We start from the raw sequence: 61,950 nt of genomic DNA, 5'->3' as shown, positions 1-61,950 counted from the left end.
ACTACCTGCTTGATTATGATTATGTCAATGACAGGATGGTTAAACTGATCACCAGTAGCAGATAACAGATTTAAAAGAGCCTATAACAGTCAGGTCAAGGATCTGTTCTTCATGTTCTCTGTTACTAATTAATCATTTTTTTTAAAGATCTCCCACTAGTACGGTACGTACATTTAAAACGGGAAAAGTTTGTTAACTATTGTTCCATAGTGGTAGTCTACACATTTATGACAATAAGAAATGTGCATAGGTGAGTGAATGTAATGAAATGGAGTAGTCTTACTTATAGAGTTTCTTAAGATGAAAAAATACATGGGAATGATAGTTTTTGAAAAAGAAAACTCTTAGTTAAAATTGTTGTTGACTAATCGCTATGAAGTATTTCAAACTTGCGGTTATTCGAACTTGATAAATTTAATATAATAAGAAATAAGAGAATATATTCTGTAATAATTACTGAGTATAACATCAGTGAAGGAAGTGGTACACATATATTATTGTATGTAACATATAACAGTTTAATGGGTGAATTGTGTATGCTATTCGTTTACCCTGGATTCTGTTTCATAGCTGAAGAGTGAAAAAAACATTCATCTACAACTGTAAAAAATAAGCATCAATCAAACAATATATTCGGTTTCACAATATACAGAGAAGAAATAACTTATACCGGTACTCAATTTCCATTCACAAGTTACATTCTGTGAGGTTTCCATCAAGTAGATAGCTCATGGATTTGAAAAAAGAAACTGGAATAAGCTATATAGGCCTATAAAATTGACGCTGGAATAATTCAAATTCGCAACTTCTTCATCTCTCCGATCAGGGCTCCTCAAGCAAAGCTAAGAATTTCAAACATTTGATAGCTCAAAAAAATCATTTCGATTTCTTGGCATGAGCTAGTGAAATTCTGTCTTGAATTTAAATTCACAATACACACAAGGATGTGAGGAATTCAGGCTGAATACAATAAACTTCGCCGATTTTTATCATGTCACACAGAATTTTTAGGAACCTATAATAAGATATCTCTATTATTACACTATTCATTAAGGCTATATAGCAGCAATGAAATTTTCTATTCCTCAAACGGTACCAATAAGAAACTTATTTCTCACATTTGTAATATTAATTCATGAATGTTTCAATCATTAATTAAAGAAGATCCAGATTGAATGTAAATCCTTTTCCCGCTCCTCTTCATCCTTCATTCATTACTTATCTTTTATACCCTCTATCAGCCTATTAAATGGTAAACCAAAACTTTGCTGGAACTCCTTTATTTATTTTAAGCACACCCCACCCATAAAGCCTGTTTAATTTCATGTTTGGATTGGATGTATTGCTTTTGTATTTTTTTCTTTTTTGTTTGATTAAATAAAATTATTGATGTATTGATTGATTGATCGATTGAAGTGCTGTCAACTACCCCGAAGGCTTCTGCTAGCTAAGAGTAAATTCGATGTGAGCTACTATCCAAAAATTATTTGCCAGCTCGGAAATCGAACCCTGTTCCTCTCATTTGCCTTCAGGGTGGTTGATATTACCATAGAGTAAAGATACCGTTATACACTACTTGTATTTGTGTTATATATGTTGATACTACTCGAGTTATTCGTCTCTGAGATTATAATTTCATCGTTTCATATAATAGCATATTATTTTGTTTCATATTCATTATAGTTGAACAAAATCAATTCATGTATTTTTATTCGTAGAATGTATCAATCCTTTGATGAAAAATTAGTCACTGAACAGCTAGCAAATTCTTAAGAACTAATTAGGAGTTGTTCAGTTAATTTTGGCTCTCACTCTTAATCACAAAATTTATTGTAATTGTGATTATGAAATCAGTCCTTCCGCATCATGAATTTTTCTCAATTCTTGCCAACTACTAGAGAATATCTTAACATTAATTGAGAGAGACCAGTGAACATGATGGAAGGATGGAAATGTCAGTTATGTTTGTTTATTGAAAAACAATGCAACTGAGCCAAGCAGCCTTGGCCGCGGTTCCTGCATATAAATTGAACGCATCCTTCGTGCATGGGAACACATCTCTTGCGGAGGTCTTAGCGGCGTTGTCATGGATATTATTAAGGTATTATCAGGCTGAATTCCACTCAATCAGTTTTATTGCCGTTTCATAGCAGGATGATCAAATCTTCTAGTAGTTAAATGGTTATCGATTAAATTAATCTACTTTTTGAGTGTGTTGTGCAACAGAAAAGCAGTGTTGTCACAGAGCAGGTGACTTTGTGGAAGTGTGTTGTGATTTTCTCCAGTGTATTTGTTTATAAATAATCCATTTCACAAAGTGTATGGTGTAAAATGTGTGTGCTGGTTTCCTGAGTTGAAACCTATTCATGATCATATCATTGATAATTTCCTTTTGTGTTGATTATACATTAATTTATAGTTCTATTAATAATTTTTTTGATAATTTGAAACCATATTTTTTAACACAGTTTTTCCTATTTACTTTATTTCACACGACATGCAGTCATATATTTGAGTGAATAATCAAATTCTTTCACTTACAGTACTGACCGTAGTACTTTCGACCGTCTCGCGATAATTTTCAACATTTTGATTGTTGAAAATTAATGTTTTTCACACTTTTTTCTATGTAATTCACACGACATGCAGTCAAATATTTAAGTAAATAATGAATTATTTTGATTATTTAGAATTTTACTTAGAATTTTTAATATTTGTATTTATTATTTTTCTAATATTTGACTGCATGTTGTGTGAAATACGTAGAAAAAAGTGTGTTAATACATCGCAGCTCGGAATGGATCAAGAAACCATCATCCCTATTTTTGTCTAGAAGAATGTAAGAATTGAGAGATTCCAATAGAGCGTAAATTATTATCCGCGACAAGGATAATGATATAAATATATATTTTGGGAGCATAAAATTCATCATCATTGAACTGAAAATGAAATTCATGGCCACAAATGTCAAAAATTATAAGTTATATTATTTCTTGAAAAGCGCTAAAGAGCCATGGATAAAGGATATACAGCGTAGTCTTCCTATTCGAATAATAAAGTAACATTAAAATGATAGTTCCACCATTAAAAAGGATAAATCACTCTGTAATGGAAACTTAGCAAATCAATTTTAGTATATTTAAGAATATAGTGAAGCAGTCAAATTCGTGTCTAAATATTCTCCAAAAATAGCAATATTGATGTAATTTACAATAAATAATATGGTAACTTGAACGATATATAACTATACAATTGTTGTTTGAAAAGATGTATATTTCTGTTGTGTTTCTATGATATTGGAATTATTATAGAAATATGAAATTAATGAATTGTATAGTATTTTCTCTTGAAAAATCACTCAGCCTTTCTTTAGAATTATTCATTTCTCATTATTCACGCCCAAGCCTATAGCTCATTATGTGGGCATCATCCCTCAGCAAAATAAAATTCATCTTCATGTAATTTAATATGAATGAATTATTAATAATGAGTTCAGTGTGGTTATTATGTAATTGTGTGATAACTATAGCTTGTTCCTTTTTCTTAGATTGTTTTGACACTTTGGTTGCTGTATGAATCATGCAACTGTCAACCTGCCCCTGCCATTCCTCTGCCTTATGGTTTTCAAGAAGTGAGAGCTATAGACACTACTGATGAGGTGAGTGAATCAATATATGATATCAAGATATGAAAATTGAACTATTTTCATCCTATTCCTCTATAAGCACCAACTACATAATTTTTTAAATGATTATTATTAAATAGGCTACCATAATTTATTGAATATCATCTGTAGACATTTTTTTTCATTATATATTAGAAATCACGTTAAGTGACAAAGTTACATAGAGAGAAAGATTATTTCATTCTTTGCTAATTTAATTTTGCAATGATTCAAATGATTGAAAAAATACCTTAGTAACCTTTTTAAAAAAAAAATATTTTTGATACAAAATACAAGAACAACTAGTTCCGGATGACTCAATGATAAGCAATTCATTGAAATGATTTGGGAGAGGAACAACAGGTTCAGCCCAAAACATTTCCTTCCCGAATTTTGTTTCATATCAGTGATCAAATGGTCATTTTTCAGGAAACAGCCCCAAAAGATTTTTTCTCGACGATTCTATATGTATTTTGGGCGCTGAATTCGAAACTGGAATTTGCTGACACGCCAGAGGGCGGCTTCACCCCCAAAACCCCCGAAAAACCCAAAAATTTCTGACATTTTCTATTTTTCCATTTAATCTCGAAAATCATGAGTTTTTTGATAAAAGCATTCTCTACAAAATTGATGATAGTGAAATTTCGAATAAATTGAGTGTTTGCGCAGAACTCTACCATTTTTGGCCTCGGAGCTACGAATTTTCAAAAAAGGAGCATTTTTCTAGGATTTTTCAAAATCATGCAAACCTATCACTTCTACCCTATAGTAAAAGTGAGCTTTTGTTTCTCTAACTTTATTAATTTCAATTGAAACCAGATATTGCCCAATTATTATTATTATTGTTATTTGCCTTGTCCGCAGTTGGTGTGTCACCATTGATGGAATGTATTTTATCCATAAGGAATTCTGACAGTTTAAAGTGAATTTCACTGGATTAGAAAAAACTGTGATTTTTCTTCTTTTCTTCCTCTCATCTTTTCTCATTCGTCATATGGAACTGAATCAAGGAAGCAGCGCTCCTGCAGTAGGCCTATATGACGCGTCAAACTTTCAAGTACATGATAGGACTATTACTATATTATACTCCATCTTCTACACGAATAAAATACAAAACAGACAGATAACACATCAAAACTTGCGTTTTCACCAAAAGATGTCAACAAAACGGTTTTTTCTCATCCTTATACAAGATTGAACGTGAATGGTCAAACACATGCGTTTGCCAAGTTATGATCAATCTCATAGAATTTATAAGCACGGAAAAAACATTTTGTTGACAACTTCATTGTGAACTCAGTTTAATATTATCCGAAACCACCCAAAACAGATGAAATAAAACATAATTATTCATTGTGCATTCACAAATAAATATGGAAATGAAATTTACCATAACGAAATTTTGTCCTGATGGATAAAATATATCTAAACACCGTGTTTTGTATTTCTTTGTCAGGACCACCCCCGCTACGCGTACAACTACGGCGTCCACTCGCCGGACACGGGAGACGTGAAGCAGCAGTCGGAGCAGCGTGACGGCGACCTGGTGCGGGGACAGTATAGCCTGCTGGAGGCGGACGGGTCGCTGAGGGTGGTGGACTATGTGGCAGGGGGCAGCAGTGGCTTCACTGCCGTTGTCAAGAGGATTGGGCCAGGAGGTGGCAGACCGGGAGGCGGCAGACCTGTCAAGCCTCCGCCTCCGGTGACGCCGACTAAGTTCGTCGAGCCGGGATTCGGTGAGTTAATAAGGCTAAGCTGCAAGGAATAGTGATGAGGTCATCTGACATGTCTTTGAGAAAGTATAAAATCTTGAATTGAATTACTATCGGTAGTGTTTTTTATGATGTCTGGGGAATATTTAAACTAAATAAATGCTCTGGTTGGAGCAAAATGTTGGCAAGTTGAAGCGCAGTAGGAATTAACACGACTATAGAATCTTGGAAATATTCATGTGAGGATTCTCAATAATATCTCAAGATTTTTGAAAGTGCTTTAATCGACCAAATTACTTTATTGTTATTTCCATCAGAATTCAGACAACAAGTGGAAAAAAATTTCATAGACAGAAAAGTATGACAAGTATAGTAAATGAGAAATTTTCAAATTATTAGGAAAATCCAGATTGATTTGCAAATGAATTGTCTGTCATATTTTTTCTATAGATTTCTTACATATATCAATAATAGATTTCTTATTATTCAGGTTATACAAGTATAATATACACCCACCACCCAATATTGTCTCTGTACCTTCTGGTTTTTCAAAAGCAGAGTGGAATTTCCAATTTACAAACAGAATGAGTAGACTGTATAGCACAGTAAGTTTTACAAATTACGTTGAATAATTTATTAGCCTACAAAGAATTAACACAATTCAAGATTTTAGACAACTATAGAAAGGCCTAATAATCAACATACAAAAAAATGAATATGATAGGTGATTCTTTGTAATTAATATATTTCAAGTAGTCCTTTCAAAATACTTGAATACAACATGGAATGAGGCTTAGCTATGGGATCACCATTATCAGGATACCTTGCTAACATATATATGAACAATTTGGAGAAGTCTAAAATTATGAATGATAATAATAATCCTTTGAGAGAAAATATCATTTATTGGTATAGATATGTTGATGATATAATATGCTTATACAATAATAATAATAATGAAACACATGAAGATTTAGAAAAATATTTAAACTCAATTTCACCTTCTATAAAATTTACTATGGAAGTTCAAAAAGAGAAAATAAATTTTTTAGACTTGGAAATAAGTAAGAGAAATGAGAAACATAATTTTAATATCTTCAGGAAACCCACGCATACAAATACTCTTATTCCAAAAGACTCTAACCATCCATGGCAGCAAAAAACAGCAGCATTCAGATCAATGATTTATAGATTGATGAATATTCCTATGTCAAAAGAAAATTATGGAACATTTTGCAGTAACAAATGGATATGATACCATAATTTATTGATAAGATGATATATAAGCAAAAATATAAACAAATTAATCCACAAAATAATAGAAATTCAGAAAATAAGGAATATATTTGTGTTCCATACAACACTATTCTCAATAAGGCAATTAGGAAGACATTTGCAAAACAATTTTATTTAGGATACAAAACAACAAATAATGTTTTTAATTTAATAAAGAAGATTTCTAATAAAAAATACAACAAGAACAATTTAAAAAATCAGGCGTTTATAAACTGGAATGTAGTAATTGTGAAAAATTTTACATTGGTCAAACACGTAGATGTTTTCAAAAAAGGTTCAATGAACATATTCAGGCTTTAAATTCAAAAAATACTACTCAAAAATCAGCGTTTGCTGAACATTTAATTGAGAGTAATCATAATTATATCAATATAAATTCTAATATGAAAATATAAGCATTGGTAGTGAAAGTAATAAATTGAATGTAAAAGAAGAATTTTATATCTATAAAACTGCAAAATTGAATAGGAATAATTTAATAAATATAATCCAATTTGACTTAAATAATCCTATTTTTGATAAAATTAAAAATGAATGAATAAATTAAAATTTTAAAATATAAATTTAAATTTAAATTTAATAACTTTTACCATAAATAATTAGTCATATGAATTTAAACATATGTCAGTTTTATATCAATTAGTAAACAGTTATTGAATTTTATTTATTTATTTTAGAACCTGAAGATGGTTTTAGAACCGAAACTAGTTGTTCAACTATTTTAAGTTTTTTAATAAATAAAGGAAGCTACAAGTTTTATTTTGTTTTATTAACATGGAATGAGTATCTTATATCAAGTCAATCTATTTATGAAGGTCATATTTTATGCGACCTTCATGAATATAGATTGAATTGTGAATTTTCCCTCTCCAATCATTATGAATGATGCATTCAAAAAAATATACAAGGATTCTTTTTTCAATTCATCTTTTTTAGTAGCATATATTTATTGGTTTGGATCGATTTGTAGCATACACTTTATCATTGATGGAAGAAACAATTCAAGCCAATAAAAGCCCCCAACTATATGATCGTCTCAGACGCTCTGAATTATTTTAGCTGGTTAGCTGAATGCATTGTCATTAAGGGGTCAACTATAAATAATATGAGCAAAAAAGATGCTCATCCTCATAAGAGGATGCATTTTCTGGAAATTCAGTGCAAAAAACGCTCGTATATTAGGGGCTTTTATAAGTGATCAATTATTTTCAAAGAAACTCAATGACATAATTTTTCTCCAATAGGAGGTGATCCAGGGATTCTTACTTTGAGAAATTTGGCTGGATATGACAATGGATACGCTATATTGAGGGTTCCATCACCATCTCCAGTCAGACCTTACCGACAGTCACAACAGCTTATAGCGTCACAATCACTGGTAGCGTCACAACCGCTTATAGCGTCACAACTGGCGTCACAACCGCTGGTAGCATCACAACTGGCGTCACAACCGCTGGTAGCATCACAACTGGCGTCACAACCGCTGGTAGCATCACAACTGGCGTCACAACCGCTGGTAGCATCACAACTGGCGTCACAACCGCTGGTAGCATCACAACTGGCGTCACAACCGCTGGTAGCATCACAACCGCTGGTAGCATCACAACTGGCGTCACAACCGCTGGTAGCATCAGGCGTCATTCCTCCTCAGTATTATTCACGTCAGAGACAATCAGCTCCCTCCAATTTTTATAATTTTCAATCGCCCTATGAATATTTGACTTTGGGACATCGGAATTTGATAGCAGACTATCAACAACAATTTCAACCCACACAATATTACTTTCAATGAAATTGGTCTCTGGAATATTATTGTCGGGGTAAGATGAATCTGGTATCTGTTTCATGGAAATTATGAACTAAAAATTCACATGCTTCAGGATAAATAACAATAAAATTATCCATAATACATTATCGAACATACACAACACTTATGAGCAGTTTTAATTATAACTGTTTTCAATCGTCAGGGAATAGGTATAGGCCTATATTTTGGTACTTGAGAGTCCAATGATGCAGCCTAACAGACCAATGAACAAACAATGCTCAAAAGACTTTGAATATTTGAATTACAAATAATTTGAATTTTACTGTGCTTAGTTGATATTAGTATTGTCAATGTCAAAGTGATGAATTGCATTCAGTGCAGTATAATCTGTGTGTCGATTATGAAGGTATTTTTCTTGCAAATCACATTAATTTCACCCAATTGCTCTATTACTTTTACGATGTCAATATTATATTTATTCCAAGGTATTGATATTTTTATTTCAAAATCGTCTCTTGATCACTTTTTTGAAATCACAATTGTCCACTTTTTTCTCTCTCAAATGAATTGATCTGACGTTTTCCACTGGAACATACAAATTTATTTTATTTAAATTCTCTTATTCTTTTTCACATAGCTTCCTTCTTCAAACAGCACGATGGAAAAGCTTAATATCTTATTTTCTTATTTTTTCTTTGCATTGAACGATTTTTTATGGATAAAGAATTTTATAAATACACACACACCAAAAGTTATAGAATATTTTAGTAGGTGAATCCTACTCTAAAAATCAAACTTTCTTAAAAATAAAGTTAATCTATTATTATCATGACTTGTCTCAAAAAATTAAAATAGTCAAAAATACAATAAATAATCAACTAATAATACTTTGCGGAGAGATTAAGTGAATGGGTTTATAAAATGTGAAAATGAAAAGTAAGTTTATTTTTTTTGTAGAAAAATAAAAATTTTATTTCCGTATAGCATTATCTACTAATTCATCAATTATAATAACAAAATCAACACATCAAAATATTAAGCTCTTAAACAATGTTCTTGGAAGTCAAGATTATTAATCAGAACAGCTCTCTGAATTTCAAAATCATATTGATTGTTAAACCTTATTTTCTTGTCTAGTCAGTACTGTGTGTTTTAGCAGGTGAAAATCAACAGAAACATTATATTGGTAACACAGTGACACATACATATACGTACGATGAGATAAAATGAAATTTTGAGATCTTTTATTCTCCTTTCATCATTGAAGGGTATTTCCTTCCTAATTTACCTAGTATACAAGACATAGATGATTTTCAAAGCAAAATAAGTGAGCTGAATCTCCATTTTTCAGCAGATTACTTGGCAAATAAACATTTGCGAATTCAAATTAGTCTCCAACCACGGTTCTAGTAGAAAATATTACGACACTTGGAACCCATGAAATTATGTAGCCAAGTATTCTGTTTCTTTCTTTCATGCATAAACCGACATAAACGTTGGAGAGGGTTCCAATAAAAGTTCCTTAACACCACTGTTCCTAGATGATCCAGATTCAGTAATTGAGATCAGCATCCGCCTTGCTGCAATGCTCATGACACAATTAGAGAAGGTTCCAGTAAAAGTTCCATAAAATCACAGTTTCTAGATGATTCGCATTCAGTAGTTGAGATCCGCATCGGCTCCCTTGCTGCTGTCATGCTCATGACCCTTGTCACCATAGACATGCCAGTGATGACCTTTTCCCTTCTTGACGACCGCGTTGAATCCGTTGTGCTTGTCAGCTGTGTACTCGACGTGTCGCACCGAGCCGTCAGCCTCCTTCACGGCGTAGCCTCCATGCACTTTGTCGCCGTCCCTCTGCTCCCATTGGCTCTTCACGTCACCTGAGTGAGGGTCGTGCACTGAGTAGTCGAATTTGTACTGCGCTTTCGCCTGCAAGATGCGGGAAAAATGAATACAAATAAATTGAAATTGTGAGTTGTAATTTGTAGATTGGTCTCTCGCCTGCGAAATGAGACGAATCATAAATAGTCATATTTGAGTAGAGAGTTGGAATCTGTGATGGGATTTTGCCTGCAAAATGAGGTGAATCATAAATAGATGGAAATAAAGTCATATTTAAGTGGAGAGTTGGAATTTGTAATGAGCTTCCGCCTGCAAAATGCGGAATCAATAAAGTCATATTTGAGTGGAGATTTGGAATTTGTATTGGGCTTTTGCTTGCAAAATGCAGGATCAATATAATATAAAGTAATTTTAGTGGAGAGTTGGAATTTGTATTGGGCCTGCAAAATTCAGATCAATGAATAAAAAAATAAAGTCATTTAAGTGGAGAGTTGGAATTAGTAATGGACTTTTGCCTGCAAAATGCAGGATCAAAAGATGAAAATAAAGTAATTTTAGTGGAGAATTAGAATTTGTATGGGACTATCACTTGGAAAATGCTTATTGAGTGAATAGAAATAAAATTATTTGAGTGGAGAGTCGGAATTTGTTTTGGACTATCACCTGGAAAATGCTTATTGAGTGACTGAAAATAAAGTCATTTGAGTGGAGAGTTGAAACTTGTATTGGAGTCTGGAGTTTGTATTCGGCTGCTAACTACGGCTACAATAGATGCAAATAGAATCATTTGAGTGGAGAGTTGTATTTTATTTACCAGCTATCAATGAAAATAATATCAATTCGCGTGCAGACGAGGAAAATGAAGCATCTAAATTTTAAAATGTACTTTGTGAAAATTTTGTGAATTTGAAGAACTACAAGACTTAGGTAACCTATTTCGGACTATGTGCTATCTAAATTCGGGAGAGGAATAGCACAAGGTTACCTTATTTTTCCTCTACCTATCATTTTGATAATGTAATAATCATTGTATAAATGAATTAAGAATGAATGAATGAATATAATAAATTGAACATCCATTTGAATAGAGAGAAAACTATTTTTCAAGCTATCCTGTTAATAAAACATAACTTGTAGGTAAGCTGAAGGAACTTTGTTATTTTTAAGAAGAAAGTTGCTGAACTATGTTGTAATAATTGAAGAGTCTTGAAATGTTGTCAAAAATCCAAAATATTAATGTTGTCAAAAGCTAAAATATTAATTTTTATTTAAATAAAGTTGATTTTTGACAACATTTTTAAGTCTCTTCAATTATTATGGAAAAGCTCTACAACATCAACATTCACGCTACAAACTATGTTGTGTAATATTAATATACGATATTATAATAGTAATTCCTGTCCAATCCTATTCCAATCCAAACTATGTTGTGTAATATTAATATACGATATTATAATAGTAATTCCTGTCCAATCCCATTCATTCATACACTCATCCACGGTAAGCATTATATACTTGAAGAAGAATAGTACTTTGCTCAAATTTGCTTCTTTCCCAATACAGACAATAACTATTATTATTGGTTTACTATAGAGCACTTACATGGTAATCCACGTCATGTCCATGACCTCCATATCCTACATGTCCAAGATTGCCATGGCCACCAAATCCATGTCCATGACCACCAAATCCATGTCCATGACCACCAAATCCTTGTCCATGACCACCGAAGGTGCTATGTCCACCGAAGCTGCCATGTCCACCGAAGCTGCCATGTCCACTATGACCTAGGCCACTGAAACCGCCATGTCCATATCCTACAGCTCCATGCCCATGCCCATGATCCAAACTCTGCTGTGTAGTGGTAGGTGCCAAGTATGCCACAAGCACAATCAGGCTGATCATCTAAATAACAGCAATGTCACGAATCAGTTACAGAAGAAAAATCAATCTTAGGTCTTGGGGTCTCTCCATACTTACTCTCTGACTGTAGGTACATCTATAAACCATGTCACTCTTGTTTACTCAAACAAGAATCTTCCGTACCGTACCCAATTGAAAAAGAAGATTAATTTTTATATTAATTTTGTAATTATAACATAAATTATCGTTACATGTTTTTCAGTGCCGTAGTATTTTTGAAAATTGTGATGATACTCTTTACGTTACGCTAAAATACGTCCTATCTCCCAATGTTAAATCAGAGACAAACGAATTATAACTCATAGTACCGTAGTATTCGTTTCTCTATGGAAAAATCCAAGCTAGGAAACTGTACCGTTCTCATTCGTAGCTTGGATGCAATATTGGGAGATAGGGAGTAATTCATCGTAGCGAGTGTGAAGAGACCCTTAGTAAATCCTCTCATAAGATGAAAACGATGAATGTGGAAAAAAATTATCTCTCATGGAATATTTTTAGATTTAAAATAAATAGTATTTATTTATAATAAGCAGTATTTGATTAAGCTAACATGTCACAGTGCGCTCATTCTCATCACAATTTTCAAAAATACTACGCCACTGAAAAACATGTAACGATAATTTATGTTATAATTACAAAATTAATATAAAAATTAATCTTCTTTTTCAATTGGGTACGGAAGATTCTTGTTTGAGTAAACAAGAGTGACATGGTTTAAAGATGTACCTACAGTCAGAGTACAGAACCAATGTAATAAATTACATTCTATCCTCACTGCCCACAGTAGCAGTTGATAGGCTTACAAAACTTACAATATGAAGTCATTTATGTCTGTTAATAAATTGATATTATTACAAAGAATGCAAATTACATGAACATGTTTGTAATATATTTTTTTATAACCTGATTAAGTGGCAATTTCCGAAAATTATAAAAAAATGAAAATCAACTTATATTCATTCAAAAATAATTGACCGAGCGAAGTGAGGTCTAAGATTCAAGTCGACGTTTTGGCATTTCTCTTAATGTTTGAATGTTTGAATGTTTGAATGTTTGAATGTTTGAATGTGTGAATGTTTGAATGTTTGAATGTTTGAATGTTTGAATGTTTGAATGTTTGAGTGTTTGAATGTTTGAATGTTTGAATGTTTGAATGTTTGAATGTTTGAATGTTTGAATGTTTGAATGTTTGAATGTTTTTATGTTTTTATGTTGCGCATTTACGGCGAAACGCGGTAATAGATTTTCATGAAATTTGACAGGTATGTTCCTTTTTAAATTGCGCGTCGACGTATATACAAGGTTTTTGGAAATTTTCCATTTCAAGGATAATATAAAAGGAAAAAGGAGCCTCCTTCATACGCCAATATTACCGTAAAAATCAGACTATAGAATTATTCATCATAAATCAGCTGTCTAGTGGACTATAATACTACCCGTTCAAAAACATCGAACATCTTGAAAATTTATCTTTTCATCAACGTTAGTAGACAGTTGACTATAATACTACCCGTTCAAAAACATCGAACATCTTGAAAATTGTATCTTTCCATAAACGTTGTAGACAGTTGCAGCCAGACCTGATAACAGCGCTCACACTCACATTCCGGGACGACACGTCACGGTACGATAGGACAGAAAGCTATATTTATTTAGGATTTTTTCTAGACATTTTAAATTAATAAATTATTTATTAATTTTTGAGAAAACATAACAACAGGTCAATGTAACTTACTGAGCGCGAGGTCTACTGTTCACAGAACTACTATTTTAAAATGCTTGTTTGGTTTTTTCATTTAATTTATTTATCTATTTCTGTAGCTATCATTTTCACAAAAAAGCACAGTTCGGGAGTTGAAAACTAAGGATACACCTTGTACTATTTCTCCACCAAATTTCGACAAAACCAATAATGTCCAAATTAGAGTTATGATTTCACCTCTTTGAAACTCAGTCTATTACCACTTGGAAAGAACAAAAACAAAAAACTTCAAATTTTGACGAATCATCATCAATTAAAAAATGTTTGAGCAATTTCACATTTGGAGCCAGAAAAATACAATTCACACAGAGAACTCACTAAACTTACTAATTACTCCAGAATAGACTATTTTTGCGAGGTTGAGTTATTTGGGAGGAGATATAGTGACATGGAGAGGGGTGCGTCATTGGGCTTGATGAGGTGGGCAGTGGGCAGCCCTGTTATTTCAACTTTCACAAATTCACAATGATACGGATTCAACTTGAAAATACTTCAATTCAATCGCAATAATATACGCCTATATTAACTCATGATATGATTAAATAAAATAATATACTCTTCAATGTTTCTTTCCATTACGAACTATTTTTTAATGATCACTTGAAAATGATCACTTAATTTATGACATGGTAGTCTGATTTTCATGATTGAAAGCTATTAGCTTCATGGATTCTGCTCGTCTTGCTGAATAATAGTGTTGAAAAGGGTTGAAAAGGGGTCCAGTATCCGAAGGCGCTACACAAACGTGAGTAGAAGCTAATTCTATTATATTGAGCGAGCAATTTCTGTATTTATATATCTGGTTATTTTTATATCTGGTTATTTTTATATCTGGCTATTTTTATATCTGGTTATTTTTGTTTTACGGATTTCGAAAACGGCTCTAACGATTTTCACGAAATTTTGAACATAGTAGGTTTATGATATAAAGATTCGATTGCACTAGGTCTCATTCTTTGGAAAACTCGCTGAACGACATTAAAAGGATAATTCATCCTTGGAAAACAGATGATAATTTCGTCTTTTCTCGATAACAGAAGATGCGTGTCCCTGTGTGGGAGAGAGACAGAATTATTTCCAGCTGTGTAATCATAATCAATCAGCGAGAAATTTTATCTAGCTAGACAATTTAATTGATTTGATTAACATAATCTGATTTGTTGACACGACATGATAATCCTCCTAAACTAGAGTATATCATAATTTTCAAAGTTGATCATTATTTGACAATTTCAAGTGATTGGTGAGTGTTATTATGCTATTCAATTTAGTTTGTATATAATCTAAATTATACATTTTTTGTTTTCAAATGTTTGAACAGAAAATTGAACCTGAATTCATGTGTATGGAACATAGCCTACTTTCTGGACTATTTATAGTGTATAAATCAAAATACGGAAAAAAACAGTTTTGGGCTGTGCCTGTTAGTACTTCCCCAAACATTTTAAAGAATTGTGTTCATTTATCAAAAGTCAATAAATAAATAACGAGCGAAGCTCGGTGCCCCGATATTAGTTTTTAATCATAGAATTCAGACTGCTTCGTCGTACTTTGAGCATTTCAAATAATATAATTTTTTACAGATGTTCAATATTGATATTTTGGAAAAAAATGGAAAATGTCTCTTACCTGTATATAATCCATTTTAGTATTAGTTGTGCTACTGAGCAAATCCAACTTGAAACTGCGAATATACACTCCGATAGCAACGAATTTATACTAAAATACATTCCATTTTCTTCATTCACTGTTTTCATTGTAGTAGGTCTACGACATTGATCAAATCCTTCCATTCATACTCCAGTCTACACTATTCTCCAATATGCAATGCAATTTCATCGATATGCATTTGATAGTTTATTCAAAGAAGGTCTTGTATCGCATAAATCGGAACAAAACGGATAGAATGAAATTTGACAGGAAACTGTTATCCTTTATCCTTTGTTCTCTTCTTACTTTTACATTTTTTCAATATTAACAAGTATTGGTATGCATGACGACTTATGCTTTGGAGCACATTCTTATTTTGTCCTTGACTTAGTAGGCCTACTTTTTCTTATTATTTAATAGTACAGTAGATGGAGAGAAAGGATGTATTGATAATAGGACGTTGGTCTTGATCATGAATAGACTACTAGCAGGTTAGTGAATATTTCAGGACTGAATAGTGAATGACAAAAAATGCCATAGGCTGAACTATATTGAGACTATGAATGAAAAATCAATGAGTTACTCACTCATTAACTGTTGATTCTGGATAAGAACTGATTATTTTATTCAATTATCTTCTATGTGAATATTGATATTTTGAGAATGGGCTTTATGGAAAATATAATTTATTTAGATTCCATTTTCCTCTCATCAAAGTTGCTGGAAAAAGGATTTCATTCGATGCAACTGACAATAAATCAATGAATGTGTTTTTCCCCCGTTCATTCATTGTCAGGAAATCAAATGAAAATATTGCAACTTGAATGAGAATAGCTCTAGACCAATATAGGTACGGAATATGTCTGTGAAATTATGCACATCACAAAAAAAATTTCAGTGATTCAATATGATCCAGAATCAACAGATCATTTCATTGAAATTCAAATGTTCAATTCTTAGCTTTTGAGTTTCGAATTAGTGAAAGGGTAACTAGTAATTGGGAGAATCTTACTCCGTTCATCTACGCCAACAGATCTTTCAAAGAGTCAGGCCTCCGACTCCTATTAGAATAATACTAGACTTGGAGAACTAGTTTGTATTTAGTTTCATCTTCTATGACAGAAATCCATGACAAATTCATGGAACTATTGCACATTGACAGACTATTTCTATATACGGTAATGGAAAATATTACAGAGAAAATATAATATTTCCTCTATTTCAATTATTGCTAAGCCTGTACAAACGGTTATATTTTCCATTGCCTTGTGAATATGACTCTGAAATTAGAAGTTCTCTGTCATATAATTATCCTATTATATTAAGCGAGCAATTTCTGTATTTTTATATCTGGTTATTCATATTTGTATCTGGTTATTTATGTTCAACGGATATCGAAAACGGCTCTAACGATTTTCACGAAATTTGGAACATAGCAGGTTCATGATATAAAAATTCAATTGCACTAGGTCTCATCCTTGGGAAAACTCGCTGAACGACATTAAAAGGATAATTCATCCTTGGCTGAAACAGCTGTGGATAGTAAAAAAGTGAGTGAGCAAGTGAGTATGTGAAAAATCAAAATATCGCATCCCCGAAATTCATAAGATGACATATAGCCATCTGTGAAATATAAACACGGTCATTTTAGAGAGTTGTGTTCTGTCATGGCTTACTTTAGATAAGTAATCTATAGTAGGCTGTGGTTCTGTTTATCAATAATAATAAAAATAAAGACGAGCGAAGCTCGGTGCCTCGATATTGTAACCATTAAAACAGTAGAGAAAATTCTGCATGAAAACAATAGAGCATGGAACTAATATGCTGGAGCAAATTAGTTTATCAGACATTGTACTTTAAGAGCCGTTTGCACAGTGGAAGCTTAAACTGAATTCAATCAGCTGGTGGCTTGAACTTAAAATGAATCTCATGATAACGAACAACACTTTATATGGATTTAATCGAGTTTAAAATTAAATTTCGTTTAAACTGCAACTGTGCAAACAGCCCTAAGAGTTATTAAACAAATAAGATTTCAAGGTTTGACAATAAAAATACAGTTTTATAAAAAATGTTGTTTTTTTATTTTATTTTTTCAACTTTTATTACAAATGTTATATAAAAGTACAAAACTCCCTTCACAATACAAAAATTGATATCACATATCACTATATACAATACTTAATATTATTAAGTTGGTCGATAATAATTCAAGTTGGATGACCCACTCCTGATAGTGGGTAATTAAACATATTATTGGATGAAGGTTAACCTAATTTTCATTAAAACTCGAATTTTTCCAATGAAATTTACACGATTCAGGTATGAAGATGATTATGATTGATTAGACGTTTTAGAAGTTCGAATTAACTTTTAGGTAACTTCGAATTGGGTGATTTCACTAGTTTCTCTGGTAACTATAATCTAGAAAATTTCAGAGTATTTCTTTAGAAACTAATTGGTGCATGAAATATGATTTGGTTTTACATGAATATATTCAATGAATAAAAATGGCACAATGAAGTAGGCTAATACTAAGATAATGGCACTAGTTGTTTGATGATTCCGACAATCTCACTTAATCGTAACTTGATCACGAAAAAGTCAAAAAAATTCTATAATAGCTGTGATGGGTATAATTGAATTGATAACATCATGAAAATGAGCTGGGAGAAGAAATAAGACTTACACCTACAAGAGAATATAAGCGTAGAAATTACAGTGTAGTAGTTGAGAAAAACTCATCAGCGTAGGCTAAAGAGTTTCAAAACTGTTTTGTAGAGAGCATTGAGTGTAGAAAGAAATTATGGATGACAGCAGTAGAAAGAAATAGGATGATATATAGAAAAAATACATATAATAAACAAGAATCATACTGATGAAGAGAGAACTGGCAATACTGTACAAGCAAAGCTGAAGAACTCTAGAATGGATAAGTGAGGATAGAATAGAGTATTTTTAATCTAGTTGCCAGATTAGAATATTAAAAGCCAAAGAGGTGCTATCAAGAATCTTGAAATATATTCTGGAAATATTATTTCCTAAGCGTATTATTTCTATAGCGTAAAACATGAATGTGCTCTGAATTTCTCAACAAATTTCATTCGATTGGCAAACAAAATATTGTAGAACAACTTTGTGAAATCTCGTTGGACGTGATCGATGAATGATCGAGAGCAAAGTTGATGTCAATAACCTGGAAAAGTTGCAAGTCTGGCATACCTACAACTTGAGAGCCAAAACCGCCGGCGGCCAAATCGTTTGCATATTATCAATACTCGGACCCAACCTGTTAATGTCGTAATTTAGTGTTGCTTTCGAATAAAAGCTGAAAAAGTTGTTCGTATTATTAATTAGAAACAGTCTATAATGCATTGATATCACGTGACATTTCTGTAACAGTTCCGACAAGCTGCTAGTAACTGGCTGGTTCTTGTGATTGGGTTTCCATCAAGTGTTACACATTTTGGTCAGCATAATTTATTCAGATCATGGCCTATTACATAACTATCAATTAGTCAGCTTTGCCATTATTCAAAGTTCTCGACCGAAAATGACTTTTATGAGGAGCAATGCATTACGAAAAGTGGTTTCGTTTGCATATGAAACATTGATATCGATCTCAAAGATAAGGATCCGTGAATAATTAGAATGGGATAAAAATAATTAGAGTGCCTAATTCTGAATGCTCAAAAGGTACTTGAAACAAATGAAGGAGAATGACTAATCATCTACTATTTCAGAAGGAGAGAGAAAATTCATTTTAAATTCAAACTAGCCTACCGGTAATGTATTTTTGTAGAAAAAATGTTAATCGGAAAAGTTGAAACACAAGTATTGGAATGTAGTTACGCATTTCAAAAGAGTGCAAGTTCGGAGGATATACTGCTTGAAGGAATAAAAACTACAGATACAAGTAGAATACTCGAATGAAATAAACGATATAAGGAAAAACAAGTAATGGGAAATAGATAAGTAACATAATTGGAGTAGAACTTGAGTATGTAGGAGAATTAAAAGCTCATTTTCTTTCCATTATGGTGGAAATTTGCTTTGAAATGTAGGGTACATGATTCCATCATCACAATCAAGTAATGTCTATTTTGAAAACTTGTTTAAAGAATTTGAGGCGTGATAATTTTTCATACTTATAACCGGACCTTGTATGCTCATATGACTTGTTACATGAAGAAAGTATAACATAAATTACGAAATTGTTGTATCTAGCTTCTTTGGACGAAGAATGCTGTCTGGAAGTTATGGCGCATTTTCAAGTAGGCTATAACTGGAGGCAAATAATTTCGTAAGAGTGTTTTTGCCTCGGGGCGAGTTGACTATGATCTTAGGAATGTTTTGCAAATAAACAGTACAAGAAGTTCAAACTGCATAATTGAATAAGTAGTCTTTGTGGTTCTTACACGAAAGAACCTATGTTCAGACCAGACCACAGACAACTACTTTCCTTTATCTCCTCTTTATTCTTGCGTGTCTTTTTTGCACCTTTACATTCAGAACAGGACAAAACCATACAAATAGTTTGTTCCCAATCTGCTTTTTACTCTTTTCTAAAGCTGTTGATCTTTCTCCCACTTTTAAAGTGCCTAACGTCAAAGCTTTTAGTCTTTATCCTACTTGTTACTAGTATCTTCTAGTACTGTAATGCCCCCTTCCATTGGACAAAGAAATTCCTTGGGTTCTAGAAGTATGTGGAGAGAGTTTATCTCTCAAGACACCCACAGCTTACTGACCTGAAATTGAATCACAGATTGGGTCAGATAATGCCATATATTTCTACTGTTCATTCCTTTGTATGCAGACTTACAAGTTCTCGCTTAAAATAATGAATGAAAAGCTAAGAAAGGCTTCTAGCGTTCCAGGTAATGATGGAATCGATAGTTGAAGAAGCTAAAAAGGAAATTGAGTGAGCCTATGCCATTTCTGATGGGAGCATCACTTAATATTCAATAGAGATACAATGGTAAGGAATGATAGTTTCAAGTTGATAGTTATAGGAGGTGTCATTAGAAATTTGAAAATCCTTTTAGTAATATTCTCTTCACTATCCCATCACAGCTAATTATCTCATGTTTTCAAGCACAAATCCTTCGAAATTTCCAATTTTTCTTTTAGTTAATTCAAGGTTTTGTTCATATAATTGATGAAAAATGGTAACTAAGAATTAGTGGTAACTTGATGGAATTTTCAATAAAACTAAATATTATACTCGTGAGATTCCACCTATCTGATTCTCAATATTATCAAGAAGCACCATTGGCTCGTTACCATGAAGTGGTATAGAGAACAATATAAGTAGTAAGTGAACAATATTTTTCACATTTGGGTTTTCAGCTACCTTATAAGTTTGAAAAATTTACACGTGTTTAAACTCTTCTCCCTTCAACTATGGTGATTACTAAGTGTAATTCAACTTGTAAACATAACTATGATACTGAGCTTGGTTTAATTCTTACTATCTGAATTCTATGTGACGCTTTTGAATTCAACCCTCGATCGAGTTGAATAACCTGAAGTATTTTTGACCATTTGTCTTAAAACCTAGACTGAATAGAGAGATGTCCATAGATTTTGGTTGAAAAGCTGATTGGTGTTATGCAGGGACAAGCGCTTGCACCGATCCCTGAGTGGTACTCATGCACTTAATGCTGACTTGAAGATTGCTTATGCCTTGTAGGCGGGGCCACTTGGGGCTGCAGCCTTGGAATTGGAGACTTGTGCGTGGAATCCGGTCTCCCAGTCGGCGGTGTATTGGACGGTACGGGTGCTGCCGTCGGGCTCTACCAGGGAGTAGACTCCCTTCACGACATCACCCTCTCTCTCTTCCTTCTGGTGCTTGTTGTCTCCGGTGTGGGGATCGTTCACTGAGTACTCGAAAGCGTACCTTGGGTTGTCGTTCTGTAATCAACGGAAAGAGAACGTTATTGAAATATTAGGAAAACTATATTTTTTAATCGGATTCGTCATTCAGTAATCAAAGAGATAAACGCGATGTAGGAATCAAATATCAAGAGTGGCATGGTTTTTGCAAGATTGAGAAGAGTCTAGAAAAATCAGATTCGATGCATGAAAAGTATGTTAGGATTTGTTCACTTGAGTTATATACCGTACATGTGGAAAAAGGAAAGTTGTATAGAAGTATTATGAAAAGGGTGATATGGAAAATGTTCTCTAATATTGGATTCAATGAAATTAATGTTTTTATTCAATTGCATTGAACGAGATAAATATTCATGAACATTATCATGAATTGTGGGGAGTGGAAATATTAGGGATAGTATGGATAAGAAAAATCGAGGTCAATCTCGAATATAAATTTTTGTTATATCCATGTGGTATTTTGAATCTATAACAATTCACTATAAGAATGACGGATAGTAGAAAGCCGAAGATAACAACTCTGTCTTTCCAAATACATTCAATTGGAATTTTTGTTTCAACGGAGAAGATAATGAAAACTTGAACTACACGTCAACCTGAATTATTATCTTCTTTCCATTTACAGTCTAATGGAGCTCAGAAAAGTCCAATGAAATCCATGAAAATCCTGATATCCTCAATATTATTCTGAAAAATACGTCAGCGTACAAGTTGAAATATTTTTCTTTCTTGAATCGTTATACCTGTATGGATTATAATCATGTTTCTTTCGCAATATAGGCTAATCTAGAAGTATTTTGCAATAAACTCTGCCATAGGAGTATTTTGTTAGTATGCAACCCACCGTGAACATGGTTGAAATTCTCAAGGCAAAATGAGATAGGATGTCTGGATGATTTCCCAATCTTGTCATTAATTTATTATAATTCTGTAGGTAAATCCAATCTGGATATTGGGTCTTCAAAACTGGAGCAATTTATTTGTGCAGTAATGAATATTGCGTAAGGTTTGACCCGACCTGGAGCCAGGTTGTTATTAGGTAGCCACCAGGTAGTAACATGATACCCCGTGGTGAGAGAGGTGATCCTAGAGTTATAACAGGGAGAGGTGCTCCTCCACTTTCAAAACACACTCTGCATCATCGGACGCCAATCTGGGCTGCGGTTAACACCAAACTAGTTATCTCATCATCTGCATACAGCTCGAAAAACTGTTATCGTCTTATCCAATTTCAACTGTCATTTATTAGAGCTTGAGAATTACAATTAGCAAATGAGAAACTGTTATCGTCTCATCCAATTTCAACTGTCATCCATTAGAACCATGTCGAGAATTACAATATTAGTAACTGTGTTATGAACTATTTTGGATGACCCAATGGTGTGCCGGGGTATGATGTATGGATGACCTCTCTAGTGATGTAGTGATAGATGCCATCGAGGTCAAAAGCATACTCTGATGTTCAGGTTGAAATAAATGATTGATTAGGTTGTTAATATCATCTTTTAAATGTTGAGTCGAATAAAACTAGTAGTTTGTCTTGTATTTTTTGCAATTTTTTGTTCTGTTTTTCAGCAATTTGTCTTGTTCTTATTTTGTTACATTTATTGTAACTGTTGCTGTGTTATTGTGATTGGTTTTTGTTTTTTGAATTTTTTGTGTGTTATGGATTAATTGAATTGCAACTTCTTTGAACTATTGTTTTATCTGTCAGTTAATAACCAAAATTATCCGGGGTGAAGGATAATAGAAAAGGAGAAATACGTTAAAAATAACATTGGCTTGTTAAGAAGAGAGCATAAACAAGAACTATAGAAAAGGATTTAATTCGTGAAAATGCCCAGGTAATGTTCTCGAAAATTGACTTTGACTGGACCATTAATTCTATGATATTAGAAATTTATCTATCCTTTCCTACAGCTCTTGTATATGCTCACTTCTTGTGGTTATGATTATAATACATGATGTAATGATGATTATACTACAATATACGTTGTATATTATAGAAACATGTTGTTGTATAATCATCCTATTTCATGATCAAGGAGTAAATTCATCATAGGCGAATCAACCTGTAATCCATCTTATAATTTTTCTATCACCAATGATTAGCGAATGATTGATAATAGGAGTGGTCTGTCGATGCTTTTGTTTTCTTGGAGAAATGTAGGCTGTGTGCCATCATATCATGTGGCAGAAAAGATTCACTGTGTCTAAAAATCCATGCTACTCCAATGGAACTACGAGTTATCCACGAATACATTCTTGCAAACGGATTCGGCTGTTCCTAAATTAATAGATTACACAATACAAGCATTTTGTTTTGCGAAATTGAGCTCTTGTTCGATCAAACGATAACATAGATAACATGCATTCCATCATGTATGACGTTTAAGAAATAACACAAGTATATTAATAAGAGTGAAGTCTAGACGGCCTGACTCAACCCAAACTTGTTTCTATTGAGCTTGATTAATCATTGATTAACTTAGGTAACATGGCTCCGATTATATCGCCACTAATAAATTACAAGCTTTGTCAAGATCAGCAGTTAGTATTTACATAAATTTATGCCGGCATCCATTTCATCAGTATCATAAATAATAGGATCTGGTACTGATTTGCATATGTGTTTTGGAGAGCGTGTTGTATTATTTATTTTCGGAGTAGAAGTTATTGCTGTTTGTAAGAGAACACCCAGGGCTCTGTTAGTATAATATAGTGAGATTCACATGAAACTGGCAGTTTTGGTTGGATGGAGAGCATTGATGCTATTCATGAGTAATACTGTCAGATTGTAGTCAATGCACAATGAAAAGTCTACAGTGAGATTCACTGCGAACTGTCAGCATTGATTGAATGAAAAGCATTGATGCTATTTCGAAGAAATGCTGACAGTTTTAAATGAATCTGACTATGGGAGGTCTAGAAGGCGGCACTGCCTTCTAAATTAGAGACTTGTCAAAATTTCGGCTACCTGGCAAATGGAATTGATAATGTTGTCAAAATGCAGTTGACACCTTCTATTCCTATTGATGAATTAATCGCTAAAAACATTTTCTGACTTTTTTTTGTGTGGGTTTTGTATTTTTATTTCTGCAGTTCAGGAAAGAAAACTGATTATTCTCGTAGCTCTTGCATTTCTTGTATTCCGGAACGGATTTTATTGGGAGTTGTTATACTTTCCGTTCCAATATTAGAGAAAAAATATAACATGTACTAAATAAATCATACAATATTACTGTGTCACCACTTCTTAGACACTGTATAAGGTGAGGGAACTGAGTATATACTGTATTACAGTATTTCAAAATAACCAAGTCTTATGAGAAACTTTTCTTATTTCCTATGTATTCTCTTGACGTCATTTAAGTCCCTGAAATGAGCTCTGAAATCGATAGTCCTCATTATGATCAATTGAAATACATTCATTTCAACTGAGAACATTAATTTTCAATAGGATTCTCAATTTTGATATTCTGTTATGAAGCTATCATATTCCCAGTTCGTTCTCCAAGCTCAATTGTCACAAGCTCTGTAGCTTAGAGATAAATAATGTTACATCTCCTCAAATTGAATAGGGAAATTCTCATTCAAGATTTTTTATCGAAATAAACTCATTTTCCAATGACAGATGATTTTCAGATACTTTTTGATTGATTGAATGTCTCTACAAACTCCTTTTAACTAATAGAGTAGCCAGATACCATAAAAAACCTGACATCTTTTTCTGGAAATTGATTTTCTTTAGATATCTCTTTATAACTTTCCCTTTATAACCATTTTAATCCTTGAATCTTTCTATCTCCCCTATGTTCAATTATTCCCTCTAAAATGTATTTCTATTGTCATCCTATATCTGTTCTATTCTCATTCTCTTCTTTATGCTAAATCAGTGACTCATCTCAAATAGGGATCGATGAGGAAAACCTATCCCGATTAGGAGAGATCCTTGGATTCATTTCTTTCTCCCAACCAAATCAAGGCTAAAATAAGCATGTGTAAACTGATGCAACCGAAAACTTAACATGCCTCTCTGGCCTTGCTGACAGGTACAGTGAGATCCACTCCGAACTGTCTTCATTGATTAAATGGGATGGTTATTGATGGTAATTTATAGGTAATGCTGATACGTGGAAATGGATCTCACCCATTTCTATCCTCCTTGATTCACTTAAAACTGTCAGAATTTGTTGAATGGGATGGTCATTGATGTTGATTCATAAGTGATGCTGACAGTTTGGAGTGTATCTCACCCATCTACTGCACATCCACCTTGATCTCACCATAGAATTATTTCTTGCCTGGAAGTGAACATTTTGCAATCGGCGCTGATTGACGCGGCGTTTTTCGGCTGCCGCCTGACGACTTATTGAGGCGCGATCTTGTGTGTAATTGAGGCAAATAACCGCAAGCAGTGTAGTGGACGTCTGTTGCCTGTTGCGTTAGGCTTTCGGCTATTAAAAAAATGCGATCCCCGCCAAATATGGAGGACTCGGCGTGAGGAGCAGGTTGTTCTCCACTTGAACCAGTTTAGATTGCCGAAATGTTCCTCCAGGCCAATCTCTCTCTCTCTCTCACTCTCTCTCTCTCTGTCTCTTTTTACCTCTCTCACTCTCTCTCTCTCTCTTTATCTCTCAAAAATATTGTGCCTCCAGCAATAGGTCTCTCATAACTCTCGATCTTATTATCAGTGCCACAATCTAACCAGAACTCTCTCATTTGTGTATTACGACACACACACAACTAAATCAGTAGATGATTAACTTGATTAGGATCAAACTGAAGCAGCATCTGTCATAAAGCTCTCAAAAAGGCACTCAACATGATTGTTGATTGACGAAATACAGTAGTATGGTCGTGACTTACAGAGGTGGTCCAAATGTTCCTGATAGAGATTTGAATAAAGATTGCAGAGAGAGAGTATCTGTGATAGTTCTCTTGGATAATATCCCTTTTTTGCCAGAAGGTGTTGAACTTATCATCAATGGTAGATTTTGAATTCGACGTGAAAAATTGATATTCTATCTCCACCTGTCGATCCTCCAAACACCTTCCTTCTTCATAGAAATAAGTAATTCCGCACTGAATGTTCAATGGTTAATATGTTGCTATTGGTTAGTATAGATGATTTTTAACAATATAATTTATCTTGTTTGATTAATTTAGATAGAATAAGGTTCAATATCGGAACATTCTAGAATGAGAGCTCTATGAAATATTACAGGATCTACACTATACTTCTTATATAGATAATACAAGTACCCTTTTTTAAAACTGTTCACCCACGGACATGTTTCGGCTAGCCGAAACATGTCCGTGAGTGAACAGTTTTAAGGAAAGGGTACTTAGATTTCTATTTTTATTTTTATTCAAAAGTAGCTCTAACGAAAAAGGACAATTTGATAGCGAATATATACTTCTCATTCCTACTCATGATTTTGTTCTGTTATTTTGATGGAAATAATGATTATTCTATCACATTTGAATTGATCGTTTATGGAATTTTTTACAGATTGCATTGAGTATTAAATACTTAGATATAATGATACTTCTCATTCTACTTTACTATTGAAATGTGATATTTCTCAGGAGGCAATTACTTGGAGTTATGGGAGAAACCATATAATTCATCTAACACACGTTGAGATTTTTGTTAAATTCTCATTCTTCAATTGTATTAGTAATATTGGTGAATTTGTGTTATTTAACTAGCATATTGAACAATATTGCATAATATTATCGAAGAGAATAGCTTTGAATAGTTTATTTCTGACTTACGTAGTATTCGAGGTGCTTGTCATGGACGGACTTGTATCCAGATGACCCCTCTCCTGAGGAATGACCAGCTGATACAGCATAAGCGGGACTTCCCTGAGAGGAAGGTCCAGAGTAGCTGTGGGAGCTGCTTTTGTAGGTGCTTGGAGCCGAGTAGTGTGATGAAGCGTACTGAGATGACGAGACTTGGTTGGCAGCCTGGTTGGCTCCATGGTACTGGGAGGAAGCAGATCCAGAGTAGGAAACAGATGGAGCAGCGGCTGAGGATGATGAAGAGTATGAGGATCCAGTTGAAGCTCCTCCGTAGTAGGTCGAGCTGCTTGACTGTCCGGCAGCAGAGTGTCCACCGTATGAGCTTGAAGAATGTCCAGAGTATCCTGAAGATGCACCTGATGCGTAACCACTTGAAGCTCCTGAAGCATAACCTGAGGATCCTGATGATTCATAAGCATAAGCAGGCTTCACAACAATGGGCTTCGATGAGTAGTATCCAGAAGAGCTAGCTCCTTGGCTGGCTGATGAGCTAGCTGAGTAGCCGGATGATGAGGAGGATGAGTAAGAGGGAGCTGAGTAGGACTTGTAGGAGGAGGTGATGGATGAAGAGTAGGGTGCTGGAGCTGCGGAAGCTGTGTAGAAGACCTTGGCAGGTGCAGAGTATGAGTAGGATCCGGATTCCTTGTAAGAGGAAGCTGGGGCAGATGAGGAGTAGGCGGATGAGCTCTTGTATCCTGAGGATCCAGATGATGAGTAGCTTGATGAGCTCTTGTATCCTGAAGATCCAGATGAACTGTATGAGGAGAGACTTTCTCCAGTGGCGTAGGCTGGAGCAGAGTATTTGTAGGATGATGAGCTGGCGTAGGATGGTTTGGACTCAGGCAGGGAGAACTTGACAGCAGGAGCTTCATATTTGTAGCCTGAGGGTGCTCCGTAGGTTGGGGCAGGGGTGTAGAGTGCAGGGGCGGATGTGGGGGCACCATAGGTTGGGGCAGGAGTGTAAAGTGGGGCAGGGGCGGGAGTGTAGAGTGGGGCAGGTGTGGGGGCAGAGAACTTGATGACTGGGACAGCAGCAGCTGCAGGGGCGCCATATTTAATAGTTGGGACGGCAGCAGCAGCTGAGTAGCCCTTCAGTTCAGGTGGGGTGGGCTTGTAGTAGGCCTTCAGATGAGCGCCTTCACCAGACGAGTAACCTCCTTTCAAGGCAGATGCGGCGTAGCCTGAAGAGTACGCTGAACCTGAAGAGTAGGCAGACCCTGAAGAGTAAGACGATCCGGATGAGTAAGAGGATCCTGAGGATGAGCTTGAGGAGTATGAAGGGGCACTGTAGCTTGGTGCAGCTGGTGCACTGTAGCTTGCTGCAGCTGGTGCACTGTAGCTTGGTGCAGCTGGTGCACTGTAGCTTGGTGCAGCGGGAACTCCATAGGTGGAGGTCAGTGACTTGTAGCTGGGAGGAGGTGCAGCATAGCTGTTGGCCTCATAACTGTGAGAAGGTGCACTGTAACTAGGTGCACTGTAGCTGGGTGCACTGTAGCTGGGTGCACTGTAACTGGGTGCACTGTAACTGGGTGCAGGTGCTGAGTATTTGGGTGCTCCATACTTGGGAGCAGGGGCTGAGTAGGCTTGTGCGTAGACTCCCGCACCGGAGCCCTTGTGGTATTCTGGGTTGGCGCATTTCAGGTGGTATTCGTACTCTGGATCGTAGTAGGCAGAGGTGAATGATGTGCTTGTTAGAAGTAGCAGCACTATGCTCAGCAATGCTTCCTGTAACAAAACAGTAAAATTCCAACATTAATTTTATATTCCAAATAATAAAAAAATATTGTTAGTTGAAATATAATGTAACCATTTACATACAGTTTTATTCCAGTCATATTCTTTTATATCGGAAGAAGTATGGTACAATTTCTATGTAAATAATTATGGCAATTCTCCCATGTAATTGTTACCTACACAAAATGTAATTCTATGTTCATTCCTTCATATCAAGAGTGATTAAAAATTTTATATTAATATGCTTCAACATGATTGTTACCGGGGGATAAATTAATATGGATTGAAAATAAATAGTGATTTATTTGAATACTTTACTTGCTATTATATTCATGTCAGCAAAGTCTTCAACAAACTGAGCTATACTCTTGGTGAAACAAAATTTACCAAAAATCTTTATTTTTCAAAGATTCATGCCTGCGCCAAGGGTATCACTTGCAGGAGAATTCATTCTACCTATCTCTAACAATGGTGTTATTCTGATGTTATGTGAAAAAAGATTAATTTATGGTCCAAATGTTCATAATGATTTATTTTGTCTCAACGATCACTTCACAAAATAATATAAAAAACGAACTATTCATTGATTTGCTCTCATTTATCAATCGCAGTAGACCCAATAATTATTACACCCATAATAACTGGAAAATACCCATACAATCATAACAAACTCGAGTTCAATAGAAATTTGAATGATAACAATAAAGGCGGTTGAATACAACTAATCCATAGAGAAACCAGTGTAAATTCTATATGCCTATAAGGGAAATGAATACAGTAATGAGAATATTGTCGGCTCAGAATCAATAAAGACGAATATTCAGCTTAATGACTGTGAAATAAAAGTGATCTTTAAATCAAGAATTTAAGAACGCACGAATTTCAAGTTTTAATAAATTAACTTTTTTGAATCTGATAAGTGGAATTCAAACGTTTACATTATTACGCACAGTATCTTAACAGGTAAGAGCTTTCTGCGTTGTATTGTAATGAGAAGGCACGAAACTATTACAGAAAATGATAGATGTTGTATCATTAGATTAGATGAAGCATCGAAAGTTTGGGGAAGGACTTATTCTATTCTCCATCACTGAAAGTAGATAAGTATCTAATAGATCACAATCTAATCTGATTCATCTTCCACAAACAACTGGTTCATGAACCGGAAAAGACAAGCACTTAGTTTGAGTTATTATGGAACTGAAGAGGTTTGTTATCCTGTAAACGAGTCGTAACAATTATCGCCCATTATCGGAAACAGTCGAAGAAGAATATGGAAAGAGTTTTGCCGGATGAGGAAAAGTAATGTGCTTTAGAACGGATAAGAAGCCACCAATCAGGCTCAACTCCCGCAACTGGTGCATTAATATTAATCTTTTGTTGCGTCACAGAGAAATGTTCCACACTGAATTTCCTCACACCTGAAGATCCGTAAAAAATGGCAAACAGGTTGTTAAGTGTAACAAGTTCGGTTTTTTCGCGTATCCTCAATCAACTCGAAGCAACTTCTATTTTTTATTATATGCGAGAGGTACAGACTAGTAGGCTAAGCATTGTCTATGAGGACTAGAAAACTATTACAAATTAATAAAAATTGAGATACAAAAGTGATGAAGATATATTAAATTCTACATGAGTGAATCTGGCGTTTTATCGTTGAAGATCAGTTTTCATTTGCAATAAGATCAGTTTTCATTGCAATAATTACATAATCCATTGCTATTATTGGTACATTCATCTACTGACCAATTAATTCATATATATCACTAATCAATCAATCTTCAATACCATTCGTTGATGTTCAATTATTATCATCTGACGATTATTGAAAACTGGAATATAATTAGAGAGAAAGGAACAAAAGAGTGGATTAAGTTAAGAAGGTTCCGATAAATTTTGTCCTCTGTGGAAATTAACTGAATTAAATAGCTGATTCAAATTTGAAGCAACTCATTTTACAGGAAATAACGTTGAAATCTTTAAATGAAATTATAAAATTATTTCTTGTGTAGCTTTGTCAGATATTGAGAAAGATTCTGAAGGAGAAAAAAGATTGCAGAAAAATTTAAAAAGTATAGAAATTTATCTTCATAGAATGACGGTTCCTATTCATGAATAATCAAATACTGGACCAAACTGTTTGTTACAACAGTTCATAACTCATTACAGACTTATTATCAATTACAGAAACATTGGACACAAGAAATCGAGGGGAAGTATATGTCTGTGAGCTGAACTACGTTACTAATCTGCTTCTTACGCAACATGAAAGCAATCGATGGATAAAGCTTGATGAATAACGGATCAAGTATTTGCAGTTTGTTGATATAAGTGAAAGGATTGATGCAGGTAAATTGCAGTGTTCCGTGAATAACTTACTACCAGTTCAACTTAATTGCGCTCATTATTTCCGCTAGGAAGTGAACTGTTGAAGACTATGAAGGGCTGTTAGTATTGTGAACCTAACTAGGCTACTTGAGAAACAAATCCGATGCATAACTCATAGCTCCCACACACAGGTTGAAAATTGTTTCCTTTGACAAAGATTGGTTTGAAACATAAGAATGGCATATTGTTCTCTCGATAGCCGAACATGGCAAATGCTATCGATAGTGTTAAGTAAGCAGTAAGCAGACTGTCTTGTCTTGGGCTCGATTACTGATATGAAATTCATACTTCTCTATTGTTATTCACTCAATTCTGTAACTAGAGAATTTTGTGTCAAATAATAACCGTGAAGCGATAAGTCAAAACAATACACTAGGCAACCTTCAGGAAACGTTATTGAAGACATTATTGAAGCTTATGTCGTTTCCACTACTATACTGACAAATTTTATTTCCATCAATATTTGAATTGGAGGTATCTGTTTGAAATTTAAACTGTTTCAGATCCTCATTGCAAAATGAGAAAATACTAATTCCTGCATACAATCACTGTTATTATTGAAGCTTATGTCGTTTCCACTACTACACTGACAAATTTTATTTCCATCAATATTTGAATAAATTTGAGGTATCTGTTTGAAATTTGAACTGTTTCAGATCCTCATCGCAAAATAAGAAAATACTACCCAATTCCTGCACAGAATCACTGATTCTTGAAACAGACTCAGTGGAAATATGCTTTTATCATCCAAAACCGCAAACAAGTTAAATAGACTACCTCATTAAGTCGAAGTTGGCTCTTGTAGTTTGTCTTTAGAGAAGAAACCGAACTGTACTATAGGGTTAGCTGCGATACTTGTATTGTTTAATTTATGATATATGCAATGAGAAAGAAACTTGGGACGTTTATCACAGCGTATATCCAGCAATTCAATATTGAAATAATATCACAAGAGTTTTGATAATCCGGTCAAGAGCAATAAGCTTCGAGCAAATTTTATTGGGTCTGTCTTCAATCCCAGACAATACAAGAAAGACATGTTATGAAGAGTTATGGTGGAAAACCGAATCAACTTTTCTCTATCAATAAAGCCGCTCTCTATTTACAAAATAGGGATAAGGGAGCTGATGCAAATAAATGTAACGTGATGTTGTAAAATAGAATGTCATTATTGAGGATCTTAGGTGATCATTTAGGGTCCTAGCTATGACACAATACTCCAGATGACTAAGTGGTCCACAAACCTGACCATCATACATTTGGAGCGTTTCAGTCCATTGATTATTATCGGTTATTATATTCACAATACAATTGCATCAGATGGAGACTGACCGTTGAACATGTGGCGACAGAGCCCACGTTTCAAGCTGGAGCAAAACGTTAGATAACGAGCTTAGTCAGAATCCAGTTATTCAAATCGAATAAACTTCAAATTCAAAGCTAGCGACCCATGTAATTTGGATCTCAATCCGTCGTACATTGCTCATTTGCCGCTTATTTACAAGTCTGCTGATCTACAATCACGTTATGAAGTTGAATCAATTTTAAACTGTCAGAAATCCATATGAATAACATTCATGCTTCCCATTCAACCAATGCTGACAGACAAATGGATCTCACTACAGCATGTCCCAACTTAAATAGACCGAGCACTACGTGTGTGTGAGTTTTTGCCCGCGTGAGTAATGCTGCCCACGTGGATTTAAGTTTTATAAATTTTGTTGATTGGAAAGGTGAGCCGACTAATTGGCCACGGCGCTGCAGCTATCTTTCACAAAATTTGTCCTCCCACAGAGGTTTTAGGAACTTGTTTCAGCTGTGAAAATTGTCGAAAGAGTGAAATTTATACATCAGATGTTTCCTTGCAAAATCCAATGTGAATGTTTCCATATTCATGATATCGAATCAAAAAAATCATGTTTTTGGACTCAGGGGACCTTGAAACGTATAGAAAACTTGAAATTAGGGTACCTTAATTTTTTTGGAAAGCAATACTTTCCTTACCTATGGTAGTAGGGCAAGGAAAGTTAAAAGTACGGATTATCTTGGCCCAAAATTGCTAAGCATTCATCTTTATTCAACTTCATTTCAATAATCGATCGTCATTGTCCTCTTCCTCCAAGGATTAGGCTCAAAGGTGAAAGGCAGGCCTATCTGTTCAAACATTTTCATTCCCATTTTTTTTCTTGGTATGTCTGTCAATCCTTCATTTTATTTACAATCTCCATTCTCTTACCATGCCAACAAAAAGTGATATTCAAGTATTTTATCTCTCGTATTTCTAACCCCTTGATTCTATCGAGTGTCATGTTACTTTCGTTTTATAATGGAAGCAGAAGTATTTATATTCGACCTTGGACTGGGGAGAACTGAAGTAATCTAATGTAGCATTGGAGGTACTTGTCTACAGTGTTTGTCTAAACTTTTTTGCAAAAACGTTCCAGTTTTGTATTTGTCAAATGAGTTAGGATTCGAACCGAATAGGATATGAACTGTAAGTGATGAGTGATCAGTCACAAAGTATACTGTATCCTTCCCTGGAAATGAATCTACAAGAGTATATTGAAGTGAACTGGACTGGAGAAAACAAGAATGCTTGTTTCTTCTAGTAAAAGCTGACTGATCCAGTAGATTAGGCTCATCCATGCAAGATATGAAAAGGGAAAGAGCAACGAGAGATTCAAGAAATTATTAGGACAGAGGACAAAAAAAATAAAATGTTATATTTCACAAGAAAAACAGAATCTCATAAATGAAATGAACTAAGAATTAAGATTTTCAAAGTATTCAATGGTCATTTATTTATTCAATCGTTCAGAACTTCACAACTTACAGAAAAGTACCTCAGGCCCAATACTGTTCCAAGTGGGAATAAGGATGAAGGTTGCCAACATAGTGAAATAAGAGACGAAAATTGCTAAGGAGAAAAATACTGTAAAAATATAAAATACGAGTACTATATGTTGAAAAGAAAGGGGGATAATGAAAAAAGCGTAGAGCTGGCTAGGCACCAAGTGTAATATATAAGAAGAGAATGATCTAATATTCAGAATACAAGAAGAACAGCATAGCCAATGTGTAGCATGCTGTTGGGCTATAAAGACAGTGATAGAGTCAACAAGGTTGTAAATTTTTCTTCTCAGTCGCAGCACTAGGCTAATAGCCAACTAACTCTCACCCTGCTGTTTCCTGCGAAATAATTACATCGTATCTTTCTCTGTTCATGAATCATTTACCTGTTGTTCCGCTACAGCCGAATAAATACACCTTGTTCTTTATTCTTTATTATTCAATTTCCTTTAAATTGTATCCTCCAATTCCTTCTGTGTCACTTCTTTTCCTCACTAATGACATACTATTGCCGTGTTTTACTTTCCTTGCCCTTTTACCATAGGTAAGGGAAGTATTGCTTTCCAAAAAAAATAAACATACCCTAATTTGAAGTTTTCTATACGTTTCATTCTTTTTTCAACCAGTCCATCTCAGATTACTATCCAAGCAGGATCAGTTACAATTAAGGATACGTTTCTCAAATTCTACACAGAAATTGATTATTCCAAAATTCTATGAATTGATTGTTTGATTGATTGATTGATTCGCTGCCTTTATTAAAAACCTAGGGAGAAGAAGTTAGGGCGCAGCCGGCCTTCTCTTACACTGAACCCTCAACTCAATTGATAGATTGAGGTGAATCCTGCAAATCAGTAGATTGTAAATTAGACACTGAAGCAAGTCTCAAATGTGTGAGAATCAAAGCTTAATCTTCGATATTTTCATTAATTCTACACTTATCGACGTTTGTGGTATCTTGTTAAGATGTTAAGCATGTTTCAGTTTAAAATATTGATGTTCCTCCCAACAAATGATTTCAACAGCGTAAAGAGTATGGGACCAAAGGAGAAACGACTGTTGTGGAGTTTTGAGAGGCGTTTGAGAGAAATGAAAGTGAGAAGAGAAAAAAAAATTAAATAGAGAGATGGGAAGAACTGTAATGGAAAAATGAAATGGGATAAAGGTAGATGTTGGAGGAGGCTCCAACACTTCGGTGCAAGTTTAACTGAGTTTTCTCTCAATCAAATTGTTGAATATTTGACATAAATAAAAAAATCAGAATGGAATTAATTTAATACTGAGGTCTAATGATTATTAAATTATACAGTATTGAATAATTTCACTTTGATCCACTCAAAGGCATGGGTACCACCCACAGGAGTAAAATAATGCAATATATGTTACAAACGTTCGTGAATGGAATGATTATGTCATTAATAATATGTTTCAAGCTACTTTTCTATACCCTCGTTGCTGACCATTACAATTAACAATCATGCTGACCTTACTTCAACCAAGGAAAATCGTGGTAATCAACAGAAAATGATAAAATAACTAGAAAAAACAAATGAAAATAAACGAATGTGTTTATATCCACATCGTTCAATATTGATTGATTAGTTATTACTGAAAAATCAACTATGGAAGACTCTATTGTTCTATCAATAGGACAGGAATGCAGTTCGTAATTCCCTGATAAATAAATTATGTCCGGAACCGATTGCTCCATTGAGTAAGAAATTTATTAAGTCTGTCATGAAGCCAACAATTTCATTCGATAACAAGTAGAGTTATTATTAATTATTTGATTGCGATCGACCTGTCTGGAAGATATCGGAACGAGCTTGTCAGAATCAATGAACCAATCGTCCGTAAAAACTAGCTTTCAGTGCTTGAAACAATAAATTCGTATTGCCTGAGGTTGAATCTGGTTTGAATCAGGTAGCACTGATTTATGGTTGTCTGGCTATCTCAAAATAAAATTTAAAGCACCCGACGTTCCAGACAGTTTGGCAGCTTAATATTCCAAGAGAATGAGGATAGGAACAAGATGGGCGAAAAATTAAGTAGGAGGAAGTGGAGAGATGAAATAAAGAAGGGGGAAGTATTTTAAGAGTAAGTCTAGTGTAATAAGAATGTAGTGATGGAAAACTTGTTATTATGCGTGATATTAAAGTAATGATAAAAATAGGAGATATATTACTGGAATGGAAACTAACATAAATATTGCTGTAATGTAATGATGATTGATAAGAAAAGGAGTTGAGGACAGGAAATGAATGGAATGAGAGTGAAAGTTGCTACATTTGAAATTATTGAATTTCTCAGGAAAAAAACTTCATTACAGAATCAGGCATATTGGTACAGTGACAGAGAAAAATAGCATGAGTTGTAGCATATTATTCTCCATTTTTTCTATGTTATAATGGAACTTAGTATGTTTTCATGAAATTGAAATTTTCTACGGAATCACAAGAATACATAGATAGCATGAGTTATCCACGTGAGATTCTGTTACAATATGTTTTATAAGGTAATTACATGTATACTGATTCTGTAAATAACAACTGAATTGAGCAGAATTATAACTTCTTTGAACTAAAAATTAGTAATTAATTTAGATAAACTAGCTTGGAGTGTGTTCATCACTATTATTATTTCATTCAAGTTGGTTATATTCATGAAAAAAATTATGACAGGATACTGGATCAATGTGTGTGACTTATGACTGTTACCTCTATTGTTTGTTAATTATTTAGGACACTGATAATTCTATCGAATCATTTCATAGAGATGATCGAGTGATTGGAGAGAGAAGAGAGATGAGCTGTTAATATCTTCATGAAGGAAAATCACAAATGTTATTATCTACTTAAGTCAAAAACTTGTCTTTCACTAAAAAGGATTATTAGATTTTTGTCTGGGTCGATTGAGAAACACTGTGAACTCAATAAGATAATCAACGGATATAATAAAGCAGCTCAGTTCGAATTAAGTCAGTAGAGTTCCAGCTACTGGTCGTTCACATGAGTGTTAAACTGACCTACCCGTTCAAGAGTTTATTCGATTGAATTTATGTTATGAGTACTTCATAATAATTATCTGAGAGTGATTTGAGTATAGGGCTCGATATTTATACGATGTTGAATGATTATTCAAGGGACCAGATCCACTTCAACACACTCCACTTCCTTATTAAGTTATCATGTCAGCATACAGAGCTCTGAAGTGAAGTCCGTTTCATCGGCCACCGGGTAATTGGAGTAAGCCGTTCCACAGACAAGTTTCGTAACTTGTTTTCAATGTGTGCGATTTTCGGCTCACCCACACATGAGTTATGAGGGTGATGTGTGAAAAGAAATTAGAGAGCTCGAGTTATTAGTTTTATTCGGGTGTGATGAATGGCATTGATTACATCGCGTTCTTGATCCAATCGGTAGCAATACCGGAAGTTGACTTGGATAATTGATTTTTTTATGCAGGTTGCACAAAAGCCGGTTAAATTTTATTCGTCATTAATTCAAGAAAACCAATCAGAGAAGCCGTCTTATCAAAAAGACCTTCTCTGATTGGTTCTCGTGAAATTAATCATGGTTAAGATTCAACCGGCTTTTGTGCTACCGGGCCCTACTGTTATCCAATGTTATCATCAATTCCAATAATTTATCTATTAACTTTCAGGAAAATTTTCACAATATCAATACCGGTATGTATTCAACGATAGTTGATTAAAGAGGAGAAGAGCCAGTAGTTCTCAGAAACTGAATTTCTTATTTCGGAACTATTTATTATATTTCAAATAAGAAATCAAAGGCCCGGTTTCACAAAAGCCAGTTGAATTTTAATCGTGAATAATTCCACGAGAACCAATCAGAGGAGCCGTCTTATCAAAAAGGCCTTCTCTTATTGGTTCTCGTGAATCTATTCACGGTTAAAATTTAACCGGCTTTTGTGCAACCGGGCCTAAGAGATTGTAAGATTTCAAATAAAGTTCGAATGGAAAAATTTGTTCCCCCTGTTTTCCAAGATGTTTTTCTCTTGGTTCTATGATTCTTTAGATTATTAATTAGGAATAATATTTATTTTCATCACTAAGCTTCTCTCTTGTCTCGTATAATAATAGATAAGAATAGCCATTTTGGTAACGGCCAATTGTGGGAGTGGCTTGTCGAAGCCAATGGCTGACGTTTACCTGGATAGGTCACTTATTTATCTGCCAATGAAATTGCTTGCACATCAATAAACAACATACTCTGTTCCTCAGTCACAACGAGTGTTCTACTTTCCCAAAAACTGACAATTGTGTAACAACTAGTTAACACAGAATACAGCACTAGGAATCGGAAACTCATTAATTTAATATTTCTCAAATTTTACCAACTATCAATAATTTAAGTTTATATAGAGCTAGGGAGAAAAATATAATAGCTTTGAATGGTAAATAGGATTTTTCAAGTGAAAAATCATAAATCGAATCAAATCGATTGAATGAAATACAAGAATTTACGATTAATGATTATTATCTGATTTACGATACTCGATACTGAAAATTTATGGTTCTGGTTTTTCATTCATAAATTTTCATATCATATTTTTCATTTTCTATGTCTATGATTGTATTGAGGAGGATTTTAATCGATGATAATTATTATGACATGTAAATAGCTTTCACTTGGGAAAAGTCTTGAATTATGATGGTACCGGCATTCATTCATTCACAGCTGAAACTGCGTGTCTCTTCGATTATCCATGATTTTCCTATTCAATAGGAAAGCGAATAATATTGTAGGCTGTCATGTCACTGATAAACTCAATTCGCCTCATTGTTGAATAGATCTTATAATTTATACAAAAATTCTGCATCATGTGTTTAACACATTTCAATAAAAAATCGAATCCCCTAAAATTCTGGAGAGATATAATTTACAATGAGGATGCAAAATATACTGATAATAAGGATTTTCCTCTACTAATTGGGGGATTGTATTATTGACAACGTCACAATGTAATTTGATGATGTTTCTTTACAATGCTATTTAGAATCAAAGTATTTCAGGACAGTTGGAATGCCATTCTAATGGTGATTGAACATACCTATCATTACGTATAATCTAATGACCAATCTTCATTCCTATTCCATCATAATCATCTTCTTTCTAACGGGTTTATTGGATTGTCTTTTTTCCTTTAGGGCTAATTTTGAATATAAATGGAAATATAAATCTGAGTACCCTTTTAAAATTATTTCATCACAACATGTTTCGGCTACTAATGCCATTATCAAGTGAAATAATAATATAAAGGGTACTCGGATTTATATTTTTATTTAGATTCATTAAACTTTTCTCCTTAAGCAATAAAACATCACTGACTGAATGTCAGTACTAATTATTATTACAGTTATTATCGGGATCGAGAGTTTTCACGTATGTGTTTATGGATGGTCGAATTAATTCAAAATAAATGATCAGAAATTGAAAGGACTTATTCTCAGTACTCCAGCAACTACCGGGATATTTGGAACTTTTGATGTAATTGATCGATCGACAATTTATTCTGACAAATCAAGGAAAGTACGTGATAACAGCATCTTAGAATACACTTCAGTTTGAGATAAATCACAAATAAATTATAAGAACAAAACAATAATAGTACTGAAAGAAGTGAGATGAATAACTGCTACTAAACTCATTTACAGGTTTTCAATAAGACATCACTCTAATTATGATTATGAATTGAACAAAACTAATATTAAATTCTTTGAATCAATTCCACAACAAGTTTATTGTAATTTTTTTATGAATTTTTGAATGAATGAATACTGTATTCAGACTCACCTTAGCTTGTAGAAGCATCATGTTGTTAATCGCGTATCAGGTGTATTGAACTACAACTGGATCCAAATCTCCTAATCACCACTAATTATTTCCAAAACGTTGCAATAGTTTATTACTAATGTCGGTTATTATCGGGAGCAAGAGTTTTCACGTATGTGTTTATGGATGGTCGAATAAACTAAGAACTGGGGCCTTATTCTGTTCAGGCCTTTTATAGCTTTGAATGGGGGACTTGCAGTAAGGTCTGGGGTGGTGGACTCAGGAGCAGGTCTTTCAAGCGCCACCCGGTCAGTTGGGGAGAGAGAGTGAGAGAAAGGGTGAATGATGGAGAGGAGGGTGGAGGAGCACGTGCAGAGGAAAGAGGAGCCGTGGAGAAAGAGTGAATGTTATTTGAAACACAAACTGCGAATAACAAGAGCAAAAAAGAGAAAGAGAATCACTTGAGATACATTTGACTGGTACTTGCCGAAGTGGTGGAGAGTGGTCAGAGTATGGGCTGACAAGTTCTTGCAGAGGAGAAGAAGAAATAGAAGAAGAAGAAGAAGAAGAGGAGAAGCAGGAGGAGGAGGATGATGAAGAAGAGAAGGAGAAGGTGGTGGTGGTGGTGGTGGTGGAGAAGGAGTGAAGAAGAAGTGAACAAGAAGAGGAGAAGAAGTAACTAGATCGTATTGGGTATGATGATGTTGTGTCTGGTCCACTACAAACGTCCTTCCACTGGGTGTGGTCTTTCTTATCCTTTGCTACTTCTTCTTCTCTTTCTTCTTATTAATCATAATAGTAATAATAATTCATTCGACCAAAAACAAACATTGTACAAACAAATTGAAAAGAAAATAACATAACTGGCGTAGCAAACACCCACGCATGCACAATACATGTTTATCATTATAGTCTAAATGAAGCCCCAAAGGTAATCCTGTGTGGGGCCCTTCTTCGTATATTTAATCACAATAGAAAATGATCAAACAAAAGAATGAAAAAAATGAAAGAAGGAATATAGAGTCTTACATTACTAGTATACAAAATCTTAAAAAACTACAAAATTTTGAAAAAGAATCAAGAGAAAAAAAATTGAAACTAAATAATAAATCATATTCATTGCAATTTAAACAGTTTTCCGTGCGGGCAGCACATTCCAAATGATAATTATCGATTCTTCAGTCAACAGATGAAGCCATGCAAAATATAGGTGCTATTACACAATATAATTACATAGATAATTCAAATTTCCAACCATACAAAAACTGAATCAAACATGAAAAACAAAATATCAACTTTCGAGCATGAAAACCTTCATAAGAGCAACTGCGTATCATCAATCGCAACAATGAATTTTTTTAATCCGGCCTTTAATATTTGGCTATATTGTCACTCCTGTAAGTCAGGTTGCAAGGCATTGTGAAGCTTACCACCTACATATCTAAAAAATCTTCTGTTATGCTCAAGCCTAGGTCTATGTAATTGAACTCTATCTCTATAGCGTACATTATAATCAGCGATATGGGTTCGTGTTGTCAATTGACTTTTATTTTTGAAAGTATCCAAAACTGCTTTAAACAAAAAGGAAGTTTTTATCTTTTCTTCTTCTTCTTTATCATCATCATCTTCTTCAATTCTTCTTTACCTTCTTCTATTTTATTCTTCTAGCTTCTTATCTCCTCCCAGCAGTTTTTCATAACACTTCAAAGTATTTGTCATCTAATTGCACAGTAAGCACCCATTCAATGCTTTCTTCTCAGTCAATTTCCACTGGATGAATGTAGCTATTGGTCTGATTTGTTTGTTAGTTTTGCTAGGCCTAGGCTTGTCAGTGAGTAATGAGAGAAATTGTGAGCAGTGTACTCTTCGTCTAGTTACTCACTCACACTCGATTTCGGGACGGTCGATATTTGCCGTCCTTATGAAATCAATTACATTGAAAAGATGATTTCAAACGATTAATGTTTGTCAAGCTCCGTTTAATCTGATAGAATTCATAAGGACGGCGAAGAAACGAACGTCCAAAAATCGATGCGAGTAGTTGCACACACATCGATTTTTGGAAGTACGATTTTTTGCCGTCCTTATAAAATCTATTTTAGATTAAACTGATGATGTTTGTTAAGCTGCACCGTTTAATCTAATATAATTCATAAGGGCGGCAAAAAATTGAACGTTCAAAAATCAATGTGTGTGTAACTAGGGTACATAAAAAATGTTCAGGTCGATATTTAACTTTCAGTGTAAGTCGCGATCGTGATCATCCTTCATGTGACACAAACACAATGCAGAGACAGTACGGTTACGCCTCGATTTTCGTCCAGCACTATGACATTCAATTGACTTGAACAGAACAAGTGAGTCGCGGTGTAGATTTCTGTTTAGAGCGATACCACTAATCATCTGTAAAAATTTGAACATGGATTAGTGTTGAACAGGAATCGAGACCTAATCGTACTGTTCATACTTATGCTTTACAATTGAATGCGTTTGTGCTACATGGAGGTCGATCTACATTGAATGCTAAATATCGAGATGAATCTTACAGTTTTTAGGGCTTCTGAACCACTAAGAAGTGACCAGAAAGATTGATTTGATTTTGAACTCATCCAATCACCCATAAAAATAGTGTATAGATTTGATGGACGACTGTTGAGGCTAAAGATATTAAATAATACTGGAAATCAGTGGAATCAATGAAAATATATATCATATTTCTATAACATTTCATAGATCTACAATTAAAACTAAAATATGCAGATAATATTATTGCAGTATTGATATTCGATGTCATTTTGAATCCTCAATTTGAATAACTCAGAAAACAAAAGACAAACAACAAAATTAGAGATGGAATCTGTTTATAATTTCAAATTGTGAAATAATTTCTTAAAATTAGTTTAAGAAGCTGAGGGAAAAAGTAATACAGTTCATATGAATAATGGAATTTTTTTAAATGTATGAATTCAGGGCTACGTTCTTGTATTTATTGGAAATTTATTTTTATAACATGACGATGGTGTGATCATCTAAACTAGTAGTTACAATTTGTAATCTTGTTTTATCCTATACTATTAGACGAGCAAATTCTGTTTATATGTTGAGATGTTTATATATATATATTGTCACGTTATTCTTTATAGGCCCAGGTATGAGCTTCCCCTATAACTCTTGTAATTCATTAAAAAAATAAATATATATAAATATGATACTTATACTATAGTGTTGAGGAATTAAAATAAATTGCACACCATAAACAATTTGATACATATATTAACAAATAATGCAAGAAAAATAGATCAAGGCAAAAAATATAAAGAGCGATAAAAAATATATAATATAAAAATAGAACAATAATTGAAATCAGTAAAATATCACAGGCTAAACATTATATTCGAAATTATAGCACGAAACGTTACCATGTGCCTTTATGTTAAAATCATATACATCCTTTTGCATGTAGCTGCGATATAAGCTTGCTAATACTTGTCGACTTGGACAATTCAATTAAAAATAGGTTCCTCAAGATCAACTTGATAAATTGGCAACTAATAATCCAAATATATATATTACATTCTCTAGTATCTAGTAGATTTGGTGCAAGATTCGGCACCTGATGGAATAAGTAGAGCAATTCATCTAGTGAATTAGGCTAGTTACACACACATCGATTTTTGGTCGTACGATATTTTGCCGTCACTATGAATTCTATCAGATTAAACGGAACTTGGCAAACATCATATGTTTGAAATCATCTGTTCAATCTAATAGAATTTATAAGGACGGTAAAATATCGTACGACCAAAAATCGATGTGTATGTAACTAGCCTTAGAGCTACACAAATTATCGCAAATTATTGCAAAAATTAATGATCATATGCATATGTTTTAATAGCCTAGATTTATACTTCTTTGATTCAATAGAATTTTCTGAAATGTACTGATTCATTTACTCCTTTAATAAAATACCTTTAATACTATATTTACTTGCGCAAGTATTTTTTATTAAATTCTTAATTTATAATAAAACCCTTTCGACGAGCTAGCTTTGATTATTAGATAAATTCGAAGCACTAGGGCGCCCATCACTAATTCAATATTTCTCACTCACGTGTCGAATTCTTCTTATAAGCCGCCGATGTCGATCCAACTCCTGGTGGTCCTGGAATATGGTAGCCGGAATCGTCTCTTCCAAGGGGTTACAAAAATTATTTGAAATTGAAAATGACTTCTGCTTTATAAGAGCATCACAAAGTCTTTTAAGAAATTTAATAATTCAATCTAACTTTAGCTTTTACAAGTTATAGCAAGGTATTACGCTCTAAAATATTTAGGGTCCTCTCATGGTGGCATTTGGCTGGCGAGTTTCTTGGTTCTCCTTCTTCAATTTTACAATTCTTCTTTCCGACTTTCAAATTTACATAAAATTTGAATATCCTAGTCCTCCGCCATTAAAGGTTCAAATAGATCGTACTAAAATATCAAATTATTACTTAGGTTGTATGTTTAATAATTTCTTTGCCTTCGGGCCATCTCTATAACATAGACTATACAATAATTTAACATAAATCCCAAACATTTATAGAAATATATATAAATATTTTTGAATTGGCATACTATTGCCGCCTATTAACTGCCATTATGCTATTGGTGCATGCAAATTGTTTCAGTATTCATGCGCTTGGTACCCTCCTATTTCCTGAATACACTTAATTATTTTTATTAGGTTTTTTAAGTATGCTCTCTACATGCTAGTTAATATTCTATATACTAATATTTATTTCATGCTTCCTAATAGTTAGCCACGTGACCATTTGTTCTTTCAAATTGCATACCGTTTTGCTGCAACAGATCTCTGCCAAGGGGTCTGGTCAGATTCTACGTTGCATGGCTCGGTCGATCGTTAGGTCGCCGATCACTGAATGTATATACCTAACCTCAATCTTCAAAAATTTTATAATAATATTATTTATTAGCAAAAAATTATTTCAATTCCTTTTGGGTTATTGTACCGTTTAGCCAGAACAGCTGATGCTATCTAATCTTTATTGTTATCTCATTGGCGATATTAGCCAGTTATTTTATTCAGACCTATTAGTACTTCAGCTAGGGATTTTTACATCTACCCAAATTTCAAATACTTTACACGCGCCCCTGGATTTGAATTCAAAATATTTGAGAATCACAATGTTTTTAATGAAAATCCACCCTTCAATACATTGATATATTCCATACTTTATTTATAAATTATACTCTCAGACTTTTATCACAGTTCGCAGATCTATCTGCTGCACCTCCTTTAGACCTCTATCACATACAATAACAAATTCTCCTCCTCAACACACAAAAAATAAATCATAAATATAATCCCCTAGACACATTCCTCCTTATAACGCTTAGAACATAGTATTTTTAAATTCGCCGCTCGCAGGGCCGCCAACCTAACTACACACATTTCTTGATTCTCATAATTGATTTTTTTCAGACAATAATTTCGATGTACAAAACTTCTGGGCTTATATTTTATAGTAATTCCTAGGTCTTAATATAAATAATTTTCTATACATCAGGTACAATACTTTTCTTTTTCTTTTGCTAATTGCTCTTTGGTTTGGGTAACTAGCATTCACTTTAGGTTTTTTCGGTAACAAACATGGCATAACTAACGGTAATAAATATAAAACATATAAATAAATATACTAACATTGATAAATATAATAAATAACAGTGATAAATAACATTTTTGGGTTACAATACTTTTTCTATAATCATATGTTGAGCGCTACATTCGATTCAGGTGGCTTTGGCCAGCTGACTGCTTGTTCTACATTTATACTGCCTACGTCATAACTGGTTGTCGAAACTCGCAATTAACCTAACTGCTACATTTTTTCTCTTTAAAGGTAATTTACAAATTTTAAATATTCTATCCCCGCTTGTGTCCTTTTTTATTTGATGTAACTAATTTAATTACATAATTAAAAATTATTCTTTTGCTTGTTGCAGGCTTTGGACAGTTGGGAGGAATCAAAAATCTGATTTGTTGACACGAGGTTGCTTCATCAATATTAAATTTATTAAGAAAGGTTAGTAATTGGCTTGATAGTGGTGTTTTCCTTGATTACTTATCATATTTGTTTCAAATTCGATAATATTTCATGTAGAATTGTTGTGGTTTTCCCGTATCTTGGCTTTTTGCTTGTAGCTATACTGCTGTAGGCCGTTCGGTTATCTGCTGTCCGGTTGTTGTTTGTTGAGGCTGTCCTAATTGATAATTTTTTCATCATAAATTTAAAGCCCTTGTATCTGGTATACTTTTCTAAACAAATCCTAGCTTCCTTAATGGTAATTCCTTTTAATCTGTTCTTTTCCCAATCAATCTGTACTCTTAACTCATCCTTCCTTTCATTATCATTTAATATTCTTGATCTCGGTTCATTATAACTCATTATGCTCAAGACAATAAACATTTTTATAATATTTGCTTCCCAATTATCAATAATAGATTCTTTTAATAATAACAATATAATATTTTCCATCCTATCTACAACACAGTATTTTATTAATATCACAGCCATTATAACAAATATACACACCATATCAAAACATTTATTATCTTTTTAATAGCATAATCTCTCATCATATAGCCAGGTACTTCCATTTTATTTATATTATTTTTTAATTCTTCTAATCTTATTAGCCACTTTCCATTCTTCATTAGTCCATCTTCCATTTCCTTGTTGCCCATGCATGAGTCCATATTTGTTCTTGTAGCTCCATTTTTGTTATATTTCTTTGGCCTATTATTCCGGTCACATCGTTGATCATCTTCCTTAAAACAAATGTGCCGCGGATGCATGCCGTCGGTGGTCTGTCCTCCATCCTGGATTCGGTCCGGTGTCCTCCTTTGCCTCTTGAAGCGTGCATGCGGCCGGTATGCGCGCGCGCGGTTCCTCCGTTTCTTTCGCTTCTTCCGCCTCCGGGCCGTGCGGTGCTGGTACCTTCGGTCATGTAGTCCATCCTCCTCGTCCTGATGTCGGCCGTCCGGTGTCCTCGGGCGTTTCCGTCTCCGGGCCTTGCGGTGGTCGCTCCTCTTGTCCTGGATGCCGTCCTCCCTGGTGTCGTCCTCTTGGTCCTCCATCCTGGGTTCCTTTGTCTGATTCGGTGGTGTCCCTTGATAGGCGGTTGTAGGTTCAGTGCATGGATCTGTTACATTTTTAATTTATTTATTTATTTATTTATTTATTTATTTATTCCTTGAAAAAGCATTACAATAATTCACAATTTAGAAATATAACAACAAAATGAATCAATAGGAAATACAAATAAACATAAGGAACTACTTCCCAAAAGAGCAAGCTCGAGCTTGGGGAAGGAGCAGCCGTACTTTGACTACTTACTTATTATTAATTAACATTACAGTATATACATTAACAACTAAAATCAAATCCTTTCAATAAACAAGATAAATCAGTGATGCTATAATAGATCAATATATTTACATACAATATGTGTTAGAATGCAACAAAATTTGTAAATTATAATAAATTATAATAATGACCTGATATTGCCTAGCCCAGTGTATAACATGATATAAGATGTGGTACAAAATGAAATCTATTCAATTGGAATAATTACTATACTAATGTAATCCAGAAATTCTCGGCACTATCCCAGCCATGAGAGCTAACCAGATACTTTTTCAAATGTAGTCCAAAGTTTTTTTGGGCGAGTAAACCTCTCAAATTACTTGGAAGAATATTAAAAAATAATGGAGATAAATATATGAAGCTACGCTGACCAGCAGTAGTCAATAATCTAGGAACAGTAACCAGACCTGACTCCTCCCGTCTTGTAATAGCACAATCCGTTCTATTAATGAAATGAAAAAGTGATAGCTTCTTATAATATAATATGCATATGGTATATCTGTCTAATCGGTAGAACTGAAAATTCCAAAAAAGCCAATCTTGTTGAATACATTCTATTCTTTTTCAGAATAATTTTTAATATTAAATTTTGTATTGTTTTTACTGGTTTTAGAACATTTGTATATGCACCACCCCAACCCACAATACCATATTGGAGCAATGACTGTGCCAGTGCATAATACACTATCTTCATGACTTTCATAGGCAAAACAGAACGTAATTTCACAAATAAATAAATAAGTTTTCTAGATCGTGTAGTAAGCTGCGACAAATGTACATCCCACTTTAAATGCTGATCAACCATTACTCCAAGATATCTGATACTGCTAACCTTCTCTATTTTATTACAATTAACTGAACACCCTAAATCTACATGACTAAGACAATTTGGAGAATGCAAAACAAGTGACATATTAACTGGCTGATTCTGTATATTCAAGGAAAAAGAGATGTATTTTGTTTTGGACAAATTCAGAGTCAGTTTTCTTCTATCAAGCCATTTTTTTACTTCTCCCAGTCCCCTAGCAGCTGAGTCATATGTGCTAGCCCAGTTTTCTTCATGAAAAATTAAAACTGCATCGTCTGCAAATGACAATATTTTCCCATTGATTAAATTAAGGTTACAAAAGTCATTAATATAGATCAGGAAGAGGCAAGGTCCAATCACTGTTCCCTGCGGGATTCCCATTTTAACAGATTTATATTCTCTAACACATTGTTGCCTATTCTTTAAATAACTGCAAAACCATCCCAGTGCCACATCCTCAAGACCAAGGCTACGGAGACAATCAAGTAGACGATCATGACAAACTGTATCAAAGGCTTTTGCAAGATCAAGAAAAATAGCTATTTGTCTCCTACCTACATCCAAGTTTAAGATTGTTTCTTGAACAAAAGCAGCAATTGCTTCCTGTGTTCCCATCCCCTCTCTAAAACCAAATTGATTTTTTGACAGAATATTATTCACTTCCAAAAATTTATGTAGCTTTCTCTTTACACATTTTTCAATTATTTTAGCCAAATTCGAAAGTAAACTTATAGGTCTATAGTTGGTAATTTTCCTTTTGTCTTGTGATTTGAATATTGGTTTTACTACAGTTGTTTTAAAAGAATCTGGAAAAATACCTTGTTCAATTTGTTCTATATTCACCAACTCCTTAATTATAGCATGATCCTGGTGGCTGTTTATATTTAGTAGTGACTCTTCGGTGGCAGGTTGCTCTTTGGTGGGGAACAGAATACTTAATATGGGTTGATGTTTGTGGGTTGTTTTAATTTCATGGTGGGCGGCGGTTTTTGGTGTTGGTTTCTGTGTTTTTTGTTGGTTTAATCCTGTTGCATGCGCTAATGTATAATTTGTGCTTACTTTTTGAGGTGGCGGTTTGTAATTTCTGTTGTAATTATTCTGATTGTGACTATTATTTGAGTTTAATCGATCACTGCCATCATAGTGATTCCTGCGGTTGCTCTGCTGGGCGTAATGGTTGGTTGTGCGATTTTGAAAATTTTCATTATTCAAGTTACCATTCTGCTTGTGCTCATAGCGGCGTTCAAATTGAGGGGCAGATCGGTAGCGATCATATGATACCGGTTCATAATTTTGGCTGGTATACTGATTACTTTTTGAGTTGTGTTGATTCCGTGTGTATCTTTGGTCTGAACGGTGGTTTGACATTGCCATCACAGACTGTATGCCATATAAATGATTTATTAGCTGTTTGCAATCAGTAATAGGTTGTGTGGCGAGTGCCATTCTAACTTGATACGGTAGTTTCTTCAGAATAATACTTGCTAATGCCGATTCGTTAATGGGCTCGCTCAATTGAGAATTTTTGAACTGTAGGGCAGTGACGAAAGTGGTACATGCACCGTCTAAGTTAGGGTTGAAATCGCATGATATGATGTCTGCTAGCACGTCCAACTGTTTACTTCTGCTCCAATACTGTTCCAGGAAGACAGCTACAAACTCATCCAATGATGTAAATTCATGGGCTCTACTCTGAAAGAACATCAGGGGTTCGCCAATCAATAAACTAGTCAAACAAAGACGCCACATGCTCCAAGAGGTAGGTGCAAGAGTTTGTTTTAATTTTATCTGATCAATGAATGGTTGAGGTTGCAAATGGCGATCAGTATTATCAAATTTACCCAGTCCTTGCAATATACTATGTGAGTTGATGTTATCTGCTTGAATTCCTTGAGGTTGTTGTTGGATATAATTTTCTAATGCTGTTATTTTTTCCTGTGCCATCTGCCATTGACTATTATGTGTAATTTTATTAGCATTTATTTCTTGATCTAATTGAGTCAGAGTGGATTTTTGAATTAGTAGAGTTCCGTTAAAGCTTTACAGGTTTCTGTGTTTTGATTGATGCTACCTTGCAGTTGGTTCATTTTTGTGGACATATTAATCTGTTTATTTTGTATTTCTTTAATACTGTTAATATTTTTATCAACTGTAGTTGTTGAATTTTGATTCGCAACGGTAATTTGTTTGTTGATTTCTTGATGGCAATCGGCCTTAATGTTAGTTGTTAAATCCTGAATGGGTGTAGTGATTTGTGTGGTTAGGTTATCTATCCTTTCGTGTAGTTCACAGGTAACCGTATCCAACCTTTCCGATAATCCTGCTGTAACTTTATCCTGACTTTCTTTCTGTAGATTTATCATTGCTTTTAATTCTTCCCTATGATTCTCTACTTTAGTCTCAATAGTATCCAACCATCGTTCTACTGATTTTATAGCACCTGCTGTCTCTTTCATGCCCTGTTCCACTGTTTGCTTATTTGCCTCTTTTATTGCTGCATTCTCTTTTTTAATCTCCTGCATCATATTATCCATTGTGTTTTGTAACATAATGTTGAACATACTGCTAGTTTGTTCCATTATTACCTTTTTAAATGAATCTAGCTCTGTGACTGAAAATAGACTTTGTTTGCTCAGATGTGACTCAGCCTCTGGAGATGCGGGTTCTGCAGGCTGCTCCTCGCCCCCTTCAAAGTTGATCTCTGCTATCCGTTGATTCAATGGTGTGTCAGCAGCATCGATTCGAGTGGATGATAGAGGTTGCAGACCTTGTGGATCGAAGACTATCGACCCGACACTTCCTGGTTCCCTTTCTCGTGGCGTATTGGCATCTACCATGGTGGGGTTTGATGTGCTGGGAGTTGACAAAGTGGGATCTGTGCAACCGCCGTACATATATGAAACTTCAGAGTTTGCGGGAGTGTGATTCATTGTGTCAAATATGATAATGCTAATTAAAAAGTGCTGAATACTATGCAAAAATGCTTAAAAAAGAGACACAAACCGGGACTTACAGTGAAACAGTTATGTGCAAAGTGTTTGGATATTCAAAAGACAAGGTATTTATACTTAAGTTTTTTATAATGCTCTAGTGCCCCCAATATTGAATACTGATTCCTGACTAGTTTACAGACTGTGACTTATTTTCCAACCGGCTTAAATACATATATATTCTTGACTAGAAAGTAATAGCAGTTTAGGCTTATAAAATATAATCTCTCTCTATAAAACATATATTTTTTACAATAACAATAATATAAAATTTTCTTTAAAACATATAATTTCTCTTTATTTAAAGCTATTGATTCCCCAAAAAGTAATACAAAGTTTACTTCGCCTGTTCTCCTCAATACTCATATAAGTTATCTATAATTTCATTATCCATCCACGACAAATTTTAATATGACTAGACTTGTCCTTAATTATTATCTTCAATATGGGTATGACTTAATTTCAAATAATTATTTAATGAGCTCAGCTCTCATCATCAGTCCCACGTTGGTACGGCATGTTTTATGTCACGTTATTCTTTATAGGCCCAGGTATGAGCTTCCCCTATAACTCTTGTAATTCATTAAAAAAAATAAATATATATAAATATGATACTTATACTATAGTGTTGAGGAATTAAAATAAATTGCACACCATAAACAATTTGATACATATATTAACAAATAATGCAAGAAAAATAGATCAAGGCAAAAAATATAAAGAGCGATAAAAAATATATAATATAAAAATAGAACAATGATTGAAATCAGTAAAATATCACAGGCTAAACATTATATTCGAAATTTATAGCACGAAACGTTACCATGTGCCTTTATGTTAAAATCATATACATCCTTTTGCATGTAGCTGCAATATAAGCTTGCTAATACTTGTCGACTTGGACAATTCAATTAAAAATAGGTTCCTTAAGATCAACTTGATAAATTGGCAACTAATAATCCAAATATATATATTACATTCTCTAGTATCTAGTAGATTTCCTTGTAATGAATATATACTTCATCTCAGGGTGCAAGATTCGGCACCTGATGGAATAAGTAGAGCAATTCATCTAGTGAATTAGAGCTACACAAATTATCGCAAATTATTGCAAAAATTAATGATCATATGCATATGTTTTAATAGCCTAGATTTTATACTTCTTTGATTCAATAGAATTTTCTGAAATGTACTGATTCATTTACTCCTTTAATAAAATACCTTTAATACTATATTTACTTGCGCAAGTATTTTTTATTAAATTCTTAATTTATAATAAAACCCTTTCGACGAGCTAGCTTTGATTATTAGATAAATTCGAAGCACTAGGGCGCCCATCACTAATTCAATATTTCTCACTCACGTGTCGAAATCTTCTTATAAGCCGCCGATGTCGATCCAACTCCTGGTGGTCCTGGAATATGGTAGCCGGAATCATCTCTTCCAAGGGGTTACAAAAATTATTTGAAATTGAAAATGACTTCTGCTTTATAAGAGCATCACAAAGTCTTTTAAGAAATTTAATAATTCAATCTAACTTTAGCTTTTACAAGTTATAGCAAGGTATTACGCTCTAAAATATTTAGGGTCCTCTCATGGTGGCATTTGGCTGGCGAGTTTCTTGGTTCTCCTTCTTCAATTTTACAATTCTTCTTTCCGACTTTCAAATTTACATAAAATTTGAATATCCTAGTCCTCCGCCATTAAAGGTTCAAATAGATTGTACTAGAATATCAAATTATTACTTAGGTTGTATGTTTAATAATTTCTTTGCCTTCGGGCCATCTCTATAACATAGACTATACAATAATTTAACATAAATCCCAAACATTTATAGAAATATATATATAAATATTTTTGAATTGGCATACTATTGCCGCCTATTAACTGCCATTATGCTATTGGTGCATGCAAATTGTTTCAGTATTCATGCGCTTGGTACCCTCCTATTTCCTGAATACACTTAATTATTTTTATTAGGTTTTTTAAGTATGCTCTCTACATGCTAGTTAATATTCTATATACTAATATTTATTTCATGCTTCCTAATAGTTAGCCACGTGACCATTTGTTCTTTCAAATTGCATACCGTTTTGCTGCAATAGATCTCTGCCAAGGGGTCTGGTCAGATTCTACGTTGCATGGCTCGGTCGATCGTTAGGTCGCCGATCACTGAATGTATATACCTAACCTCAATCTTCAAAAAATTTTATAATAATATTATTTATTAGCAAAAAATTATTTCAATTCCTTTTTGGGTTATTGTACCGTTTAGCCAGAACAAGCTGATGCTATCTAATCTTTATTGTTATCTCATTGGCGATATTAGCCAGTTATTTTATTCAGACCTATTAGTACTTCAGCTAAGGATTTTTACATCTACCCAAATTTCAAATACTTTACAATATATATATATATATTATATATATATATATATATATATATTATATATATATATATATAATTATGTATATAATTATGTATGTGACCGGATCTCGAAAACGGCTCTAACGATTCTCACGAAATTTGGAACATAGTAGGTTTATAATAAAATCTCGATCAGGGGTGCCCACAAGGGGGGGGGCATGGCGCAATTTGCGCCATCAACATTTTTGGGGGGGGGCATGATTTTTTGTATATTTTATGTCAACATTTTGAATTATGATTAAAAAATCAAGGTATTAAATAGAGATATCCTAATGTAGTTAATTTTTCCCACCTTTACAATGTTATATTTTGCTAAGTGTAACTCAATATAAAGCATAAGCACAATTGATAATATTTTCTATGCAGGAATTTTAGTAATTTTAAGCCTATGAGTTTGAAGGTGAATCTTTGACAAAAATAAATTATAACTTCATCATCCACTATTATTCTGATTTCCTTTGCTTCATTTTAATTTGTAATGGTCCTGTGTTTGAGTTTCCTTGCTGTTGCAAGAAATATGCGATATTTTTCTCATTTTCACAGTCTCGACAGTTTTTCGATATAAACAGTAATGCAAGATCAATTAGGGTAACTCAGCTTATAGAGCATGAAATTTTCTCTCATTTAAGACCAATCGCAAGTTTCTATCATGCATTGTACTCATTTTAGAGACTCTTAAATAACAGTAAAATCGCAAGAAAAATGAGAAAATAAAGATCATCATTCAATTGGCTGTAACTTTTGAACGGTATTGAAAACAGAAGTATATTTCATGGGAGTGAAAAGAGGAGAAAATTCATCACAACCTCGACCACTTTTTGGATTTTGCATCTGAAGTGTTCCACAAGATACGCAACGTTGCATATGCGAGACTGTGAGAATGGGGAAAATATCACAAATTTCTCGAACATTCAAAGTTGCGTATCTTGTGGAACACTTCAGATATAAAATCCAAAAAGTAGTCCTGCGCGACCACTCAATTCATTGGAAATTTATTATCTTTAACTTTAATATTATATAGAGAATGCTTTTTCTCGAAAAATTCAAGGTTCTCGAGATTAAATGGAAAACTTGAAAAAATCGAAAATTTTGGGGTGAAGTCGCCTTCTGGTGTGTCAGCAAATTTCAGATTAGAATTCAGCGCCCCAAAATATAGAACCATCGAAAAAATTATTTCGGGGCTGTTTCCTGAAAAACGACCATTTGACTGGACTATAAGTTGTTATCCTATTATAATAGCGAGCAATTTATGTATATCTGTTTATATTTTTCTATTTCTATATCTGGTTATCTGGCTATCTGGTTATTTATGTTCAACGGATCTCGGAAACGGCTCTAACGATTTTCACGAAATTCGGAATATAGTAGGTTTATGATATCAAAATTCGATTGCACTAGGTCTCATCCCTGAGAAAACTCTCTGAAGGACATGAAGAGGATAATTCATCCTTGGAAAAACAGATGATGATTTCGTCTGTGAATAAATCACAGACGAAATATATTTTTCGTAGTGAATAAATCAAATTCGGGTAAGTAACAATTTTGGGCTGTGTCTGTTAGTACTTCCCAATCATTTTAAAGAAATGATTATCAATGAAATAAATCTGTTTATCAATGAATAAATAACGAGCAAAGCTCGGTGCCCCGATATTTGGTATTAATAGATAGAATTTACAAAATGTACTTGTTCAGATGATATCTTTATTCCAAAAACCAAACCATTTAAAGATACATTTTGTTCGACTTGTGTTATTTACTCCTGTAATGTTAAAAAGTAAATACTACCAACAACACAACATCAGTGACAACCTATTCCAATTCATGATAAATATCGGGGCACCGAGCTCCGCTCTAGAGTACCTACCTACAAAAGTATATAAAAATTATTACGAAAGAAGAAATTATAATAAATATTCATAGTTCATACAGAAAGGTTCTATCTAATCACAGTGGATTGAGATTAATTCGCAGAGGAATGCAAAAATTTCTCTCACAAAAGCATGTTAAATTTTAATCCTGATTCATGTCACGTTAACCAAATTACAGGAGACAATCTCAAAAAGATAGCTTATCCGATTGGTTCTACTGGAATTAATCAGGATTAAAATTTAACCGGCTTTTGTACAACTGTCACTAAGTACCTGATTGAATTATGTACAAAAGTTCAACAGCTGAGTCATAATTTTGTCTCAGTCCCACACACATGCACTCGCTCACTCACTTCCATCATCAACAGACGCCGAAATTATCAGCTGTTTTTCCAAGGATGAATAAATTCTTTTAATGTCCTTCAGCGAGTTTCCCCAGGGATGAGACCTAGTGTAATCGAATTTTCATATTATAAACCTACTATGTTCTGAATTTCGTGAGAATCGTTAGAGCCGTTTTCGAGATCCGGTGAAATACAAACATATAAACATCTAAAAATGTAAACATCTAAAAATGTAAACATCTAAACAGAAATTGCTCGTTTAATAGTATAGGATTTAGAATACCTAAACTTGCCGACATTATATATTGTATGAATAAAATCGTTCCAAATTTCTATGAATGTTTACCAAGATTGCTATGCAATATTCTTTTGCAATAAAGAATTATCAATGATATTATTATTCAACTTTTTATAAGTAACCTTAACATTTAAAAAGCAAAGCCTCCCTTACTTATCTTTTAATATCCTATTAAAATATGTGTCATGTAGTTTTTCCTGATGTAATGAAGTTCTTTCTAGTCCTCCCGAACAAGAACGGGTGCACTGCTAGTCTCAAAAATAATATCAAAAAGATACTTTATTTCTATTTAAAAGAGATAAGAAACGATGGTATATATTTTTACAATATTATGAAAACAGAAAGAATTCCTCACAAGACCAAAGGTAAATAATGTCCTTTGGAAGATTAGAATGTAGAGGTGCGTACAGATATACGTGCCGTGAACAGGAGCAATTCACTTTTAATCAGCTGATTATATCTGTATTTTTACAGAAACGGTAAAATAAAGCTATAAAAAGCTTGGCATCAGCTGATTAAAAGTGAATTGCTCATGTTCGCGGCGCGTATATCTGTAAGCACCTTAAGATGTGAATTTTATTGTCATACACTGACTAATGTTAAAAACTAAAGAGTTGGGAGTTGGGGTACTTTGGGGGGGGGGTCATTACACATGGATTGGGGGGGGCATTACACTTGAATTGGGGGGGGCATGCGCCATTGGCCTTGGGGGGGCATGCGCCATTGGCCTTGGGGGGGCTGGGCACCCCTGATCTCGATTGCATTGGGTTCATCCCTGGGAAAAATCGCTGAAGGACATTAGAAGGATAATAATTATTCCTCCTTGGGAAAGCAGCTGATAATTTCGTCGTCTGTAGATAATTGAAGTGAGTGAGCGAGTGAATGTGTGTGGGACTGAGACAAAACTATGACTCAGCTGTTGAATTTTTGCAATAATTCAATCAGGTACTTAGTGCCGGTTGCACAAAAGCCTGTTAAATTCTAATCCTGATCAATTCCAGAAGAACCAATCAGAGAGGCCGTATTTTTAAAATGGTCTTCTCTGATTTGGTTCACTATTGAAACAAAATTAATTGTGAATTAATCAGTATTGAAATTTAACCGGCTTTTTTGCAACCGGGACTTTGTGAGAGAGATTTTTGCATTCAACTGGGAATTGATCTCAATTCACTGTGATTAAATAGAACCTTTCCGTATAAACTATAAAATATCGGGGACCGAGCTTCGCTCTGGAGTACAAAAGCATGAAAAAATTATAACGAAAGAAGAAATTAAATAAGATTCATACAGAAATGTTCCATCTAATAACAGTAAATTGAGATTGATTCCCAGAGAGATGCAAAAATTTCCCTCACAAAAGCACAGTTGCACAAAAACCAGTTAAATTTCAATCCTGATTAACTTCACGTGAACCAAATCAGAGAAGACCATTTCAAAAAAATGGATCTACTAGAATTAATCAGGATTGAAAATATCCCGGCTTTTTGCAACAGCCACTAAGTACCTGATTGAATGACACAGTCCTACACACATGAACTCGCTCACTCACTTCCATCACCAACAGACGACAAATAATTATTATCAGATGTTTTTCCAAAAATGAATAATAATTATCCTTTCAATGTCCTTCAGTGATTTTTCTCAGGGATGAGACCTAGTGCAATCGAATCTTTATATTATAAGCACACTATGTTCTGAATTTCGTTAGAATCGTTAGAGCCGTTTTCGTGATCCGGTGAAATACAAACATATAAACATCTAAACATCCAAACATCTAAAAATCCAAACATCTAAACATATAAACAGAAGTTGCTCGTTTAATAGTATAGGATATATTATAATTTCCTCTTTCGTGATAAATTTTCTATGCTTTTGTACTCCAGAGCGAAGCTCGGTCCCCTGATATTTATTTTATTCATTTTAAAGGGTACTATAATTCTATTTCATGAATAATGTAATATATGGAATGACAATACCACTCATTAATAAAATATGTGTGAGTCGCTAAACTAGAGCTGATTATCTCCCACAATATTCAATTCCTCAAAATTTTCTCATCGCAGAAGGTATAATATTGTGAACTCTATGAAGAAAAAAATTTCAAAACAAACCTTCTGCAAATACAGGGTTGGACAGGGAGGTATGGATGATTTTTAAACGAAACTCAAAAATCTCTTTTAGTGTTGACTTTGTATGTTCCCATTATAAATTTAAAGAGGAAAAAATTAAAACATTGATTATGTACGAAAAATAACATCTGTTAAATGCTGTCCGTTTTTGTCCATACACTCCTGTAGACGTTGAGAGAAGTTGTCCATACTCCTCTGAAGCACGTGGTACCGCTCGAATTTCTTGTGTTATTGTTTCACTCAAGGCTTCAAGGATTCTTGGTTTGTTTATGTATGTACGCGCTTTTAGGTAGCCCCATAACACTAATTATTGGCCCTTACTTTTTTTGAGAAAATGGTCGAACCGTCACTGTCAATACAGATTGTTACCTAACAATGCTGCGTAAATTTTTTCTGCCCTAATTGAGAATACGACGTAGCTACGTCAATACTATATCATTTCAAGAGAATGGGGCGACATGCCATATATCGAGAGCAGCTATGGAATTTCTAAGGCAGACCTTCCCTGGACGCCTCATTATGTTTCGTGGAGATGTGGAGTGGCCTCCTCGGTCACCGGACCTGTCACCTTGTGACTATTTTTTATGGGGCTACCTAAGAGCACGTGTATACATAAACAAGCCACTAACCCTTGAAGCCCTGAGTGGAACAATAACACAAGGAATTCGAGCGGTACCACGTGCAATGCTTCAGAGGAGTATGGACAACTTCTCACACAATTTCTTCCTCTTCAATTTTTCAACTTCCAAGGTAGGCTACGCACTAAAAAAATAAATGTCGAATTTCGTTTAAAAATGAGTGTGTATCTGTTATTTTAAATCATCCATACCTCCCTGCCCAACCTTATATTACACCTATTTGAGACGTGTGGATTGAAGCTACCTGAAGATGTACAGATGATTCATTAGCCATTAGCGGATACCGTTAGCAAATGAACTGGAAACTTTTCAAAACAAACCACAAATCTCCAATCACTCACGAAATTATTCAGGAAGTGCATCACAGCCAATCAAAAGCCGGAAATAAGAAGTGAACCATTCTAAAAGCAGATGTAGATTACTTGGAAGACACATATAGATTAAATCTAAAGAACTGCTTTTTAAAGTCTGAAAGTAGACGAATTTGATGATACAGACAAATCAACAAGTCGTATGGGTTGTACTTATCAATGCATAACAGTTATCGGACGAATGTTCTTGATTCAAGTACGGTAATTAGATGGAAAGCTGGTTGCTAATTACAAAACTGACTCGTGAAACGTGAAAGGAAGACACTACTGTGTTTTGCTCATTGCTAAAATACATAACTTGCATTATAATTACTTATTATCACGCACTCACAAGTTTGTCAGTCTGAATTTTGAGTGATAGTACTGTTCAACACGAAAGATGGATCGAAGTTTCAAGGAAAATATTTCCAGCATTGCACGGTCCAAGGCCATATTTGGAGATTGTGAGAAGCCTGAGGCTTTTAACTTCTGGCTCAAGATTTCGAGGATAATCTGATATCATGCATGCAACTTTTTGAGGCTTCATAACCAGGGTGAAGTTGAATCAATTATTGCGATGAAAAATTGTGAACGGGACCTTCAAATTTAGTCGTAATAGTATCTCAAGAGCATCAAGCATGTTGTATTAAATTTGGTGTTAGTTCTCACACATCATGAGATGTATTTGTGCAAAAATTTTGATGATGTTATAAATGAGAACGTGTTGATGAAATCGTAATGTAACCATTAAATGAGAGTGATTATTATTTATAATTTCTTCTCATGCTCCTAATTTGGCAATGTAGTAGTAAGAACATTGGTATTTCTTGTATGATTCCAATATTATTATGCTTGTAAATATAGTATTTTATGTTTTATCTGATGGGGAATGGAATTTATTTATGAGCAATTTTATCTCTATCTAGAGCTTTTTGCTTTTTCAACTACATGTAAGAATAAGAATGAGAATCTTTATTAACCAATAAGTACATAATATTATACAACAGGCTTTGTCACTTAGTGAGGGTGCAACACGCGCAAGTGTAATTACAAGTGCAATTTATTTACTGTTGAAAAAGCAATTTGTGAATCAATTTTCATAAGATTTTATAATTCGTTCGGAAAGAATAATCTACTTGAATGGTAAATGTTTTGATAATGAAAGAATTCGTAGTTGAAATTTTGATATTGTCACAGCGATATTTGAAATCCCACCCGTTATTCAATTTCTCACGCTTCTTATATCAATGTTATTATCAGAGTTTACCCAAAAAATTGAACGAGTCTACTCATTATTCAAGAGTAATGTTGTGTGATCAAATACTACTGATAGAAAATTCAAATTTTGAAAAAATAAGATGGATTAATAACTCAATAGAAATGAATTTTTCAAGTGAATAACTGCTTTGAGTAAGAGGTATACTGTGTATACTGTGTATACTCGCTTCGCTCACCTTATCCGTCTAGCTAGGGGGCTCTGCCCCCTGGACCCACGGCTGTATCATTCAGAATTGAAAACAGCAGACTCGCTTTCCTCGCCTGCATTCTTCATTTGAGCTTGCTTCCTCCCGTCAAATAGTCAAATACAGATTTTCAGGCTCTTTCCAGCTAAATAAAATCACCGATTTAGGCGGATCTTTGGCGTTATTTCAAAATTCCTCCAATGCAAAGTTTTTGAACCTCAGCTGAGCCTGTGTACCAAATTTAAAAAAAAAAACGCTGCGGAATGGTAGGAGAATGCTGTAAACCTTTCATCTTTGCCGTGATTTCAAAGTCGTCTTGAAACAAAATTTCTAGATCCTAGCTGAGCTTCTGTACTAAATTTGAACATTTTATTTCAATCAGCTTTTGTAAGATCTAAGAAAATGTAGAAAAACTCTGAGGGCTGCTAGGAGAACACAGTAAAACCGCATATCTTTGGCATGATTCTGGAATCCTCTAAGGACGAAATTTCTAGAACCTAGCTGAACTCCTGTACCAAATTTGAAAACTTTTTGCCAATAAAGTGTGTTCTTAAAAAAGTTCTTTACAAAGCTGAGAAAACGCAGAAAAACGCTGGAAAAGCGCAGATTTTGGGCGTCTTTTTTTTCAAATCAGCTCTTATTGCGCCTCTAGATGGCCAACTGAACATAAGTGCCAAATTTGAACGAATTGATCAAGTAGATTTTCAGCTCTGTTGATTATGAATGAGAGAGTGAATGAATCAATCAGTGCCATTTCGCTTTCAGATTCAATCTATACTAGAAGAGTTTTCTCGAGTATAGAGAAGAGTTTTCCATTTAAACAGGTCCATTTCCCAATTATCATCCCCAAATGTTGGGGATTATCATACCAAATATTGGTACTATGTAATCAAAACATTACTTGACTGAATTGTTCTGAAACCGTTCTTGAATACGAACTCAATTTTGAAATAAATGAGCTGTTATTATTGATCATTACATTACAACTTCTTGAATACAAACACATATTCTTGGTATTTTGAAAAACCTTCTTGGGACTATTTTTGAACATGTTAAGACTAGTCGGCTGTCTATCAACTAATAAACAAGGAACAATAGTAACCATTCAA

At 34.1% G+C, this 61,950-nt stretch overlaps 3 protein-coding genes across 3 annotated transcripts; 1 reads left to right on the top strand and 2 right to left on the bottom strand.

The window, feature by feature from the left end:
• The first annotated feature begins 1,972 nt into the window (after positions 1-1,972).
• LOC111056380 (cuticle protein-like) lies at positions 1,973-9,052 on the top strand. The gene is made up of 4 exons (XM_022343743.2): positions 1,973-2,101; positions 3,548-3,658; positions 5,121-5,400; positions 7,917-9,052. The coding sequence occupies exons 1-4, from the start codon at positions 2,087-2,089 to the stop codon at positions 8,462-8,464; spliced, it is 954 nt and encodes a 317-aa protein (XP_022199435.2). The 5' UTR covers positions 1,973-2,086; the 3' UTR covers positions 8,465-9,052.
• Positions 9,053-9,381: 329 nt separating this feature from the next.
• Positions 9,382-15,653, bottom strand: LOC111056384 (adult-specific cuticular protein ACP-20-like). Its single transcript, XM_022343747.2, has 3 exons — positions 15,600-15,653; positions 11,888-12,190; positions 9,382-10,372 (listed from the first exon to the last, which is right to left on the bottom strand). The coding sequence occupies exons 1-3, from the start codon at positions 15,612-15,614 to the stop codon at positions 10,097-10,099; spliced, it is 594 nt and encodes a 197-aa protein (XP_022199439.2). The 5' UTR covers positions 15,615-15,653; the 3' UTR covers positions 9,382-10,096.
• A 2,034-nt stretch (positions 15,654-17,687) lies between these two features.
• On the bottom strand, positions 17,688-40,316 carry LOC111056383 (uncharacterized serine-rich protein C215.13). Its single transcript, XM_022343746.2, has 3 exons — positions 40,118-40,316; positions 27,297-29,051; positions 17,688-21,533 (listed from the first exon to the last, which is right to left on the bottom strand). The coding sequence occupies exons 1-3, from the start codon at positions 40,136-40,138 to the stop codon at positions 21,300-21,302; spliced, it is 2,010 nt and encodes a 669-aa protein (XP_022199438.2). The 5' UTR covers positions 40,139-40,316; the 3' UTR covers positions 17,688-21,299.
• Between the last annotated feature and the right edge of the window lie 21,634 nt (positions 40,317-61,950).

The sequence above is a fragment of the Nilaparvata lugens genome, chromosome 11 (assembly GCF_014356525.2).
Source record: "Nilaparvata lugens isolate BPH chromosome 11, ASM1435652v1, whole genome shotgun sequence".
NCBI classification, from domain to species: Eukaryota; Metazoa; Arthropoda; class Insecta; order Hemiptera; family Delphacidae; genus Nilaparvata; species Nilaparvata lugens.
The sequence above is the reverse complement of the archived record's forward strand: the minus strand, read 5'-3'. Positions and strand labels throughout refer to the sequence as shown.

Bases quoted from the DNA above. Each gene is read 5' to 3' on its own strand.
- LOC111056384 (XM_022343747.2), bottom strand. The intron at 10,373-11,887 runs GTAAGTGCTCTA...CGCATCTTGCAG, and splicing joins GACATGACGTGGATTACCAT to GCGAAAGCGCAGTACAAATT.
- LOC111056383 (XM_022343746.2), bottom strand. From the start codon at position 40,138: ATGATGCTTCTACAAGCTAAG. The intron at 29,052-40,117 runs GTGAGTCTGAAT...GTTTTGTTACAG, and splicing joins TGATGCTTCTACAAGCTAAG to GAAGCATTGCTGAGCATAGT. The intron at 21,534-27,296 runs GTAAGTCAGAAA...CGTTGATTACAG, and splicing joins ACAAGCACCTCGAATACTAC to AACGACAACCCAAGGTACGC.
- LOC111056380 (XM_022343743.2), top strand. The intron at 3,659-5,120 runs GTGAGTGAATCA...TTTCTTTGTCAG, and splicing joins CTATAGACACTACTGATGAG to GACCACCCCCGCTACGCGTA. The intron at 5,401-7,916 runs GTGAGTTAATAA...TTTCTCCAATAG, and splicing joins GTTCGTCGAGCCGGGATTCG to GAGGTGATCCAGGGATTCTT.